Source organism: Eleutherodactylus coqui, chromosome 2 (assembly GCF_035609145.1).
Source record: "Eleutherodactylus coqui strain aEleCoq1 chromosome 2, aEleCoq1.hap1, whole genome shotgun sequence".
In the NCBI taxonomy this organism is placed as follows: domain Eukaryota; kingdom Metazoa; phylum Chordata; class Amphibia; order Anura; family Eleutherodactylidae; genus Eleutherodactylus; species Eleutherodactylus coqui.
The window spans coordinates 83,289,608-83,361,696 of record NC_089838.1 but is presented as its reverse complement, the minus strand read 5'-3'; positions in this window follow the sequence as shown (position 1 = coordinate 83,361,696).

The window sequence follows — 72,089 nt, the reverse complement described above, 5'->3', positions numbered from 1 at the left end:
TGTCCTCACTCCCGTGCTGTTGTGGGAGCTAGTAGCGCTGGCTCGCTCACAGAAAGGCCAGCAGAGGAGCGGGGCGGCTGCAGGAGATTTCTCTCCTCGTGCTCCCCCGCCCCTCTCTATTGAGTTAACATAGCGGCCATTTAGTCCATCAATCAGCTGCATAAACGATGAGATGATCGCTCAGTGTAAATAGCAGCTGTTCAGTACTGAACATCCGCTATGTTAAGTCAAGGAGAGGGATGGGGGAACGCAAGGAGAGGGATGGGAGAGCGCGAGGAGAGAAATCTCCTCCAGCCTCCCCGCTGTGAGCCAACGATACTAGCTCCCGTACAGCAGCACAGTCGATTATTGAATGCTAAGTGCAGAAGTAAGTGACCCCCTATGTAATGTAACAAATAACACACATCTGAACCAGACAAACGTGAACTTTGCCACAACCATTCGTTATGTCCTAAAAAAGAAAAGTAAAGGGGTCGCAACTTCAATATTTAATTCTAAGCATGAAAAACTGTGAAAATCCATGATACATGACATAGTTCTTTTCTAGGAACCATAAAGCCTAGGGAAATGATTGTATACTGAGGAGAATCTACCTCACATCTATGTGAATATACTACGAAGAATCTAACTGCCCTTTGTGTACATATACTGACTAGAATCTACCTCGCCTCTATGTGTATATCCTGAGGAGAATTTAACTGACCTCTATGTGTATATACTGAGTATAATATCGCTGACCTCTGTGTGTATATACTGAGAATAATCCAACTGACCTCTATGTGCATATACTGAAAGGCTGTAAAGTACATAAGGAAGCTGCCATGGATTGCATGGATGGAGCATGCCTCTTAGGCTAAGAAGGGACTGCAACCTCCAGTCTGGGGTTAAATTTGAAAAAAAGGGTGTCACCTTTAAGAGTAAAAAGTGAGGAGAGTGGGAGAGGTGGCACATTCAGCAGAGTACATGCAGCCTGAGGAGAATCTAATGCTCCTCTATGTGTATATACTGAGGATAATCTTCCTCACCTCTATGTGTACATACTGAGGAGAATATTACTGACCTAAATTTTCTGTGTAAACAACAATAGGTAAACACCTGTACCAAATTAACTGGGTCGAAGCCTGGTATATTAGCTAGTACGTAGTAGTAGTATGTAGTGGTGCATCAAACATTCACTTTTCAGGTTTTCTTTTTAGTTTCTTTATTCTGTCTTTCCAGAGCCATAACCTTTTTATTTTTCTGTTGACATAGTCATAGCACAGCTTATTATTTTTGCGGGACAAGATACATTTTTCAATGCTACCAAAAACGTTTGCGAATTTTTAAGTGAGATGAAAAAAACAATTGTAGCAACATTTTTTTTTTGGGGGGGGGGGGGGGTTGGGTTACTTTCACATGGAGCAGAAATGCTGCTAAACTCCCTCCCACCTCCCTTCTCCTGTAGCTGGCATTGACTGCCATGGTATTTCACCCCGGGGCATGAAAACCCAGCCAATATACGCCAGTGTGAATAAGCCCTTAGAAATATTTTTGCTTATTAGGTTCACCCCATTATTAACGCATTCAGGACCAGAGATTTTTAATTTTTTAATTTTCGTTTTTGTCACTGCCTTCCAACAGCCATAACTTATTTATTTTTCGATTAAGATGGTAGTTTGAAAGTTTGTTTTTTTGCAGTACGAGGTGTATTTTTTAATAGTACCATTTAATATACCATATAATGTACTGAAAAATGTAAACACTTCTAAATTGGGCTGAATGACAAATTTGCACCAACTTTTTTATTTAGTCATTAGTTAGGCCTCGGTCAGACGGGCGTTTTTTCGCGCAATTTGCGCATGTGCATGCGATCCGCGTATATATAGAACCAATGGTTTGCAATGGGATCGGTCACATGTCCGCTTTTTATGCGGATGTGCGATAAATTATAGGACAAAACGATTCGCAGAACGCGCCTATCTGCGTTATGTGTTTAATTGTGCGCACCAAAGGCATGTACTGCAACTAGCTGCGTTTTTTCGCTGGCGAGCATCTGCGCGAGTGCATAGTCTTCTAGGAAGTGATTACTTGAATGAAATGGCAAAGGCTGACAAGGTGATCGTAATATGGGGGCAACAGGTTACCTAATCAAATCTTTGCAATGTGTATTTTATAAATCAATAAAATGTTCACGCCGCTACTTTAGCGCACAATAGAAGAGAAATAGCGTGTCACTCACCCACCGGCGCGGGCGAGTACGCGCTGGTCCCTGCAGGCGCTCGGGTCGGGTCCCGTGGCGAGAATTCTCGCTGCCGGTTCCGACCGGCCCGTCTGCAGGTGGCCTTATAAGTAGGTAATTTTTCGTTCCCTTTTTTTTCGCTATCAGACGAACAAACGACGTTAATATGAAAGTGCGAATTATTTTACGAAAAATTGCCCGAGTATTGTCAAGGCGGGCGAAAGTGTGCATCTGGCGTCATCTGTGGGTGCCCCGCTCCCCGCGCCTGAGCATTACGCTCGGCAGTCGCTGGCTAGGGCCATTTTGTGGCCACACTTTGTGCACTTAAGATGTCTGGCAGGACCTCACCTCTGGGACATCGCGAGACACGGCTGCTGGTCCAGATGATGGACCAGCTGGATTATGATGGGCACCATGGCCCCTACCAGCACCCCCACAAGTGCAAGCAAAAGATTATGCGCAAGGTCCAAAGGGCGACGGTGCGGGAATTTGGGACTGAGAGGAGCCGCATCCAGAAACGGTGGAGCGACCTTAAGCTGAAGGACCCTCAGTGTCTTGAGGCCATCAGGCGGCGCCTCCGTTGTCGGGAAGGAGGTAAGCACACTGTGCAGTGTTGTGCTCTGAAATTGTAACCAATTTTACATGGTGGCAGTGTTTTTTAACCCCTTAAATGACATGGCCTATTTTGGCGTTGCGGACCAAGCGATGTTTGGTATTTTTCCATCTCCATTTTTCAAAAGCCATAACTTTTTGATTTTTTTATGTACGGAGCTCTATGAGGGCTTATTTTTTGCGACATGAGCTGTAGTTTTTATTGGTACTATTTTGTGGAATGTACGGCTTTTTTGATCACTTTTATTGAATTTTTGGGAGGCAAAATGCGAAAAATTAGCATTTTGCCTCTGTTTTTTAGGGGGTTTTTTAACGCTTTTTGCCGTTCAAAATAAAAAGCGTGTTCAACTTTTTGTGCATGTTGTTACGGATGCGTCAATACCAAATGTTTTTTTTTTATTTTTTATGCTAATATTTAAAAAAGCACATTTTTTAAATCTTTTTTTTACACCACTTGTGTCCCTCTGAAGGGACTTGCAGCACAGCACTTATGATCGCTGTGATAAGGCATGGCAGAGCTACTGCCCTGCCATGCCTTATCGCTTACTATAGCGGTCATAGGCTATGGCAGTACAGGACGCCTGTGAACTCTTTCCCTTCCGCGATCTACTTAGATCGCGGCAGGGAAGGGGTTAACAGCGGGTGGGCGCATGTCCGATGCTCCCCCGCTGTTGCAGTGGGACGCCGGCTGTGACTGACAGCTGGTTCCCGCTGCAGGATAGCGCGAGGTCAGTCATGATCTCGCACTATCCCGATGACGTACCGGTACGTCATGTTGCGGGAAGTACCCCACTCCCATGACGTAGCGGTACGTCATGGGGAGGAAAGGGGTTAAAGGGGCGTGGTTTATTTCTCAAGAACGCCTTGAAAGGTTATGTAAATGTTCTATATTTATTTGCATACGAGTTGCAAAAACTTGTTTACAACATTAAAAAGTGTTCATGTTATTGTCCCAACTAAAGATGAGCGAACGTGTTCGGCTCCGCCCCTTTTCGCCCGAACACCGAACTTTGCGAGCAATTCCGTGCTCGGGCGAAAAAAGTTCGGGGGTCGCCGTGGCAGCGCGGGGGGGTGCGGCGGGGAGTGGGGGGGAGAGGGAGAGAGAGAGGGCTCCCCCCTGTTCCCCGCTGCTGCCGCCCGCGCCGCCGCGCCTCTCCCCGCCCCCCGGCGCCCCCCGAATCTTTACGCGCGGACACTGAAGTCCTCGGTAAAGCCGGTGTCCGGGTGCGTAAGTGTTCGTTAAGAACACGTTCGCTCATCTCTAGTCCCAACAGATGCAACACAAGGTCACAGGGCAGATTCTGGAGAGGAACACCATCCCTCTTCAGCACGCGAGCCTACACCTCCACCTCCACCAGAAGCCACGCAGGAGGAGGCAGTCGGTAAGTGTAAATAGTCTGTGCAACTTTTTGCAGCTCTCAATTGACGACCAAAATAGGGCTCCCACACACTTGCGATTGCGTTTTGGGTTTTTTTCACGCGATTTGCAGATCGCATAACGGATGCGCATCCGCAAATCGAGGGGGTCGACGATTCGCTGAAAAATCTGCACCTAGCAGCGGTTTCAGCGAAAGGGCCCCGCTGATGTTCGCCCATTGAATTCAATGGAGCCGGCAATACAGCCGGCTCCATTGAAAGCAATGGGCTGCCGGCAAGACGCGGCTGAACTCTGGCTGCAGGAAAAAGGTGAGTATACTTTTTTTTTTTAATTTTCACACATTTGCAGGATGCTTTTCAGGGAAGGGCTTTTATTGCCCTTCCCTGAAAATTCATACAGCGCTTGCTGGCAGCCCATTGCTTTCAATGGACCCAAAAACGCTTGTGTGACCAAGCCCTCACGCGATTGTCAATGGGACTTTCTAATGTTAAAAACGCAATGCACCAACAATGCTGTGGCGTCCGTTCCATTTTTGTAACATGAAAAGTCACATTGTCAATCTGGTTACCCAAAAACACAAGTGTGTGGGAGACCTAACTCAGCTTTTGGGTGACTACCCACTCCTTTTTTTTTTCAACTGCGAAATTCACCCCGTTTTTTTCAGCAGGGGGCTATGGGACTAACTCGATTTTAACATTGCAAGTCCCATAGACCCCTGCCGATAACAAAATTCTGCTAATTTTGCAGTGACCTAAAAAAAGGTCATGGGTAGTCACTAGGGATGAGCGAGTATACTCGCTAAGGCACTACTCGTTCGAGTAATGTGCCTTAGCCGAGTATCTCCCTGCTTGTCCCGAAAGATTCGGGTGCCGCCGCGGAGCGGGGAGCTGCGGGGGAGAGCAGGGAGGAACGGAGGGGAGATCTCTCTCTCCCTCTCTCCCGCCCGCTCTGCCCCGCTCCACGCCGCAACTCACCTGTCAGCTGCGGCGGCACCCGAATCTTTCGGGACGAGCGGGGAGATACTCGGCTAAGGCACATTACTCGAGCGAGTAGTGCTTTAGCGAGTATACTCGCTCATCCCTAGTAGTGACCCTTTGATGTACCCTCCAAATTTACTAACAATCCATTTTTTTCCTTGTCAGCTCAAGACCCCCCTGCAACTGCAACAACTTCTGCAGAGGGGTCCCCATGGAGCCTGCCTCTCCTGATGTCGCCACAGCCTCTGGTGGAGGTGGAGAGACCCAGCCTGGACCCTGGTCGCCCTGTGACAGGTAAGGACGACACACTTGGGCCTCCACACAGTAACATCCCGATAACATTTTTCTGACATTTTTGGTAGTGCACACATTCTCCAGAGTAGGCTACATAAATTTTAACACCCACTAGGAGACCAAGGCACACATTTACACATGCCTGATCACTTGTCTTTCTCTTTTGTCACAGTGTATGTCCCCCCTGATGAGAGGGTGGCATGGTTCTTCCTTAAAGCCGTCTATGCCACCTGCAGATTGATTTTCTGCAGAGTGGCCTAGACGGATTGCGTGAAAGGCTGGCCAACCTCCATCAGTGGGGAGTGCATCACTTCCCGACAATGGAAATGAGGTCGCTCCACCGTCAAGCCAGCTCCCCATAGTCCCAATCCCCACCATCTCCCTTGGACCTTTCAAGAACATGAAAGTCTTTGTGGGGTGCAGAAAGGTCCGTGGTTGCCCATCGCGCCAGCTGGTCCATCATCTGAAGAGCCGTGTTTCGCGACGTCCCAGAAAAGACTGTTTTGAGCCATGTTGGCTCACTGCCAATTTTTTCTAAACATTTCAGCCATATTGGCTCAATGCCATTTTTTTACTTACAAAGTTTTGAGACATGTTGGCTCCCTGCCATTTTAAAATAGTAAAAGTATTTTCACAACAAAAAAAAAGCAAACATGTGTTTTTATTTTTTTTATTAATAAATCTTTGTTGTCACATGCACAAGGTAATAAAGACTTAACACTAGTAAACACACACAGTATGCTCCTAGGCAACTCATGGATCGAACGTGGAACTCTTGCGGGAGCTTTTATCACTTCTCTTGGACGGTACAAAGGCTCCAGCAGAGATCCATGGTTAGAGCCTGCATTGAGTGGTTTTTATTGCATGTCACGGACAGCATTTCAACCCTCAATACTCATTTCTACCACATTACACAGTGGGACATGCGACAATAGTAAGAGAAATCCCACAGTTACGGGCTCAGTCACACGGGCGCATCGGCGCCCGTGTTACTGCAGCCAGTAGACGGCCATACCTGAAGACGAACGTCTCTCTGCAGCGCTGGGAGGAAGAAAATGTGACCGGCTTCACTGCCGGTGATGTGTTCTTTCATCAGCGCTGGAGAGAGACGGCCATCTTCAGGTAAGTCTTCTCAGTCACACGGGTGCTTCGGCGCCGGGGTATGGGTGCCGATACACCCGTGTAACTGAGCCTTTAGGTGTTTGTAGTCCCTAATATCCACAGGAACATATTTGCAGCCTCAAGCCCCCCCCTCAACAAAGGAAAACAAAAAAAAAAGTTAAGGGGTTCCCTTGGCTAAGGGCCCCAAGCGAGGTATTGGTTTACTACATTGCCCTACTTCAGCTAACAGTTTTAAAAGAGTGCCTCATTTTGAAAGGCCGTTTCCTATATGGAGCTGAAGGTGGGCAAGTTAGTACAAGCTCGCAATCCACGTCAAGGATCCTCGTTACTTGCGAGTCCCTTACTAAGAGAATGTGCCAATAATCAGCTAACTACAAAAAAGGGGGTACAGCCAGCTTAAAAAAAAAAAAATACAATCTTGAGAAACCAGCTCATTGGCGTCCTCGAGCATATTCCAACTGCCACGGAAGTGCTCCCTGTGGAGATAGGAAATACTCCGTGAAGAGGTCCCTGACGAGGACAGCAGATTGTGCTGGCCTACCATGCTGCACAGTCTCCTCCAAAACTTCTCCCCCAGAAGCAGTGGGTAAAGGATGCGGAATATTCAAAACTGTATCATTTCGCCGGCAGAAATTATGCAGAACCACACAGGCCCTAATTACCGCTGACACGTTCTCAGGAGCCAGCTGAATGGTACTTAGTAAGACTCGCCAACGATTAGCGAGAATACCAAATGCACACTCCACATAACGCCGGGCACGTGTGAGGCGGTAATTAAAGACCTGCCTCCTGGTGTCAATGTTCCTGCGAGCAAAGGGCCGCATGACATTATTAGACAGGCCAAATGCCTCATCCGCCACAAAGACAAATGGGGCTGCTGTACCTGATGAGCCAGGAAGGGCCTGGGTCGCAGGAATAGAAAGCTGCTGTTCCCTCATCTGCCTACCCATTCTGGACGTGCTGAAAATGCGAGCATCAGTAGCACTTCCAAAGGCCCCAATATCAACCAGCAGGAATCGATAGTTACTGTCAGCAACAGCAAGGAGGTCCACCAAAAAGAACTGCCGATAGTTGAAATATTGAGACCCCGAGTTAGGTGGCTTCAGGACACGAATGTGCTTCCCGTCCAACGCCCCAATGCTGTTTGGGAACTGCGCAGCGCTCATAAATCCCTCGGCGACGTCCAGCCAATCTTGACGACAGGGAGGAGCCATCACCAAAGGTACAAGACACTGCCAAAGGACGTCACAGGTCTCCCTGACGATTCCACCAATGGTAGAGCGGCCAATCAAGAATTGCGAATGCTGCAAAGCATAGGAATTCCCAGTAGCCAGAAATCTGTGGGAGAAGAGGAAATAAAAAAAGGTTAGAACTTTGCAACATGACATGAACTTTCTATATATAGAAATGCATCATTTTACCAAACAGACTACAAACATAAGGCCTCCTTCACATGGGCGACAAAGTCGCACAATTTTGTAGCATCACTTGCGACTTTGTAGTGCTACAAAATCGCGGTATTGCTGCAAGAAAATTGCAGCGATATTATACAGTGCAGCGATGCAAGATCGGTGCAATTTTCTCGCAGCGATGTGGTGTCGCTCGTGTGAAAGAGGCCTAATACTCAGACCAATGACAAGCATGGTACATTGGCTCGCTGGCTTTTCGGCTAACTCTTCGCTTGTTCGAAAAACATGTTCGCTATAGTAACCGTCTGCCAAAGGTAAGCTCATGCTCGGCCCAAACAACTTAGGCGCTACATAAAGTATTTACCAAACACAAGGAGCCTTGCCCCCCCCCCCCCAAAACAACCAAAAAAGGCTACAGAACAAGGGTTGGCCAAAAAAGGCCAAAATAATGGAAAAAATGCACGTCTGTATTACTGCTGTAAGATCGTGCAATTATTTCTAAGCCATCAAAGCACTACTAAGATTTGAAGAATGGTGATAGATCCACCATCACTTTATGAGGAGCTCACCGTGGAACACAGGTGAGACTAATTATTCTGCTGCATCAACGCTCCCTTGATACAGACTACTCAAGTGCTGTCAAACACACTGCAGCAAGATGTGGAAAAACAAAGGACAGCAATAATTAAAAATGGATGAGGAAGAGGTGTGGCCGATATATGTTGTCCTTGTCTGCAGGGGGAGGAGGATGAAAGAGCCAGGAGGAGGAACTGAGCTCCTGCCACTTCCCAACCCCTCCCCACTATTTAAAATAGGAGGGGGCGAGACAGGGGCGGAGCAAAGTACCACTGCTTAGCTTCACCCCACCCCGCCCTTCCCATTGCTAATAGTGGCGAGGGGCGTTGAAAGGGCAGGAGCTCAGTTCATGCTCCTGGCTCTTCCATCATCCTCCACCTGCAGACAAGGACAACGTATATCGGCTCGGCGTAAAAACACGAGGCGATATACGGTCATCAGAATAAGGCCTAACATGTATAGACAAAGGTACAAAGGCTACACGGGGAAGGGATGAAAGATAACGACAGATGATGTGACCTCGAGACAGATGAGAATTTACCACAGAGTGACTAGGAGTCTTTCCTCAGCAGAGATACTGTCACGCATGTTGGTATCTCTGTGCGTAATCCCGGCACGCACCACCTCCAGAAGTTCATCGAAGATGCTGACCGACAAACGACAAAAGGAAGTGAACCTGTCCGGGTACTGCCTCAGGTCCGCGTACAGGGAGTGAAACATCCCAATACGTTCCCGCAGCTCCACCAGCGGATGCACCCAGTACCTCCTAGTCCTCCTCTGCCTCCTGACCGGCCCAGGACTATCGCTAGCCCTAGGTTGGTCACTAGCAAGGTAGCCAAACACTCCTCTGGCAGGCGAGCAGAAAGCCTAGATGGACACATCATCAACCAGGTAAAGAAAATATCATCTCGCGACAACATCTCTCCAGCTCCAGTAATGTCACGCACACCCAGGAAGAACCAGAATCAGAATTAGAGATGAGCGAACGTACTCGTCCGAGCTTGATATTTGTTCGAGTATTAGCGTGTTCGAGATGCTCGTTACTCGTGACGAGTACCACGCGATGTTCGGGTTACTTTCACTTTCATCTCTGAGACGTTAGCGCGCTTTTCTGGCCAAAAGAAAGACAGGGAAGGCATTACAACTTCCCCTGCAACGTTCAAGCCCTATACCACCCCCCTGCAGTGAGTGGCTGGCGAGATCAGGTGTCACCCGAGTATAAAAATCGGCCCCTCCCGCGGCTCGCCACAGATGCGTTCTGACATAGAGGAGGGAAAGTGCTATCTTGGTGGAGCTGCTATAGGGAGAGTGTTAGGAGTATTTTAGGCTTCAAGAACCCCAACGGTCCTTCTTAGGGCCACATCTAACCGTGTGCAGTACTGTGGAGGCTGCTTTTTGCAGTGTTGCACATTTTTTTTTTTTGGTATATCGGCCGTGCAGAGCATTGCGCCCTGCAGTAATACTCCAGGGCCAGAAGCGCTTAGGCAGGGACAGAAGACATATTGATTGAATATAGGCAGTGGGCCTTTGCAAAAACATTTGGGGAAAAAAAATCTATTTGGGCTGCCTGTCACTGTCCTCAGTGTTCTGGGTCTCTGCTGGGTGTAGTAGTTCTCCAAATTTATACGCAGCCAGCTAAGTGTTACAGCAGGCTTGCGCAAAATTATTTCCTGGCGTTCCGTAAGCGAAGTCAGCCTCCAACCACAGGCCAATAAGCGGCACATTTAATTACAGCACTCTGTTTCTGCACTACTGGTAATACACCATGCTGAGGGGTAGGGGTAGGCCTAGAGGACGTGGACGTGGGCGAGGACGTGGAGGCCCAAGTCAGGGTGTGGGCACAGGCCGAGCCAGTGCGGTGGCCAGGGGTAGAGGCAGGGCCAGACCGAATAATCCACCAACTGTTTCCCAAAGCGCCCCCTCGCGCCATGCCACACTGCAGAGGTCAAGGTGCTCTACGGTGTGGCAGTTTTTCACAGAGACGCCTGACGACCGACGAACAGTGGTGTGCAACCTTTGTCGCGCCAAGATCAGCTGGGGAGGCACCACCACCAGCATGCGCAGGCATATGATGGCCAAGCACCCCACAAGGTGGGACGAAGGCCATTCACCGCCTCCGGTTTGCACCACTGCCTCTCCCCCTGTGCCCCAACCTGCCACTGAGATCCAACCCCCATCTGAGGACACAGGCACTACCGTCTCCTGGCCTGCACCCACACCCTCACCTCCGCTGTCCTCGGCCCCATCCAGCAATGTCTCTCAGCGCAGCGTCCAGACGTCGCTAGCGCCACTGTTTGAGCGCAAGCGCAAGTACGCCGCCACGCACCCGCACGCTCAAGCGTTAAACGTGCACATTGCCAAATTGATCAGCTTGGAGATGCTGCCGTATAGGCTTGTGGAAACGGAGGCTTTCAAAAGCATGATGCGGCGGCGGCCCCGCGCTACTCGGTTCCCAGTCGCCACTACTTTTCCCGATGTGCCGTCCCAGCCCTGCACGACCACGTCTCCCGCAACATTGTACGCGCCCTCACCAACGCGGTTACTGCCAAGGTCCACTTAACAACAGACACATGGACAAGCACAGGCGGGCAGGGCCACTATATATCCCTGACGGCACATTGGGTGAATTTAGTGGAGGCTGGGACAGAGTCAGAGCCTGGGACCGCTCACGTCCTACCCACCCCCCGAATTGCGTGCCCCAGCTCGGTGGTGGTATCTGCGGCGGTGTATGCTTCCTCCACTAAACCACCCTCCTCCTCCTCCTACGCAACCTCTTTCTTGCAATCAAGATGTGTCAGCAGCAGCACGTCGCCAGCAGTCGGTGTCGCACGGCATGGCAGCACAGCGGTGGGCAAGCGTCAGCAGGCCGTGCTGAAACTACTCAGCTTAGGAGAGAAGAGGCACATGGCCCACGAACTGCTGCAGGGTCTGACAGAGCAGACCGACCGCTGGCTTGCGCCGCTGAGCCTCCAACCGGGCATGGTCGTGTGTGACAACGGCCGTAACCTGGTGGCGGCTCTGCAGCTCAGCAGCCTCACGCACGTGCCATGCCTGGCCCATGTCTTTAATTTGGTGGTTCAGCGCTTTCTGAAAAGCTACCCACGCTTGTCAGACCTGCTCGGAAAGGTGCGCCGGCTCTGCGCACATTTCCGCAACTCCAAGACGGACGCTGCCACCCTGCGGACCCTGCAAAATCGGTTTCATCTGCCAGTGCACCGATTGCTGTGCGACGTGCCCACACAGTGGAACTCTACGCTCCACATGTTGGCCAGGCTCTATGAGCAGCGTAGAGCTATTGCGGAATACCAACTCCAACATGGGCGGCGTAGTGGGAGTCAGCCTCCTCAATTCTTTACAGAAGAGTGGGCCTGGTTGGCAGACATCTGCCAGGTCCTTGGAAACTTTGAGGAGTCTACCCAGATGCTGAGCGGGGATGCTGCAATCATTAGCGTCACCATTCCTCTGCTATGCCTCTTGAGAAGTTCCCTGCAAAGCATAAAGGCAGACGCTTTGCACTCGGAAACGGAGGTGGGGGAAGACAGTATGTCGCTCGATAGTCAGAGCACCCTCATGTCTATATCTCAGCGCGTTGAGGAGGAGGGGGAGGAGCATGAGGAGGAAGGGGAAGAGACAGCTTGGCCCACTGCTGAGGGTACACATGCTGCTTGCCTGTCATCCTTTCAGCGTGTATGGCCAGAGGAGGAGGAGGAGGAGGAGGAGGATGATCCTGAAAGTGATCTTCCGAGTGAGGACAGCCATGTGTTGCGTACAGGTACCCTGGCACACATGGCTGACTTCATGTTAGGATGCCTTTCTCGTGACCCTCGCGTTACACGCATTCTGGCCACTACGGATTACTGGGTGTACACACTGCTCGACCCACGGTATAAGGAGAACCTTTCCACTCTCATTCCCGAAGAGGAAAGGGGTTCGAGAATGATGCTATACCACAGGGCGCTGGTGGACAAACTGATGGTAAACTTCCCATCCGACAGCGCTAGTGGCCGAAGGTGCATTTCCGCGGGCCAGGTAGCAGGGGAGGCGCAGAGATCAGGCAGCATGTACAGCGCAGGCAGGGGACCATTCTCCAAGGCCTTTGCCAGCTTTCTGGCTCCCCAGCAAGACTGTGTCACCGCTCCCCAGTCAAGGCTGAGTTGGCGGGAGCACTGTAAAAGGATGGTGAGGGAGTACGTAGCCGATCGTACGACCGTCCTCGGTGACGCCTCTGCCCCCTACAACTACTGGGTGTCGAAGCTGGACACGTGGCCTGAACTCGCGCTGTATGCCCTGGAGGTGCTTGCTTGTCCTGCGGCTAGCGTCTTGTCAGAGAGTGTGTTTAGTGTGGCTGGGGGAATCATCACGGATAAGCATACCCACCTGTCAACCGACAGTGCCGACAGGCTTACACTCATCAAGATGAACAAAGCCTGGATTTCCCCAGACTTCTCTTCTCCACCAGCGGACAGCAGTGATACCTAAGCAATACGTAGGCTGCACCCGCGGATGGAAGCATCGTTCTCTATCACCATCAAAAACGGGGACCTTTTTGCTTCATCAATCTGTGTATAATATTCCTCCTCCTCCTCCTGCTCCTCCTCCTGAAACCTCAGATAATCACGCTGAACGGGCAATTTTTTTTAGGCCCACAAGGCTCAGTCATATAATTTTTGTAAACAATTTTTATACGTTTCAATGCTCATTAAAGCGTTGAAACTTTCACCTGAACCAATTTTTATTTTAACTGGGCTGCCTCCAGGCCTAGTTACCAATTAAGCCACATTAACCAAAGCGATTAATGGGTTTCACCTGCCCTCTTGGTTGGGCATGGGCAATTTTTCTGAGGTACATTAGTACTGTTGGTACACCAATTTTTGGGGGCCCTGGCCTACAGTGTAATCAAATTAATTTTTAGCCCACCTGCATTACAGCTGACATTACATCAGCTGTGTTGGGCACTGCAATGGGATATATTTATGTACCGCCGGTGGGTTCCAGGGAGCCACCCATGCTGTGGGTCCACAGGGAGTTGCAACTGCATGTGTCTACTTCTAAAGAACCCCAGTCTGACTGGGGCATACAGTGTGGGCCGAAGCCCACCTGCATTAAACATGACATTACCTCAGCTGTGATGGGAAATGCAATGGGATATATTTATGTACCGCCGGTGGCTTCCTGGCACCCACCCATGCTGTCGGTCCACAGGGAGTTGTAACTGCATGTGTCCACTTCTAAAGAACCCCAGTCTGACTGGGGCATGCAGTGTGGGCCGAAGCCCACCTGCATTAAACATGACATTACCTCAGCTGTGATGGGAAATGCAATGGGATATATTTATGTACCGCCGGTGGCTTCCTGGCACCCACCCATGCTGTCGGTCCACAGGGACTTCACAATAGGGAGTTGTACCTGCCTGTGTCTATGAATTAAAAACCCCGGTCAGGTTGGGGCATGCAGTGTGGGCCGAAGCCCACCTACATTTAATCGGACGTTACCTCAGCTGTGATGGGCACTGCAATGGGATACATTTATGTACAGCCGGTGGGTTCCAGGGAGCCACCCATGCTATGGGTGCACACGGAATTCCCATTGCGGAGTTGTACCTGCCTGTGACTATTTATAAAAAACCGCGGTCTGACTGGGGCATGCAGACACCTTGACAGAATGAATAGTGTGTGGCACATAGGTTCCCCATTGCTATGCCCACGTGTGCAGCTCCAGATGGAGGTGGCACAGGATTGGATTTCTCATTGCTTCTGTACAGCATTGTGGACTATCGCCCCGCCCCTTTTAAAGAGGGTCACTGCCTAGCCGTGCCAACCCTCTGCAGTGTGTGCCTGCCTTTCCTCTGGCAGACGCACTTATAAATAGACATGAGGGTGGTGTGGCATGAGGGCAGCTAAAGGCTGGGCAGGGACAGTTTGGTGTGCGCTGTGGACACTGGGTCGTGGGGGGGGGGGGGGGTTGGGCAGCATGTAACCCAGGAGAAGTGGCAGCGGAGTGTCATGCAGGCAGTGATTGTGCTTTGTTGGAGGTAGTGTGGTGCTTAGCTAAGGTATGCATTGCTAATGAGGGCTTTTCAGAAGTAAAAGTTGTTGGGAGGAGGGGGGGCCCACTCTTGCCGGTATTGTGGCTTAATAGTGGGACCTGGGAACTTGAGATGCAGCCCAACATGTAACCCCTCGCCTGCCCTATCCGTTGCTGTGTCGTTCCCATCACTTTCTTTAATTGCCCAGATTTTCACAAATGGAAACCATAGCGAGCATCGGTGATATACAAAAATGCTTGGGTCGCCCATTGACTTCAATGGGGTTCGTTACTCGAAACGAACCCTCGAGCATCGCGATAATTTCGTCCCGAGTAACGAGAACCCGAGCATTTTGGTGCTCGCTCATCTCTAAGCAGAATGAAGAACAGGCCTCATTAGCAGCTATTTATAACACCTGGTAGTGGGCTGCAGCATGATTACTTGCACGGCGAAAAAGGTGCGAAAAAGTTCCGTCCGTTCTAAGATTCATGCGCCTTTTGATGCGCACGGCGATTTTACTCAGGTCAGACGGCCGTTTTGCTGCGACAATAAACGCGGCTAGGTGCAGATCTTTCGGCGATTCGTCGTCGCCGGTCACGCGATTTGCGGATGCGCATCCGTTATGTGATGCGCAAATAGCGCGAATAAACGCCCGTCTGACCGAGGCCTTAGGCTGTGTAGGGGCTTGCTTTTCATGGGGTGAGCTGTAGTTTTTCTTAGCACCATTTTGAGGTATATGTAAGGTTTTCATAACTTTTTATTTCATTATTTGGGTGCAGAGGTAACAAAACAACGTAATCTGGCATTCTGTACTTTTTTATTTCGTTCACCTTGCACGTTATATAGTACAATATTTTAATGCTTCAGACTTTTACACACGTGATGATACCAAATATGCAGTTTTTTATTGGTTATCTTTTTATGAAAAAATTGCATTTTTCAAATTTTTAATGTTTGTTAAAATTTCAAAGCATGTTAAAAAAGTATTAAACATATTTTACATTCTTATTTAGACCCCAAAAGGGCTTTGAAGTTGTGATCATTTATACTATACAGTGCAATACTTCAGTATTGCAGTATATAGTGATTTTAAATGTTGCCATTAAAGCTACCATGATTGCAATTTATTCCCTAAACACGGAATAATAGGGTATAACTTACTTATTGGTGGAGATGTAACTGCTGAGACCCCTGCTGATCTTGAGAACTGGGATTCTGTGTCTTCCATCCTCCACACTGAAGAGTTGTTTCGCTCATCTACAGTGAGAAGGAGACTGGATGCAGCGCTGCTTGTGCAAGTTTGCCTATGATCTCTTCACTTTTAATGGGACTGCAGAGATATCTTACCGGAAAGCGCATTTTTTTTTGTCAGCCCAATTAAAATGAAAGGACTGCTATCTGTGCATTCTAAGCCAGCACTCCATTCACTCTAATGAATGGAGCACTGCAAGGGAAGAAGTGACTGCTAAAGTGACAGGCAGAGGGGATCATGAGACCCCTGTTCCTAACATCAATGGGGATCTCACAGGTAAGACTCTTACTGATCAGCAAGTAATCCCTTATTCTGTGCAACTTTTTAATTCACAGGAGCAGGTAAGTCTATAGAATTTATAGTTATGCCCTTCACAGTTATAGACTAAAATAATAATTTTTATTAAGATCCTTTTAAAAAGACATGCATGGGCTATAGGACTAACGTAACAAAAACACAAAGGGATGTCACAATATCCCTTCCACACAACAGTTCCGTATTTTTGGATCAGGAGGTCCTGATGGTAAATATCAATGACACGATAGTCGGTAATAAGGACACTCTTTGATCTTGACTAATAGTGTTTCTGATCAGTGAATAAGATCAGAAGCAAAACACAAGTGAGCTGCAAAGCTCTTCACTATGTTGTGTTTGCAAGTAATCTAGATAATCAAGATAGATTCATTCATGAGATCTACAAAAGTGTAGATGGACTCATAGAACTTAACTCAGATCACTAATAGTAGTCTGAGAAGTACAGACGAGTCCATCAATTTGAGCTCAAGTTCAGGCTTCCAAGTTGTGCATTCATCTTGAAACCATTTTACAACTATACCACAAGACGCTAGAAAGTTTTCTTGTCTTCAGAGATTTCAGGTAAGAATATATGAGTAATATTTGTAATGTTATTGCATTCTTCATTGCAACATTGACAATGTTGGTTTGCTACTGTTGGAACTACCTTGCTTCTTTAGGCAACAAAATATATTGTGGTTTTCAGGTGGTGAACATGATCTTGAGTTTGTAGAAAGATTTATTTTAAAAAGCCAGAAAATGGCACTAATCTGTGCTTCCTCATAATAAGTGTAGATTTAATTTTCTGCATGTCTGAGGTCAAAATGCACTGAATATATGGCTTCAAATCAATTTGGCACAAATCTCTACAACTACTACATCTCACTTTACGGTGGGTAAAAACTCAAGGCTTAGTAACTGTGGGCCACTGTATATCTTACTACTTTCTATCATAAAAAGAGATGAGCGAGCACGCTCGGATAAAGCAGTTACTCGAGCGAGCATCGCTCGCTCGGGGGGAGGGGGCGGCGGGGGTGAGCGGGGAAGGCGGGGGATAGCGGGGGGGGGGGGGAAAGTGAGAGAGAGCTTTCTCTCTCTCCCTCTCCCCCCTGCTACCCCCCCCCGGCGCCCCCCGAGCCTGCTCGGACCAGTAAGCAGTTACTGGAGAAGAGCGATGCTCGCTCGAGTAACTGCTTTATCCGAGCGTGCTCGCTCATCTCTAATTATAAACAATATATGGGATAATTACACCAGAAAAACCACCAGAAAAACGATAATTGCAATCTTAATCATTAATGATGTGGTAAACCTACAAGACAGAAATATCTGTAGTGATGCAAAATGTCATAACTTCACATAGCAGTATTTTAAGAAACTTTCATACAGAGGATATAGAAAAAGTAAGCCACATTTAGCTAAGCGTAGTGATTAATCAGGGAGCCATTTTGGATTTTTCATTTAAAATGTACATATCTTTTCAGAATAAACTGCTATGTGTATACATGAGGAGTAACACCATTTCTAGCCATTGCGTGCCTTGCATCCTGCATTTACCTCATTTTCGTCCTCTGCAGGGTGTACATCTGAGTCTCAATACTCTCAGATCTAGTGGGAGGACCCTGATATCGTCCTCTCCTTTATTGACTGTGTAGGGAACTGTGAATTCTGCTTTCTGTCTAAAATGCACACAAGAGACAAAAAAAACATCAAACAGGACACTAAACAAGTACTGAGCAGTGGAGATGTGATTTCAGTAGCTAAACACAATAAAAAATCACTTACTATTAGCTGCAGGCAGTGTCTGTGTAAATCTCTCCTCCTTTTCCCTCCCCTGACATCATAAATTTCAATGTGCAGGATGTCTCATTCCCCTGCTATATTTCCTGTTTTGTTGTCCTACTGTCACGAGTGACAAACAACTGCAAGGTAACTGCTAGTTGCCCGTTCCCTGTGACCTTCCCCAGCAGTAAATTGGTTGAGTCCCGAGCTACTCTCAGGGGAGAAGAGGTTAGAGCCGCCGTGAGAGAAATCCTTATCTACCCTACCATCTCCTCGGCTGTGGGCCCGCTCTTTGGGCACTGCAGAGTGGAGTTATGACGTCACGAACAGGATGATTCCTCTGCGCCTTCATTAATGAGATGGACAAGAAGCTCCTCTAATATTTTTCCAGTCACAGAAGTCTATTCCCATGCCTGAGTTCAAAGAACAATTCGTTTGTGTCCAATATATATCACACTATTTAAGTACTTCCATAAGGGAAGTCAAGATGGTAGCCTACTTATGCGAAACCATTCAAGTTGCTCATAGGTTTGTGACTTATTGGCAGTAATGCATTACGGTACAGCCGACTGTCATTTAGTCATGCAACCTTTCTCAATTGCGGCTCTTTATGGTAAAGAGTCCGCATTATGTGTTTGTAGCCAACGATTTTTAAGATTTAATAATAAGGTATACCTTTTAATTATATGTCTATTCTGTGAAGGGCATTAGTAATAGTGATTCCTATATTAGCTCCAGTAGTAATAGTGTCCCTTATATTGGCCCAAATAGTAATAGTGACTCCTATATTAGCCCCAGTAGTAATAGTGACCCCCCCACAGTGGCCCCAGTTGTAATAGTGACCCTTATATTAGTCCCAGTAGTAATAGTGTCCCTTATATTTGCCCAAGCAGTAATAGTGACCCCTACTAAATGTCAACAGTTTAGCCCAGGAAGAAGACTCTATATTGACAGGTTCTGTTCTACTGGACTGGTGCATAGCCAATGTGGTGTCAACATTCAAAAAGGGGTCAAAATGTGAACCAGGAAACTACAGGCCGGTAAGTCTTACTTCTATTGTGGGTAAAATGTTTGAAGGGTTTCAAAGAGAGGCTATCCTAGAGTACCACAAGGAAAATAGCTATAAAACTCCATCAGCATAGGTTTATAGGTTAAACCAATCTGATCAGCTTCTTAGAAGAGGTAAGTTCTAGAATGGAGCAGGAAGAGTCATTGGATCTTGTGTAGCGCTTGATACTGTGCCTCATAAAAGTTTAGTATATATAATGAGAATGTTTGGTCTGGGTGAGAAGGTGTGTAAATAACTGACTCAATGACTGAAAGCAGAGGGTGGTTATTAATGATACATTCTCCGATTGGGTCACTGTTACTAGTGGGGTGCACAGGGGTCAATATTGGACCTTATTCTTTGTAACATATTTATTAACCCCTTAAGTACCAGGCTGTTTTGTACCTTAAGGACCAGGCACTTTTTAAAGATTTTAGCCATGTGGCAGTTTTACAGCCCTATTTTTTTTCCTTTAAAGGGGTGGTCTCGCGAAATCAAGTGGGGTTATACACTTCTGTATGGCCATATTAATGCACTTTGTAATATACATCGTGCATTAAATATGAGCCATACAGAAGTTATTCACTTACCTGCTCCGTTGCTAGCGTCCCCGTCGCCATGGTTCCGTCTAATTTCGGTGTCTTCTTGCCTTTTTAGACGCGCTTGCGCAGATCCGTCTTCTCCCTTCGGCTCCGCTCGGCAGCATCCGCATTTTGGCTCCGCCCCCTTTCACGCATCATCGCGTAGCTCCGCCCCCGTCATGTGCCGATTCCAGCCAATCAGGAGGCTGGAACCGACACATCATGGGGCGGAGCTACGCGATGATGCGTACAAGGGGGCGGAGCCAAAATGCCGATGCTGCCGAGCGGAGCCGAAGGGAGAAGAAGGGAGAAGACGGATCTGCGCAAGCGCGTCTAAAAAGGCAAGAAGACACCGAAATTAGACGGAACCATGGCGACGGGGACGCTAGCAACGGAGCAGGTAAGTGAATAACTTCAGTATGGCTCATATTTAATGCACGATGTATATTACAAAGTGCATTAATATGGCCATACAGAAGTGCTGAACCCCACTTGCTGCCGCGAGACCACCCCTTTAACTACCAAAATTATTTTTGCTGCAGTTTTTTTTCTATGACATATAGGGTCACAGAATTATATACGCTCTATAAAGTTATATAATATAACTAGTTATATTATATAACGCTAAAATAAAGTATGGAAACGTGTTCTTCATTTTGTTTCGGACGTTTTGATATACCAGGTATGGTTTTGGATTACAGGGCAAATATAGTGATGGTGTTGGTTGGCGTTGGCTGTGGGGTATTTTCTTTCTTATGTATATATTGTTGTTTTATTCTGTTTTATTTTTTTACTTATGTATGTATTTGTTTTTTACTATCAATGTCCCCATGACATCATATAGGACCTCTGGGAGACATTCGCATCCATAGGAGCCCCAGTTACAGGGGGAAACAACCCCTGGAGTGACAATAGTCACTGGCAGAGCTGATCAGGGTCTACTACGACCGTGCAGCTCTGCTGTAGCAGGGAATCCCACCGGTCACGTGACCCCCAGGCTCACGTAGTGGAAGAAACACTTCCACTTTTACTTTAGTAATATCGCTCATTGACCGATGTGCACTAAAGAAAGAAGGAGACAGAAAGGGTTAAAACCCACTTCTCCCTCCTCCTCTGGGTTATCAGCTGTGACTAACAGCTGACAAGCTGTCCTGCTTCTGATTGATTACAGAAGCAGAAGGCTTTTATCCCCGCCATAATTTTACATAGGCTGGACTTTAAGCCCCACTAATTATGCACTAAATGGAAAACCACTGGGCAAAACTGACATGGAAAAGGACTTGGGGATTTTAGTTAACTATGAACTGCAGCAACCAGTGTCAGGCAGCTGCTGCCAAGGAAAATAGGATCATGGGGTTAATCAAAAGAGGTCTAGGGACATATGAGGAGACATTACTCTTCCTCTTTATAAATCACTGGACGAACCAAACAAGAAATATTGTGTGCAGACTGGGGCACCAGGACTCAAGGAGGACATATCAGAGCTTGAGCGGGTTCAAAGGCAGGCACCTAAATTAATAAATGGAATGGGTTCTTTACTGTTAGAGCAGTGACACTATGGAACTCTCTGCCTGAGGAAGTGGTGCTGGTAAACTCAATAAAAAGAGCGCTTTGGGCGTTGTTGAATGCCTTTTACATGCGGAAGGTCCTTTTAGATGTCATCTGTCGAAAAACCCTCTGAGTTTCTTGTCATTGCAGAAGTTTCCTTGGGTGTCATCTGTTGGGAACCCCTTGGTGTTCCCTGACACTGTAGAAGTTCCCTTGGGTGTCGTCTGTTGGGAAGCTATCAGTTTTTTATGTTCCGCTCTTTGCTTCTGGTATACATATACATACATACATATATATATAAAACTTTTTACACGACCCACAATTCGTAATAAATTTCGCCCCAAAATCCACAAAACTCTTACAGATTTTGATGCAAATGAAAATGGCTTACATCATATATGATGTAGCCGAAATTGTAAAAATTTGAATCAATTCAACACTTTATTCAAACCTTATAGGAAATGAGTAATAATAAGAAACAACAGTCAAAAGCACTGTTGCAGTTTTACTGCTGTGTGTTATGAAAAATTGGAATGGGGCCCACTGGGACTCTATTTCCAGAGGGCCCACATAAATCTGGAGTCAGCCCTGGGGCTGCACAACCTCTTTAATGCTCATGTAGCACTGTGTTCTCTTTTTGTACTTCTAAATCATAGCTTTCAGATAAGGATCCTAGTGTGAAACATTGCAAAATTTCATTAACTCACTGTGAACCCCCAGACAATCTTCATTCTATTGAATTAGTAATAGAAGTAACAGATTTCCACAGGGGCGACAGTCTGGGTACAAAAACTACCTCTTTGAAACGGCCACCGAAAATTGCATAAAAAGTGGTCTTCTATGCGATTGGTCCTCTCAAAGAGGATGGCTTGTATGCATACCATATAGTGGAAATTAAAATCTTTCATAGGAATTCTGGTGTGGATACAGGGCTGGGCTTCTCTAAAAGCTGTTCTTTTGGAGAGGTTTCACTGTCAGAATGTTTTTAGAATGAATAATTTACATGTTTTTTCACTGCAATTTGACTATTAAACAATTTCACTAAAATAAATCTCTAGGCCAAAAGTTACAGATTTCCAGTAAATAGCAAGATCTAGCTGTGTCATTTCCCTGACATCTCTGAACACCCACTGCAGAAACCTAGTGTACGTGTGCCACTTGCATCATAGCTATGTGAAAATGCCATAGTAAACCTACGATCATGGCATCAATCTGCCTACCTATGAGGAATGTCTGAACTGCCAAAACTGATGGTAAATAGCTTATTTCCAGGTTTTGGAAAAACACTTAAATTGCAAACTGTTACAAGTCTTTATAGCTGAATTCCCAGCTCAGTTTAGCACCTTCAGCGCAGACCTGGCATAAGATGCCAGACGAAAAAGTTGTGCTTGCTGGACTTTTTCATCTGGTAGGAATGCAGGAACCGAATGGAACCTATATAGTCAGTGGGGTCCATTCAGCACAGTTTGGTTCCATTATAAAACAGATCTGTTGATCCAGAGGCTTTAGTTTTCCTGCTCCAAGAACAGAGCAGGAAAACAGAATCCCTTGCACAGATGTTAATTTAGCCTAATAAGGGTGACTACCCACTAGATTTTTTTTTCTGCTGCTAATTTGGTGCTATTTTTTCTTCCAATTGTCAATAGGACTTCCTAATGTGAAAACCGCAACGCAACTTTGCGTTTTTAACATTAGAAAATTGACAATTGGAAGAAAAAATAGCGGCAAATTCGCAGCAGAAAAAAACGCTAGTGGGTAGTCACCTTAAGCCCGGCTTCACACGGCTGTGACGGGCTCCGCCGCGGAATTCCGTGGTGGAGCCCGTCACGTCGCCCCCCCAGAGACCCCAATACTTACCCCGCAGGACGCTTCGGCGCGCATGCGCAATAGAGCGCGTGACGTGCCGCAGCATCATGTGACGCGCCCGCCGCGTCATATGACACGCCCGCCGCGTCATATGACACGCCCACAGCATCACATGATGCGCCGGTCGCGTTATATGATGCGGCTGGTGGTAGGCGAGGAAGCAGTTTCACCCTATCTTCCACTGTGCTACAGCGGAAGATAGCGTGATGGACAGCTTCCTTTTACTGCAATGGAAGCCGTCCGCACGTACACCCGCGGCAAATAGAGCATGCCGCGGGTGAGGACGGGTGATTTTACCATGCGGAATTCCGCACCGTAAGCATTGAGCTATTAGGTTCAATAGAACCTAATAGCTGTGGGCAACGCAGCGGATTTCCGCCGCGTATTACGTGGCAGAAATCCGTCCATGGGAAGGAGCCCTAAAGCTTATTCATTGTATGGTGAGAAGTTATAGAAGTTTCTAACACGCTTTGTGTATCAATTCTTCATAGTTTTCTAAATTTTTGATTGCCCTCCTTGCATGGGGACTTTAATTGTTTCTTCAAGAGGCTGAAAATCTGTTGTTGTCATGTGATAATCAAAGAGGTGCAGGACTCTTTCAAGTGCAGCCATCCCCGATTTCTCTTCTAAAAGGTTTCACACTTGTGTCATCATCATGAAATGTAATATATTCACCTCTCAATCAATTCCATAGCACATTCAGTTTTATACTAATTTCTCTCCTCAAAAACGGTATAATTTAATTATAATATATATATGTTTGACTTTCCATTCTCTTAGATGAATTACCAACATATGCAGTCATAGCATGACATTAACCCCTTCACTGCCAGTTGTTTAGGGAAATTTCACACTGCTGGTAGTTAGGATGATTTTCGCACTTTTGACATGCACAAATAAAACCTACACTATACAATAAATAATTCATACACATATTTTCTGAGAGTAGAAGGCAAACTGAAAAAAGCCACTTAGCAAATTATACATGCAAGTACCTTAAAGGGGTTATCAGGACTAAAATATTGATGACCTCACCTCCACCAATCATCAGGTTGAAGAGGCTGTGGTACTCGGATGAGTGCCACTGCCTTGTCTCTGGCCAGTGATGTCACATTCATTTGTCATATGGCCTATGTGCAGCTCAATCCCAACCAAGTGCTGATTGAGCTGCTATTCCAGGCACATCCACTATGAAATGAATGGCACTGTGCCTGATATTCCATGAACAAGCTGCAGCACTCACCTGACTGCTGGAGCTTCTTCAAATAGCGGACCAACGTGGACTCCACTGTTCCGATATTGGTGACCTTTTAACACCCCCTTTGCAGAAAACACCTTTAGTACAATTTTGCATTAACCCCTTAAGTGGCGCGTCCGGAAATTTTCCGGGACGAGCTCCACTGCCCATACCAATACAGCCCGGAAGATTTCCAGGCTGTGCTTCACTATGGGACTTGCAGAGTACAATGCCATAAGCTTTGGCATTGTGCTCTGCCTGCACAGTCCCTTATAGAACAGTGCAGGACTTTAAACAAAGAAGCAGGAAGATATCACCGATCTGCCGGCAACTTCCCGCTTCTATTTTCAAACTCCTGCACTGCTTTGTTTACAGGTTGCCATGGAGACCATCGGTTTGCCAGAAGCTAGCCTATGGTCTCTGAGCAGGGAGAGCTGGTGCTTGGCTGTCAGAGGATAGCCGGGCACCAGCTCTTACACAACAGAGAATGGAAAAAATTCAGATCGCTGCTAAGTTAAAGGGGTTGTCCCGCGCCGAAACGGTTTTGTTTTTTTTTCAACCCCCCCCCCCCCGTTCGGCGCGAGACAACCCCGATGCAGGGACCTAAAGAAAGCTTACCGGAGCGCTTACCTTAATCCCCGCGCTCCGGTGACTTCTATACTTACCGGTGAAGATGGCCGCCGGGAACCTCTTCCTCCGTGGACCGCAGCTCTTCTGTGCGGTCCATTGCCGATTCCAGCCTCCTGATTGGCTGGAATCGGCACGTGACGGGGCGGAGCTACACGGAGCCCCATAGAGAACAGGAGAAGACCTGGACTGCGCAAGCGCGGCTAATTTGGCCATTGGAGGGCGAAAATTAGTCGGCTCCATGGGAACGAGGACGCTAGCAACGGAGCAGGTAAGTATAAAACTTTTTATAACTTCTGTATGGCTCATAATTAATGCACAATGTACATTACAAAGTGCATTATTATGGCCATACAGAAGTGTATAGACCCACTTGCTGCCGCGGGACAACCCCTTTAACCTTTTACATGCCGCGGTCTATGCGACTGCAGCATGTAAAGGGCTGTGACCATCGGACGCCCGAAATGTGATCAGGGGTCCTTATGGGTCTCTGTGGAAGTCCCCTAAAGGGAGAAAAAGTAAAAAAAAGTTATTTAAACAGTAGAGATGAGCGAACGTACTCGGATAAGCACTACTCGTCCGAGTAATGTGCTTTATTCGAGTACCTCCCCGCTCGTCCTGAAAGATTCGGGACGCGCTGCGGAGCGGGGAGCTGCAGGGGAGAGCGGGGAGGAACAGAGGGGAGATCTTTCTCTCCTTCTCTCCCGCCCGCTCTGCCCCGCTCCCCGCTGCGACTCACCTGTCAGCAGCGGAGCGCTCCGAATCTTTCAGGACGAGCGGCGAGATACTCGGATAAAGCACATTACTCGGACGAGTAGTGCTTATCCGAGTACGTTCGCTCATCTCTATTAAACAGTTAAAATAAAAACACTTTTCTCTCTTAACTTTGTAAAAAAAAACAACAAAAAACTAAATTAGACATGTGGTATCCCTGCGTCGTAATGACCCAGAGAAGGAAGTTAGTACATTATTTAACCCCTTAATGACATGGCCCCTTTTTTTCTTTTTTCCTCTCCCCATTTAAAAAAATCATAACTCCTTTATTTATCCATCGACGTCGCTGTATGAGGGCTTGTTTTTTGCGGGACGAGTTGTACTTTTCAAAGGTGCTATTTAAAGTATCAATAATGTACTGAAAAACTTTTACAAAATTCTAAGTGGAGTAAAATGGAAAAAAAAATGACATTCCACCATCTTTCAGTGCGTTTTGTTTCAACGGCACACAAACTGCAACAAAAGAGACATAATATCTTTATTCTATGGGTCAGTATGATTGCCATGATACCAAACTTGTATATTTTTTTTTGCTGTAGTACTTGTATTTTTTTTCAAAGACATTTAATTAAAAAAAATATATTTTCTGCTGCATTTTCTGCGCGCAATAACTTTTTTATTTTTCCGTCTACATAGTTGAGCAAGGGCTCATTTTTTGCGGGATGTTCTGTAGTTTACGTTAGTACTAATGCGGAATACATATCACTTTTTGATCGCTTTTTATTGCATTTTTTCTGGGAGACAGGGTGATTGAAAAAGTGCATTTCTGGCGTTCTTTATTCTTTTTTTCGGACCATGTTCACTGTGTGGGGTAAATAATGCGCTACTTTGATAAATTGGACTTTTATGGACTTGGCAAATATGTATTTTTCTTTTAGGATTTTGATTTTTTTATTAACCCCTTAACGACCGCCCCATCGGGAAACTACGTCCTCAGAAAGTGGGCCTTAATCCTAGAGGACGTAGTTTTATGCATCCTCTTTGGATTGATGCCCACTGGCCTGAGGACGTGACAGCTCCATGCTGTCGGTGCCCGCAGGTAGCTGACAGCATGGAGCTGTCATCCCAGGATGCGGGCAGTCCCCCCCGGCATTGCGATCGGCGCTATAAAATGAATAGTGCCGATCGCAAAAAAGTAAATAAAACAGTGTAAAAAAGTAGTAATTCAGCTGCTATGATGGATCGGATCCATCACGGCAGCTGAAAATACTCACACGGCTTGTCGGCGGTGTTCCCCGAAGATCTGGTCCTCCCGGACCCGCCGGCGGCCTTCTGCGCATGCGCGCCAGACGATGACGTCACGCGCATGCGCAGAAGCCCGGGTGTCCCCGGCAAATTTAAAATCTCCTGGCTCCCGGCTCCTGAAGGTAGCCGGGAACCAGGAGGTGTTACCGGGGACCACTGTGAGCGGTCCCTGGGCCCGCGATCACCGCTATCCATTGCGATAGCGGTGATCGCGAAAAAGTAGAAAAAGTAAAACAAAAGTAAAGTTTCACCTCCCCTCATGGATCGGATCCATGAGGGGAGGTGAAGATACTCACTCCCGGTCCTCTGCGATGTCCCGATGTCCCGGGACCCGAAATCCCCGTCTGCGCATGCGCGCCCGATGATTGACATCGGGCGCGTGCACAGAGGGGCTCGAGCCCCGGGAAATTCAAAATTGCTCTGCTCCTGGCTGCCATGTGTAGCCAAGAGCAGAGGGATGTTACCAGGGACATGATCACTGTCATCCAATGGATGACAGTGATCATGTAAAGTTAAAAAAAAGTGCAAAAAGTTAAAAAAAATAAAAAAAAAGGGGTAAAAGGTAAAAAAAAAAAAAGTGCAAAAAGTAAAAAAAAGTTTTAAAAAGTTAAAAAAAGCTTGCGTTTCATCTCCCCCCACGGATCATATCCGTGAGGGAGGATGAAATGACATACCTAAGGCCTGCGGATTTATCCGCGGACCTCACCCCAGCTTCTGCGCACGCGCCCTTCGCCAATGTGGCAGGCGCATGCGCAAAAGCCGTGGTTTTTTAAAATCTCCCTGCTCCTGGCTACAAAACTTAGCCGAGAGCCTGGAGATTTCACGGAGGGCCGCGGTGAGCAGTTTCTGATCACGTGTTCGCCGTTATCCAAAGAATAATGGCGATCACGTAAAAGTTAAAAAAGGGGGAAGGTTCATCTCCCCTCACCGATGCGATAGGTGAGAGGAGATAAAACTTTTTACCGGAGGCCTCCATATTTGCACCCCGACGCAATCTTCTTCCGTGAACTTTCCCGTATTCTGCGCATGCGACCGCCGGCAAAACACCGCACACATGTGCAGGAGGCGAGGAGCCCAGGAAACTTAATATCTCCTTGCTCTCGGCCTGGAGAGTGACGGGTGGCCTCGTTGAGCGGTCGCCGGTCACGTGATAAAAAGGTAGAGATCTACCTTTGGCCGGTCTCACATGACCGGATAGGAATTACGGATTCCGCATGCGTTTGATTAGCGGTAATACGCAGATCAATCGCATTGGATTACACAATTCCGCTCACATTAGTGGGTTGGAATTGTGTAATCCACTCGCAGAAAAGTGAGCACAGCAGGTTCTATTTTACCGCGGATATCAGCAACATAGAGCCCATTGTGCTCCATGGTCGCGGATATACCCGCAGCCCATATGCAACTACGTTGTATACGGGCTGCGGGTACCCGCGTCATCGCTAAGCGACGGTGCGGGAAATACAAACAACAAAAAAAAAAAGTACTGCGCATGACCGCCCGTGTAAGTACACAGTTATGCGCAGTACATTACGCGGCCGTACGCAGGGTCACAGCCGGGATCCACCTACGGCTGCGTAAGTCCGGCGTTATTCAGACCGCTACCTGTAATACGCAATTTACAAGAAGCCCCGGGAACGCTCGCCTTCCTGCAGTTCCAGGAGCACCTTGTTGAGCGCCTTCTGTGTGAGACCGCCGCACCTCATCAAGCTTACGGAGACTCACAGAACGCCACTTTTTACACCCCATCCCCGCCACTGAGGTCAAAAAATGACCCCCAAAAAGCATGAGAGGAGGGGGGATACCCGATTTTATTGCCCTATGTGCCCATCCCAACCAGCTTCCATAATTACCCGTCTTTGGAAATACTACACAGTTCACATTATTACTTTTATCTAAGATTTGGGAAACGCCGAAAAGGGCGTGGAGGGGGGGGGGGATTTTTAGGGAGTCAATTTTTATTCCGTACAAATGAGCAATGGGGCCTGGAATGTATTCAGTTGTGCCCTGCAATCCAACGGGTGTTCCCTTCATTACAGGCCTTGCCATGTTTCCTGTAAGTAGATTAGGGCCACAATGGGTATGTTTTTGAACACGGGACAAACGGGGGTATCCATTTTGGGGTGAACGTCTTCATTCCTATGTACACTGTACAAAAAAAACTGTTTTTAAATTGACAAAATTGCCAAAAAATGAAAATCGTAATTTTCTCCTTCTGCTTTGCTGAAATTTACTCAAATACTGTGGGGTCAAAATACGCAGTACACTCCTAGATAAATTCGTTAAGGGGTCTAGTTTTTAAAATGGGGTCATTTGTGGGGGTTCTTTATCGTTTTGGACGCTCAATGGCTCTACAAGTGGGCAATGGGGCCTGGAATTTATTCCGTTGTACCCTAAAATCCAACGGGTGCTCCTTCCATTATAGGCCTAGTCATGCGTCCTTTAAGTAGATTAGGGCCACAAGGGGTATGGTTCTGAACACGGGACAAACAGGGGTATCAATTTTGGGGTGAAAGTCTTCATTCCTATGTGTGCTGTACAAAAAAACCAGTTTTTAAATTGATACAACTGCCAAAAAAATGAAAATTGTAATTTTTTTCCTACTGCTTTGCTTAGATTTATTCAAAAATTGTAGGGTAAAAATACACAGTACACCCCTAGATAAATTCGTTAGGGGGTCTAGTTTTCAAAATGGGATCATTTGTGGGGGTTCTCTGTCGTTTTGGCCACTCAAGGGCTCTACAAGTGGGCAATGGGGCCTAAATCACCTTCATGCTAAATTTCTGTTCTGAAAGCCACCGACTACTCCTTTCATTTTGGGCCCCGTTGTGCATCCAGACAAAAGATTAGGGCCACAATGGGTATGTCTCTGAACACGGGAGAAACGGGGGTATCCACTTTGGGGTGCAAGTCTTCATTCATGTGTGTGCTGTACCAAAAAAGCAGTTTTTAAAACGACAGAATTGCCAAAAAAACGAAAATCACAATTTTTTCCTTTTGCTTCGCTTCAATTCATTCAAAAACTGTGGGAACAAAATGGTCAGTACACCCCTAGATAAATTCGTTAAGGGGTCTAGTTTTCAAAATGGGGTCACTTGTGGGGGTTCTCTTTGATTTTGGCCGCTCAAGAGCTCTACAAATGTGCTATGGGGCCTAAAACGCCTTCAAGGAAAATCTATGTTCTGAAAGCCACCGACTACTCCTTTCGTTTTGGGCCCCATTGTGCATCCAGACATGAGATTAGGGCCACAATGGGTATGTCTCTGAACACGGGAGAAACAGGGGTATCCATTTTGGGGTGAAAGGCTTCATTCATGCGTGTGCTGTACAAAAAAAGCTGTTTTTAAAATGACAGAATTGACAAAAAAACAAAAATCACAATTTTTTCCTTTTGCTTGGCTTGAATTCATTCAAAAACTGTGGGGTCAAAATGGTCAGTACACCCGTAGATAAATTCGTTAAGGGGTCTAGTTTTCAAAATGGGGTCACTTGTGGGGGTTCTCTTTGGTTTTGGCCACTCAAGAGCTCTACAAAAGTGCTATGGGGCCTAAAACGCCTTCAAGCAAAATTTATGTTCTGAAAGACACCGACTACTCCTTTCATTTTGGCTCCCGTTATGCATCCAGACATGAGATTAGGGCCACAATGGGTATGTCTCTGAACACGGGAGAAATAGGGTAATCCATTTTGGTGTGTAAATCCTCATTTTCATGGGCTCTATAGGCAAAAAAATATGTCTTTAAAATGACATATTTGCAAAAATATGAAATTTTATTTTTTCTCCCCTAAATTGAACTAATTCCTAAAAAAAACTGGTAGGGTCAAAATACTCATGACCCCCCTCAGTGAATACACTAAGGAGTGTAGTTTTTAAAATGGGGTCATTTGTGGGTGTATCTATTATTCTGACACTTATGAGCCTTTGGAAACTTGCCTTGGTGCAGGAAAACAAAGTGCTCCTCAAAATGCTGAAAAGTAATGTTAAATTTGTACATCCTCTAAATGGTTAAAAAAAAACACAAAAGTTTTTCAAGTGTGCATTCAGAATAAAGTAAACAGATGGAAATACATATCTTATCAAAAATTTGTACAGTATGTTTGGACATATTTGAGATATTACGGTTGAAAATGTGAAAAAATGATAATTTTTTCAAAATTTTTCCAATATTGGTACTTTTAATAAATATACACAAATTATATCGGTCTCTTTTTACAATCTAAATGAAGTACAACATGTGGCGAAAAAACAATGTCAGAATCACTGGGATATGTAAAGCCTTTACGGAGTTATGCCACGTTGAACGACGCATGTCAGATTTCCAAAATTTGGCTCCGTCACTAAGGCGCAAACAGGCTTCGTCACTAAGGGGTTAAAGATATGGCAAAAAGAGGGTGATTTAAACTTTTATTACTTTCTTTTTACAATAAATAAAACTTTATGGGTCTTATTTTTACTTTTTGTTAAGCCCCCCCAGGGGACCACAACTAGCGATGCTTTGATCGCTCCTGCAGTATGACGTAATGCTGTACGAGTGCAGTTATTGCCCGCAGGTGTCAGCTGTAATAAACAGCTGATGCCCACGCTGTATGAAGAGAGGTCGCGCCGCGATCTCTTTTCATACATACCCCAGCGCTGCAGGATGTAAATGTACGTCCTGGAGCGGGAAGAGGTTAATCTGCAGGGTGCACAGCATGTGAAAAAAAAATTTTAAACGTGGCAAAAATAGCTAATTTAGCCTATCTCACCATACAAAACGGAATAGAAAGTGATCAAAATTCTGTACAGATCAATAAATGGCACTAATAAAAAGCACAACTCATCCCGCAAAGTAAAAACCCTTACACAGCTCCGTTGATTAAAAAAATTAAAATGCTAGGGGTCTTTGAATGCAGCGATAAAAAAAAAAAAAAATTTTAGGGTGGCTTCCCACGAGCATGTGCGTGTGCGTACATAGGTGTGCACCCCTGTACATGCAAAAACACGTGTGTATGAAGGTCTGTGCATTGCCTTCAATGGAGCTGCGATTGCTGCCGGCCGCTCCAATGAAGGCAATGGTCTGCCTGCACCCCGTAATATTTTTTTCAGGGAAGAGCTTTAAACCTCTTCCTTGAAAAACAAGAATTTGTGTTAAAAAATACTTACTTGTCCACCGCTGCTGTGTCCTGGCGGGGATGAAAAACACATCTGCCGTGAGGTAAAAGAATTCCCTGCTGCACCTGCCACATCTGTGACAGATGCAGCAAATGAATTCTCCATCCCTGCAGGGAATAAAGAATTCCCTACCACAGTTTTCACAGATGACAGCTGTGGTAGGGGATCCAGCTGCCGGCATCCTGCAATTGTTTTTCAGGAAAGGGCTTTAAATATAAGCCCTTCCCTGAAAAACAAGGAAAAGTGGTGTAAAAAATAATAAACACCACATACTCACCTTACCTCAGCTGTCGGGGCTCAGCCACATCCTCTCAGTGCTGTCACCGACTCTCCAATGCAGTTCTTGCAGCAAGCACTGAAAGAGCTCCTTCTGATTGGCTGAGGCACTCAGCCAATCACAGGCAGCTCTTGCCTGTCAGTCATTCAGCGAGAGCAGCCTGTGATTTACAGCCCTTATCTGAAAAACAATTGCAGGATGCCAGCAGCTGGATCCCCTACCACAGCTGTCATCTGTGACAGCTGTGGTAGGGATTTCTTTATTTCCCGCAGGGATAAAGAATTTCTTTGCTGCATCTGTCACAGATGGGGCAAATCCAGCAGGGAATTCTTTTTTCCTCGCGGGGATGAAGGAAACATCTGCAGCATGCAGCAGATGTGCTCTTTATCCCCGCAGGGACACGGCAGCGGTGGACAGGTAATTTTTTTTTTTTATTACACTAAAATTCTTGTTTTTCAGGGAAGAGCTTATATTTAAAGCTCTTCCCTGAAAAATTTTTCACAGAGGCAGACTGGAATCCTAGATTATAAATTATAATGCCCTTCACAGTAGGATTAATTTAAAACATGTAACCTTTATTAAGTAATATTAAAATCCAAACACTTATTGGGCAACAGAGATTAAGTGATTTCCAATATCTCGATCACTAAGATAATCACCGAGAATAGGGATATCACACAGAACAACGCTTGTGTATAACAAATCTAGAGGACGTCGTAACGGAATCGGCCTGTAGAGACAATCCAATTATAGGTTGTGTATTTTTTGACACAATGATGTATGATAATGTGTTTTATGTTATCACAGCGATGTGAAAAAAATCGCTAAACTATGTTTCTAAATCTTAGATGTTGACCATATTAGGCATGATAGCTTACCATATTGCATTATGTTTATGGATTCTCATAAAGCTATATCAGAAAGCTTTTTAGAGACAAGTGTAATAGCTTATTCTGAATAATGCATATAGTTTTGTAATATGGTTTGTTGTAATGTTTATTTCTATTAATAAAGTTTCCTCCTAAGAGAATTATCCTTTAATAAAGATTATATTAACTCTCAAATTGTTTTGACTCCGGGTTTATTATGACTCAACGCGTTTCCCCGCTTAATAATCGTGGTTCATCAGGAGTAAAGTGTATAACAATACAGAGTTTAGAAGGAACTCTTATATTTAAAGAGATTCAAATTTAAAGGATGGTACTAGACTGGATGGTTATAGTGACGAAGTTAAAGATAGTCAGACTGTCTGTCCTACACAGAGATATCTTTAGAGTATCGGACTGAACCTGAGATTTAATCGGTATCAAATGTGACCTTATGAATATAGGCTGGATGAACGACTAGTGAAATCAAAGATATGAGAGAGGGATGATACCTCCAAAGTGATATTGCCTACGGGGTAAGGGAATGATGGTTTTTATCCTGTGGTCATGAAAATGATAGGACTAGTGTTGGGCTTAGAGCCTCAAGCAAAGTGTTTAGTCAGTATAGGACTAACACTGCATTGCCCCAAATGTCCACGGAAACACCAGTGGAAAAATGGTATACAGATGTAAATGGCTCAAGCCTAGGTCATATATGCCCCTAAGGTAAAAAATTCTGTATTATATCAGTCCTTCAAAAAGTGGTCTAGAACTATTTAGGACAAGACGATGAAAGCCAGTCTAATCGTAGCTCGACAAATCCTGTGTTAGCCTAAGACCTACGTTATTGGTCAGTAGGAATCTGATAAAGCAGGTGTCATAGCTATAGAAACATAGAGCAAGATGCATAGCCTCCGGCCTGGATGGTAGGACGGGGCATACTCTACCATCCAGGCCGGAAGCTATGCATCTTGCTCTATGACGTCCTCTAGATTTGTTATACACAAGCGTTGTTCTGTGTGATATCCCTATTCTCGGTGATTATCTTAGTGATCGAGATATTGGAAATCACTTAACCCCTTGAGTGGCAGGTTTCCTACCACCCTGTCGTGCCCACCAGGGCAGGTTTTTTAAAATGGTCTAATCATTGATTTTCAACTAGTTTTGCAGTTGCGTCTCAAGAGCCATAACTTTTTCATTTTTCCATTGACATGGCCATATAAGGGCTTGTTTTTTGCGGGACAAGTTGTGATTTTTTAAACAGGGGGGAGGAAAAAAAGAAATGGGGAAAAAAGAAAAAAGGGGCCATGTCATTAAGGGGTTAAATAATGTATTAACTTCCTTCTCTGGGTCATTACGACACACATGGATACCACATGTGTGATTGTATTTTTGATTTTTTACAAAGTAAAGGGAGACAAGTGTTTTTTTTATTTTTGTAATAATTTTTTTACTTTTTTAAAAAAATATTTAAAAAAAATTTTTTTTTTTTTGTCCCTTTAGGGGACTTCCACAGGGACCCATCAGGACCCCTGATCACATTCCAGGGGTCTGATGGTGACAGCCCTTTACATGCTGCAGTGACAGCCCTTTACATGCTGCAGTCACATAGACTGCAGCATGTAAAGGGTTAACACAGCAGAGATCGGAGGTTTTCTCTGATCTCTGCTGTAAGAGCTAGTACCTAGCTGTCCTCTGACAGCTAACAACCAGCTCTCCCTGCCACAGAGACCATCGACTTGCTTCTGACAAGCCGATGGTCTCTATGGCAACCTGTAAACAAAGCAGGACATTGCCGACATGTCGGCAATATCTTCTGCTGGTTTTTCAAAGCCCTTGCACTGCTCTGTGTGGGTCTGTGCAGGCAGAGCACACTGTCACAGCTTGTGGCATTGTGCTCTGCAGCTCCCATAGTGATACATAGCCCGGAAATCTTCCGGGCTATGTTGCTATGAGCAGTGGAGCTCGTCACGGAACTTTTCCGGGCGTGCCACTCAAGGGGTTAATCTCTGTTGCCCAATAAGTGTTTGGATTTTAATATTACTTAATAAAGGTTACATGTTTTAAATTAATCCTACTGTGAAGGGCATCTTCCCTGAAAAACAATTACAGGGTGCCAGCAGACTATTGTCTTCAATGGAGCTGCCGGCAGCAGCCGTGGCTCCATTGAAGACAATGCGTGCATTCTCTATGGTTAGCATGTCCTATCTTTGCAAGCACACGCCTGTAAAGCACAGACATGTGCACACACCATAGGGAATGGATTGGTTCTAATACAGGGGTGTCAAACTCATTTTCACCAAGGGCCACATCAGCCTTATGGCTACCTCCAAAGGGCCGATTTTAATTGTAAGACAGTAAAGTAAAAGTGAATCCCACAGTGGCCCGATTGGTAATAAGGTCCTCCATAGTGGCCAGTGACGCACACCATTCTGCGCATACACACGCACACCATTCTGCGCATACACACGCACAGACGCACACCATTCTGCGCATACAGAGGCACAGTATTCTGCGCATACAGAGGCAAACTATTCTGCGCAGATGCACACCATTCTGCGCATACACATGCACACCATTCTGCGCATACACACACACAGACGCACACCATTCTGCGCATACACACGCACACCATTCTGCGCATACACACGCACACCATTCTGCGCATACACACGCACACCATTCTGCGCATACACACGCACACCATTCTGCGCATACACATGCACACCATTCTGCGCATACACACGCACAGACGCACACCATTCTGCGCAGACGCACGCACACCATTCTGCGCATTCACACGCACAGGCGCACACCATTCTGCGCATACAGACGCACACACACCATTCTAAACATATACGCACACTATTAGACATATATACATACAGACACACATATATATATATATATATATATATATATATATATATACACACATATGCACACAAGGACACTTCTGCATTTTGATACACATATTTATACTTACCTGCATCCAATATGGTCCCACTGGCTGGTATACTGGCTGCTCTCAGTTCTTCTTGGGCCAGTGAGAGGAGGTCAGCGTTGACGAGGCTCTCACCCTGCAGCTGCTCTTCCTCAGCGTCACTCTCCTGCTGCAGAGATCATGCTCTCTGCACTCTTCTTCCCTCCTCCGCGGCCGTTGTCAGTGTGCTATCGGCACTCCTCTATTACTGTCTGCACTAGACAGAACAAGCTGAGTGAAGATTGCCTACTGACTTCAGCACGGAGGTGAGGGAACTTACTGCATAGCCGGCGGGCCACAGAAAATGAGGCAGCGGGCCGGATTCGGCCCGCGGGCCTTGTGTTTGACACCTGTATTCTAATAGAAGCGTGTTTTTGAACGCATGTATGCACGCACAAAAACACGCTGGTGTGAAGCCACCCTAAAACTGTGAAAAAGTAGCTTAAAAAAAAAAAAACTATTATAATTTGGTATTGGCTTAATCGTACTGGCCTGTAGAATTACTTTAATATATTATTTATATTGCTTAGAGAATGATCAAGTGATCAAAATTTTACATGCTCCTTAAAATTAGATAAATGAATACTACAGTTCATCCCACAAAAAACAAGCCCTTCTAGAGCTCTGGCAATGAAAAAAAAAAATTAATACGGCTCTTATAATGTGGCGACTAGAGATGAGCAAGCACACTTGGTAAGGTAAGTTACTCGAGTGAGCCTCGCTCATCTCGAGTAAGTGCCTTCTCCTCCGAGCGTGCTCTAGGGGGAGGGGGAGGTGAGCGGTGGGTGGCGGGGGGTAGTGCGGGGGAGAGAGATCTCTCTCACTCTCCCCCCCGCTCTTACCCGCCGCCCCCCGAGCATGCTTGGAGAAGACAGTTACTCGAAATGAGCGAGGCTCACTTGAGTAACTCACCTTACCGAACGTGCTCGCTCATCTCTAGTGGTGACACAAAAGCAAACCTTTAGGCCCCGGTCTACCGCCGACACTTTCCATAGCATCGTGATTCTCCGCTTGTGGCAGGCGATTCGCAGCATGCTGCGAATTGCCCCGATTCTCCGCAGCCAGTCTATCTATTAGGCGGCTTCTGCTCCTGGGCGGCGGCTCCCGCGGGACACCGCGTCACCCATGCACAGCTGGCCTTAAGAAAAAAAAATGTTTTAAATTTATAAAAAAAGCAAAACATAAAAAAACTGAATAAACTTGGTATCACCGAGATCGTGTGGACTTGTTCTGCACGCTGAACGCCGTAAAAATGAAATCCAAAAATCAAATGGCAGAATTTCTTCTTTCTTGCCCAATCTCCCTACAAATTTTTTTACAAAAGTTATGCAATACATTATATATACCGAAAAATGATGCCATCAAAAGATAAAACTTGTCCTGCAAAAAACAAGCCCTCGTGTCAATTGAAAAATGAAAAAGTTATGGCTCTTGGAACATGACTGGAAAATTAGTTGAAATTAAATGATTGGCCCATTTAAAAAACTTGCCCTGGTGGGCACGACAGGGTGGTAAGAAACCTGCCACTGAAGGGGTTAATGCACCCCAAGACTTTATTTGCTTTTGCAGCAGCTGACTGGCATTGGTTGCTCCAGTTAAGTCTACAGTCCACTGGTACCCCCAGGTCTTTTTTCATCTCACTTTTCCCTAGCAGTACCCCATTTAGTGTATATTGGTGACATGCGTTTCTCCTGCCCATGTGCATAACCTTACATTTATCAACACTGAACTTCATTTGCCATTTTTCCACCCAAGCCCCCATCTTATCTAGGTCCATTTGTAGCCGTACATTGTCCTCCGTTGTATTAATTATCTTGTATAATTTTGTGTCATCTGCAAATATTGATATTTATTACAGTCGGATGGACTTTACAAACTTGTGGGGGGTTTTTTCAACTGTACTAATTGAACTGTTTTCAGGACGTTGCAGTCTGGACAGATCAGTTTGATTCTCTCATTTAGGGTAAGAGTCACAAATCTCTTGAAGATCGTAATCTATTTAAATACACACAATAATAAGAGGGTATCTCTTACGTACACCTACTATCTGTTATCTACCATAACCTAAGAATGATCATGCAAGTATAAGCATTTGTGGTTTCCTTTTCTTCCTAAATTCCATCATTAATAGTGCAATTTAGTAAGATTCAAAATGTGTTAAGAAATATTGTGTCATGTATTAGAGGCACCATTTCCAAGCAGGGGGTACATTTTTACACTTTATCTTAGATGCCATTTATGGTATTTCCTTAAGCAAAAACCTTTAAAATGACAAAGAACAGTGCTTGAAAGTCTCAAATAATATTAAACTGTGAAGAATGAAGATCTTACTTTGTCTTATTGTGTTTGCACTTTGTGCCTGTCGAGCCAACAGTTACCCTGCAGCTACTACAATTGTTCCATGCGTACATGTTAAGGAATTGTCGCATTCCTTCTCAGCACTAAATATTTCATCTGCTTCAATGGAGGTAACAATTTCTTTTTGTGATGTCTTTGCTTTTAACTTAAAGCTCTTTTATACTGAGATTTTTATATATTATTTATCTAATGATTTACTATTGAAATATACTTTCTATAACACTCTTATTAATCCTGCTGTAAATTAATAATGTATTACTTTTTGTGTTTGATATCTAGACACTTAGGGTTCAAACCCCAAATGATGCCTGTTGCTCTGTAAGTAAAACAATATTTTACTAGACTATGATACTATACTGTTTTGTTCCTTCTTACTTTTGGTGCCAAGAGGTGTGATTGCTTAACATGTAATTTCAGACTCTTATGTTGAAGGCTTCACTTCCCAAAGGCTGCATATCAACTAATGCCATCTACTAACATATATGCCTGCCATTTCTTCTATACAAGTATCAGCATCTGTACATTAGCAACTTTTAGATACTCTTTTTACTGAATATGTAGCATGCCAGGGATATTTGCAAGAGAAAAAGAAGTATTTCTCATAACTATACCAAGTGCATTAGATGCAATCACACCAGAGCCCTGGATCTTTAGAGGTCCCATAAGGACTCGTTTCCCCATATAAGCAGTGATATGAATCAAGAATTACAGTTAGGGGAACCTTTTAAAGATATTGCATTAGGTCCCAGCAACTTTAATGTATGCCTCTGGACCTCATTGATATAGTAGTAAGCTGGATAGTATTTTACATCGATATGTGTAATTCAAAACCAGGAAGGGAACCTGAAATGAGAAAATATAATGGAGGATTTCCACCTTTATGTTTTTTCTTAATTTCTGACTCTACTAACCAAAATAATAATCAGGTGAATGAGGCCTTAAAGGGGTTCTGTCATTAAAAAAAAAAAAAACTTCTGTACTTACCTGTTCTTCCCCAGGCAGTCTTCTTACCAGATCTTCCCCTCACCTATCTTCTCCTGGCTCCTCCAGTCCCCTGGGTCACCTCCTCTGCAGCCGGCCGGATCCTCTTTTTCCGGTGACGAAGCATACATTCTCAGCATTCTCCTTACTGCAGGTCAATGTATGCTACGTCACTAGTGATGTAGCGTTCACTACCTAGCAGGGAATGCCGATCCACGTCAGCCTGTTTTAGGCCTCATGTCCACGGGGAAAATCAGATCCGCTGCAGATTCTCCATGTAGAATCTGCAGCGGGTCCCTCCTGCCCCGCGGACATGAGCGCTGAAAATAAGAATTTAAAAGCATTTACCTTTCCGGCGCGGGCGACGAAGCTCTGCTCTTCCTCACGGCCGGATCTTCATTTTCGGCCGGCGGATGAATTCCTGACGCCGGCGGCACGTCGCCGGCACGTCGTCGACGTGCCGCGCGCATGCGCCGGGCACATCCGCCGAGCCGAAGCAAGGGAGATGCGGCCGTGAGGAAGAGAAGAGCTTCGCGGTCCGCTGCGGGTGAGTAAATGCTTTAAATTCCTATTTTAGGTCTCCCGCGGATCCGGACGGCTTCCATAGGCTTCAATAGAAGCCCGCGGGAGCCGTCCCCGCGGGAGACCCGCATGAAAATGGAGCATGGTCCAGATTTTTTCATGCTCCATTTTTTTTAAAATCACTTTTATTGACGATCCGCGGGTATTTATGTACCCGCGGGTGGTCAATGCATCCCTATGGGATGCGGATCCGCATGCATGAAATCCGCTGCGGATCCTAAATCCTATTTTCCCCGTGGACATGAGCCCTTAGTGCGCCTTCGCCAAGTCTGACCGCTAGTGTTCATATTGTATATATTTAGCGTTTTCTTTAGTGTGAAATATCTTCTATTTTCTATTTCAGGGTTTAAGATGTTTAAAGTTATATCATGATGAACTAGACAATCTCAGCAATAAAAAACCTCATCTAAACGATCATCTAAAACATCTAGTAAGAAAACTGAAGTTCATGGACTTAAAAGAGGTGGGTTTCTTGTGAACTTCTTTATATCACATTTGAGGCTAACGGAAGCAATTATTTAAATTAAGTCAATTAAAAAGAAAAAAGTTTGGTACTGTGTTAGCTAGAATAAAAGGGCCATTGCTCTAAGTAAGAGAAACAACATAATCTTGAAGATCCAATACCTTGTAGTGGCTAACAAAAAGAAATGTTAAAAAATTAAATTGAAGCCCCATGTGTATCGCAACTCCAAACAGCGGCTTTTTCAGGGGTAATTGAATAAGCTTGTTCTGCAATACATTACTATAGCTGTGATGAGACGTATGAGAAGTATATATGTCTTTTAAAAACATAAAGTAGGAAATAGTCTTCTTATCTCCCTTTTTCCCTCCCTCCCCTTTGCTATTATAAAAGTGAGAAAGTGATAATACATAGAAGTGATGCTTTAAGACATATTACTGTTACAGTCTGCATGACAAATCTGTTTCCTTGTTTCAGGATGAATGTGAAACGGAAGGAAGAAATCTTAAAACATTTTTTGAAAGATTCAATAAATGTCTATCAACTCTTGGTAGAACATGTAAAGAAGTATAAACCATCATATGACATAGGAAAATGAGGAAATATCAATATTTGTCCTTTTCTAAAGGATATCTTAAGATAACATCTCCTCACATTCATCATTATGTTATGGTCCTTCAGTTGTGTTAAGAATGTGGACTTTTTAACTTCTGAACCTTACAAAGTCACTTGACCCATCACTACAGATGGTAAAATGGAGAAACCAACAGCTTTTTAATTTATTTTGTTTATTAAGACTTGCTACAGTTTAGATGTGATCTATAAAATTGGTAAACTGGGAAGCGACAAAACATTTATAGACTAGGTGATTCTGAATGAAAAGTATAAATATTCTCTAAGAGTGCACAGTATTATTTGGCCCAACCCATCGTGCTATTACTATTTTATTATTTGTGGTTTTCCAAAAGAACTGCAGATAACTTAAGTGAGATTTAACTTAAAGTTCCTTTGGACAAATGGATGTCCTAAAGGGGGACCACACTAAGCCTGGAGGATCTTTCTCCAAGCCTGCAGCATAACCACGTGTTACAAGGGCGCTCATTCATTTGAGTGGGTCCTGTGTAATAACACTTTTCTCCTGCAGTGACAACCCACATATTCTAGCTCACAGCTTCTCAATGTTTTTCTATTTGGGTCTCACTAGCCAGAATATGGTCCTGCCTGGGCATCATTGGTTATAGTCCATGCCAATGTTTGAAAAAAATTGCTTCAGTTGATCTCTTATTTGTGTACTGTGCCCAGTATAACATTAAAAGTTTGGTGCAGCCAGAAAAAGGTCTATGCAATTTATAACCATTTCTGTGATTATGTGCCCATGTGCCCGTATACGCACATGCCTGCTGCAGCCAATCAGTGGCCTCAGCTGTTTCAAGCTGCACATGGGCACATCATCCTTTACTGCATATATTCTATGTTTGAATCATCATATCAGAACATCAAAGCCATGTGTGCTGTCTGCTGGTTTACATATCCAAGTCACTTTTTAATATAATTTATTACTTTACAGATAAATTTATTCTTTTATTGAAAATTGTGTCATTTAACATTTTAAAAATATTTTATAATTTAAAATTTAATATTAAATAATATATTAATATGTATAATAAATGTAATATATTATATAATAAAATATTTCTTTTCAGTATGGATTATTCCTTTTTTTATCATTATTGGTAGATGTAAGTAATAAATACATGTGTATACATATACACTTAAAACCACAATCACCTTGACTTTCAATACTGTACATTTGTACACAATTATGGTACATTATGACTCAGTCTGAAAATAGAAGGTAACCATGCAGGATCTGTGGTATGTTAACTTCCACTACTGGTGGTTATGAAAAAAATTTGTATTCATTATTAAAAACTGAATGTCAGCAAAAATAGTGTAGGATATGTGATGCTTCTAATGTTATTAGAACGAGTAAATAAAATTTATAAACTGTTAAAATAGTTGAAATATGTACTTTTACCATTATCCCAAGATACAAAGTAATCTGCTGTCCACAGAATAGGAGACAATTTTCTGATCGGTGGGGGTTCGGTCACTGGGACTCCCCCTTGATCCCGAGAATGGGGGTCTCAAAGGTCATTGCATTAATGGTTGTGCCTGTGCTGCCGCTTTATTAATTTTAGTGAGAGTGCCAGAGATTGCTGAACTATTAAACTCAGCTATCTCCGGTAGTCCCATTGAACTGTTGTTATCAAATATCTGGGAAGGGAATATATATTGACTTTAAAATCTTGCAGTCATGGAGAAGAAACGACTCCAGACCTCGATCTACCAATAGGCCAGTAATAGTACAGGTCACATGTAATACTTTTTCTCAAAAGGTTAAAGTACACTACATAACCAAAAGGTGTAGAGGGAAGTCTCTACTCCCTCATCCTATTTCCAACCGGTAGGATCAATTTCTGATAAAAAGTGTAGATGTTAAGGAACTCTGTACCGCTGTAAGAGCAATTTGTAACCCGATTCTTGGATGTTTCAGCTAAATAAAGATTGATGTATTATGCGTTGCCTCTGCTCAGAAGTGAGAGCCCTAGAATAGCTTCCTACTGTTGGTGATACCTTGGAGGTGGCTGACCTGGTGAGGTCTAAAGAAAGAGGTAGTTGGTGGAATAGGTATAGAGAATTGGACCTGGAAATATATGTTACGTCAAAGGGCATTTTTTCTCGGAGATATAAAGATTTAGGAGAAAGAGACTAGGGAATGTTGTAATTAAAGTATTCTCCAGTTGATTAGGGGGCTAGGCTCTGAGATTCTGTAGATGTTAAAGAGCTAAAAAGCCTATCCACGTTTCCCAAGTTTATGTGCATACACAGCCATATACTTGTACTTTCTGTATCCAAATCCATATTTTATTTCTGGCAATGGCTTGTAAATTGATGAATGTTTTGTCACTGTAGGGAGCATCTATTAATGGAGTTGTATCAGAAATCTGGCTTCAAAAAGTTGCAATTTGGTGCAAGTGGGGTCTTATTTCATAAACAATGTGACATTGATTTTTACATTACTCATGCCCCTTTTTATTCTCATAAAAGGCATCATATTAGGCACAACTTTCAACAGTCCTTCGCAGATATAGACTAAATAAAATTTAACTTTTATTAGAATCCTTACTAAAAAACATAAATGTGGGCCGACAAACCAACACAAACCACAAACACCTAAGGGACACTGAAGACTTAGGGTGAATCAGTCACTGTTGGTAATACAGTTAAAGGGGTTGTCCCGCAAAACAAAGTGGGTCTATACACTTCTGTATGGCCATATTAATGCACTTTGTAATGTACATTGTGCATTAATTATGAGCCATACAGAAGTTATCAAAAGTTATTCACTTACCAGTTCCGTTGCTGGCGTCCTCGTCTCCATGGTGCCGACTAATTTTCAGCGTCTAATGGCCATATTAGACGCGCTTGCGCAGTCCGGGTCTTCTCCTTTTCTCAATGGGGCTCCGTGTAGCTCCGTGTAGCTCCGCCCCGTCACGTGCCGATTCCAGCCAATCAGGAGGCTGGAATCGGCAATGGACCACACAGAAGCCCTGCGGTCCACCGAGGGAGAAGATCCCGGCGGCCATCTTCAGCAGGTAAGTAAGAAGTCACCGGAGCGCAGGGATTCAGGTAAGCGCTGTGCGGTGTTCTTTTTTAACCCCTGCATCGGGGTTGTCTCGCGCCGAACGGGGGGGGGGGGGTTGAAAAAAAAAAAACCGTTTCGGCGCGGGACAACCCCTTTAAGGTTACTGATAATCTGCGACACGTACAAAAGTCACTGTCAGTGGAGTGACAAGATATATAGTAACTGTGACACCCTAAAATAGATCAAGTCTAATGGACGCGAGACTGGATCTATAATAGCATATAATGGCCCAATACGGGCTAAGAGGGACCTTAATAGTGGGTCCTGCCTTGACAATAAATGTAAGTGTTGACATTGTCACACTAATTAAATAGCTCATGAATTTAGTACTGACGTTAGTGTCAAACATTAATATGTCTTAACGTCAAAGTGAGAACGGATAACTCAGAAATATAGCGGCTCGACATGTTTCCCTGCTGTAATTACCAGCAGTCCATCAGGAGCTATAGGTAAATGACCCTCAATGTTTTCTGGGCATTAAACTGAAGAATCCCTGTCATGCTGCATGGAAGAGGTATGGCGAAAGGACAATGCGCAGCTATAGAATATGCGCAGGAGATGATAAATCTCTTGAGGTTATACTAAACCCACATAGCGCAATTATAGGGGTAGCAAGTGAGGACCTCAAAACTACTAAAGTGTAGGCAGCTGCTTAATGCTAACTGAGCTCGAGCATATAACCCTAATATTGCTAGGAGCTGGATAGATTCCAGCACAATAAGCTGATGAGAGAGGTGCTGCTAACCCTAATTTTCAAATAGATGCTGCAATACCAAATCAAAATAAAAGGTGAAAAGAAAATCAAAAGATAAAGCCATCAGAGCCATAGGCTTTATCTTTTGATTGTCTTTTTGACACTAACATCAGTACTAAATTCATGAGCTATTTGATTAGTGTGACAATTTCAACACTTACATTTATTGTCAAGACAGGACCCACTATTAAGGTCCCTCTTAGCCCGTATTGGGCCATTATACGCTATTATAGATCCAGTCTCGCGTCCATTAGACTTGATCTATTTTAGGGTGTCACAGTTACTATATATCTTGTCACTCCACTGACAGTGACTTTTGTACGTGTCGCAGATTATCAGTGACCTTAACTGTATTACCAACAGTGACTGATTCACCCTAAGTCTTCAGTGTCCCTTAGGTGTTTGTGGTTTGTCGGACCACAATTATGTTTTTTAGTAAGGATTCTAATAAAAGTTAAATTTTATTTAGTCTATATCTGCGAAGGGCTTCTATTTGAATATAAAATATAGACGTACTTCTGCCTCTGCGAATTTCAACTTTCAACAGTGAGGCAGTACATTAACATCTGTGTATGAAGCACTGGTCTTAATAGACCAGTCACTTGTTTTTGTCTTAAAAAAAGTTGTTACTGTTACGTGCTAATAAATACAGTTTTCGAAAGAAAAGAATAGGAAATTGTATAAATACATCTGTTCACCATTGTATGTAGGCAGCCAATCTGGTTTAACAGTGTAAGTATGCCCAATACGCAGCTAGTCAGAAAGATGCGCAACAGATGGTGGGGTGCAAATTTTGTTTCTGGTGTTGCACCAGAATTTAAAGTGCAAGTTGCACCTTTTTTAGCACAAATAATTTGGACAAATTGACTATTGATTTGCAGTGAAAAGAATAGATATGTCTTTCACTACACTTTTTAAAATGGTCTTGAAAAGTGGGTAGGCTTCACTGGGGCAGAAAAAAAAGTCTATTAGTAGTAAATAGCCCTTCACAGTATAGACAGAATTAAAACTACACTTTATTGATGTAGTTAAAAAATAGGACTTTGGACAAAAATACATACCACGTTACCCCCATATTTGATAATCAACTAGAAAAGATGACAAGTGAGGAGGTAACGTGACTGCTGGACAAACATGCAACACAGAAACAAAAATTTAAGAATAAAGAAGTAGGCAGGGTCCTCCCTAAACTAGCAAGAAATTCCTAGGTAGTCACATATGAGCCCGGGATGCCCTGTAGCCTGCTGGTCTGGGGGGTTGAGGTTCCAAAATCTGTGTATGACTTTTGTTGAGGATTTTAGTGTGAGTCTTCACTGCAGTTTTCACTCATTGCATTATAATGAATACAATTTGCAGAGAAAATTCTTTCTTCCTCCACAACAGATAGACAAGGGCATTCCATTCATGAGGCAAATTGAATCCCCTGCCTTGGGCGGCACCTCCAAGTGGGGAGGGGGATGTTCTGGCTGACCAGACAGAAGAAGAGGAGAAGAATTTGAATGCCGTTTAGCTGAAGACTGAATCAGGATTTGAGATGATGTCACAAGGGATCGGAACCAGGCAGTGTAACTGGGATGCAGGAGCATAGCTAGAGCTGCTTAAGCCCTGGTGCAAAAATTCAGCTTGTCCTCCCCCAAACACATTGGGAATTTTGCATGTAGATTGTCCATTGAAAAGAGTTAATGTCATGTGTGGATCTGCAGGTATTCAAATGAATAACCATGGCAGAAATGCATGGCTCAGCTGGGCATTTCTGCCGTAGATTATGAGGCAGAATCCACATGGAAAAATCCAATGTTTTCATTCACACAGACCGTGGATCTATGGCAGAATACTGATAGTGAGCCTCAGAGTTCTGCTGCTGGTTTCATGTTGATCTGCACGCAGATACAAGCCCAGTCACTAAGGAATTCCTTGTGCAACTACCTACTGAGTTTCTATAGGGAAACCACACAAAGAATTGACATGCCAATTATTTTTTTTCAGACCACAGATTTCAGAGTTTGCATGCAGAAAATTTTGCACTGTATGAACTGCGGATTTTCATAGCATTTGATAGACTGCTTAAATGGTGTGTTTTTCACTGCAGATTTGCCAATGGAATAAAGCCTTGTCAACAAGGACAGAGGCAGAGGCACTGTGTCACTTGCTATTATGTATATTGTCTTCAGCACTATTGTTTCCAGCAGATGATGGACTAAGTGTCCAATTAGGTTGGGTCACAGGTGGCGTATAGTCATTCGTCCACATTTGAAATGATGGAAAATATTCCTCAATTTCTTGCAGAACATCAACTTAAGTTTAATTGGTACATTTCCTTCAGATGCTCTATGAAAAAAAGGGTTTGATACCGTGTTAGCCAGTAGAGTAAAGTGTGATTATTCTCAGTAAGAGAAACCAGCATGAATGGGTGATCCTTGCGTTCAGCCAATCAGAGGCAGCACTCACCCATTCATGAATTCATGAATGGGTGAGTGCTGCCTCTGATTGGCTGAGCGCAGGGACCAATCACAGGCATCTCTCAGCTGTCATTCAATAGCTGAGAGCTGCCTCTGATTGGTCACAGTGCTCAGCCAATCAGAGGCAGCCCTTTCAGCAGGCAGGGATTTTAAATCTCTGCCTGCTGAAAAATGCTCAGAGCAGTGCAGGAGAAGAGCCGGCTGAATGCTGCTGAGCCCCGGCAGCTGCAGAGAGATGAGTATACATTTTTTTTTCTACACATTTTTGAATTGATTTTTAGAGAAGGGCTTAAGCCCTTCCCCGAAAATTACTGCAGCGCTTGCCAGCAGCCCATTGCTTTCAATGGAGCCGGCTGTATTGCCGTCTCCATTTAATTCAATGGGAGAACATCGCTCTCCTCTGCCACAGCTGTCACAGCTGTGGCAGAGAATTTCTTCATCTCCGCGGGGAGTCCCATTTTCATTAGACACTGTGACAATGCTATCACAGTGTACAGTGACAATGGGACTCCCCACAGAGATAAGGGAGTTGATTTCCGCTTGTGGGCAGGGAAGAATCTTTTAACATAGCATGCTATGGATGGACATTGCTGCAGAATTCTCGGTGGCGTCTGGCTGTGAATTCCGCAGCGAAAATCCGTCTGTGGGCATTTGGCCTAAAATTGGATTTTTTCCTTGACTCTTGTGGAATGGATACATCTATCGTCTGCCACTGACATCACTACCCTATGTTATTTTGGCCCTCAAAGGGGGTGTCTCTTGCATTTTTCCTACATCCTCCTTTTTCAAGTAAGTGTGTTTATTCTGGTATAATTTGCTATAACCATTAGTTACACTTTACGGGCTAGACCTCTAAGTGTAGGGAATCTTTTTCTCATTCATTTGCCTTTGATATTTGTCTGAGACTTTGGTGCCTCAGAATTCTCCCTGCATCTGTTCTCCCCATTTGAATATCATCCGGACAGAGTGTCTCCAATATCATCCACGTTGTTCTGCCCACTTAGACTGAAGGCGTGACGGTAAACCCTTCCAGGTTGTGCCGTACATGCTTGGTGAGTCCATTACGTCTCATCATTTTTTGATACCCAATACCATTCACAGAGGCGCTGTCCTCATTATTTCTATGTTCTCTGATGCAAAACAGGGATTCACAAGCAGTTTTTTCCCTAAAGGTGGTTTCACATATGCGCTGGAGGTTCTGTTGCAGATATAACACAAAATACCAGGAGAAAAAGCACTGCATGCAGCGCTTTTTTCCCGATAAAATGCCAAATAGCTGAGTGTAGACTGAACGAACCCCATTATCATCAATGGGGTCTGTTTGGCGCTGTTCGGTTCCGTCAAAAGACAGAGTTGCTCAGCTAGGCGATTCCCCTTTCTTGCTCCCTGAATGCAGCAGCAAAACAGAACCCCCAAGCACAGATGTGAAAGCACCCTAAGCTGCACTGGACTACATTTCCCAGCCGCCCTTCCTCCAGAGAAATAATGCAGCCTGAAAAGAGAGTGGCAGGAATGATGCAGCATCCGAGGAGCGGGCCCCAGCGTAGGAGACAGCGGGGTAGAGTTTGGGCCCTGCCACGGTGGCTCTACGGTCTCCCACCCGGAGGGTGACCGGTGACACATCCAAGGGGTCAAGGGCAAGCTATTAAACAGGGAAACCTAATGAGGAGTCCTTTGTGTCACGCGTGACACCACCGTTCCATCCTCTGCATTGAATCCAGTTATTGGTAATAAAGAGTACACACACAGAGATTTAACTTTCTGAGCCAAACCAGGAACGGTCGGAGAAGCTTATTTACTTGAAAATAACTTGATGATACGCGCCAGCAGGAAAACAGTGCAAAAACGTCAAAGTGTTGTGACAGGGAGGATTCACAGGTGGACAGGAGAAAACCACAGTCCTGTTATCTGTGGATCCTGTTCCCGGCAACACACTCTCTTCTTTCCAACTCTCTACCGGTCAACACTCACATTTAGGGAAAGATGCGCTTCATGGCGGTTCCTCATTCTCTCTCTCTTAGCATTGAAGGGGTACTTTCACATCTCCTGGGTACAGCAAGCTAAGGGCAGGCTGTAGATTCCTTTCAGCCTCTTCCATTCTGGGCCACACAGGCTGAAAGTGCCTCTGTGGTCCTCTTGCAGCACTCCCAACACACCTCTCTCTTGCAAGACCAGAACAGAAGTCTCTTGCACCCATCTTGCAATCACATATATCAAGCATGGTCAGGTGACCACAAACTCACAACATAAAATGATACATTTCCAGACAGACATCTCACATGCCAAACAGTTAAAGGGGTTGTCCTGCGAAAGCAAGTGGGTCTATACACTTCTGTATGGCCATATTAATGCACTTTGTAATGTACATTGTGCATTAATTATGAGCCATACAGAAGTTATCAGACGTTTTTCACTTACCTGCTCCGTTGCTAGCGTCCTCGTTTCCATGGAGCCGTCTAATTTTCTGCGTTTAATCGCCAAATTAGACGCGCTTGCGCAGTCCGGGTCTTCTTCTTTTCTCAATGGGGCTCCGTGTAGCTCCGTGTAGCTCCGCCCGTCACGTGCCGATTCCAGCCAATCAGGAGGCTGGAATTGGCAATGGACCGCACAGAAGCCCTGCGGTCCACCGAGGGAGAAGATCCCGGCGGCCATCTTCAGCAGGTAAGTAAGAAGTCACCGGAGCGCGGGGATTCAGGTAAGCGCTGTGCGGTGTTCTTTTTTAACCCCTGCATCGGGGTTGTCTCGCGCCGAACGGGGGGGGGGGGGGGTTGAAAAAAAAAAAACCCGTTTCGGCGCGGGACAACCCCTTTAACGCTTTCAGTGCTGCAGTTATGCAATACACACCAAGCATGCAGCACAGAAGACACTGACATTACAGTGGAAAAATGCATACACACCATTATGGAGGGGCCCCATTGTTTTGGGCCACTACAATGAGAACTAAGTGGCTGAACAGAGATCTGGGAAAGGGAGATAAGCAAGGTAGGGAAGAAAGACACAGGAGGTCAGAGGATGGGGTCAGCTCACTGGTGGTGGAGGGAACTGCCACAGAGAAAGGGATACAGAACGGGGCAGATCTGAGAGGTCCCTCATCCATCCTGATAGGCCAGAAATCAAACTTCTACAAGTCAGTACACCCCCTGAGGATCATCTGCTGCACAATGCCCAGTGTGCTAGGAGAATCCTACCTGCCACTCCATTCTTGCCCAGGAGACTGAATGCTGCAGCTCCCAGCTGGACCCCAGAGCATCATCAGATCAACTGAGACTCAAAATGAGTACATTGCTGGAACTCGTGGCTCTACCACTGCAGATTTTGGGGTGCAAATTGGGGTGTCATTGCTACTAGCACTGTTAGGGCATGTTCATGCGGTACAGATTTGTAGCAGGATGTCCGCAGCGGACATTCTGTAGCAGATCTGCAGCTAAAAGTGTGCATCCAAACCCGCAATTGGTGCCAATTTTGACATAGTTTTTAACGAGGATTTTGGTGCAGCATTTGGTGCTATAATTGACATGCTGAGGATTTAAATTCTGCATTGCATGCCAATTTCTGCACAGGATTTTTTCCACAGTATGTGAACAAAATTTGTAAATCTCACCCAATTTACTGCTACTGTAAATGCTGTGGATTTTCTGTTTGGAGGGTCCATACAGAAAATGTACAGCAAATCCGCCCGGTGTGAACATGCCCTTACTGTTTCAGCATCAGAGAAGGAGAGGGAGGAGAGCAAGGAAGATTGTGGTACCCTGTTATAACTGTACTGTGACATGTATGTGAACAGTTTGCATTTTGTTCTTGCTCATATCTTGTATTCTTGTGCAGTTAACTCTTTAGTGATGTGGGGGGGTTAATTCAGGTTTATGCCTTTAAATTGATAAGTGTATTTCACAGAATACTTATGTGTTTATAATTTGCATCTTCTTCTGCTAAAGGTTTAAGCTTATACGTGTAAGGGCTGACGCTTTAATAATAGACTACAGAGACTCCATTTTGTATTTCTTTGCTTGTCTGCTTTAATACATATATCTGTATTAATTTCAACTTTCACCTAGAAAGATGTTAGATCCCAATTATAATGACCCTGAATATGTTCCCATATGTCTTATCAGCTTTCTCTCTCTCCCATGTCTTCTTTCCTTGAGAAAGCTCACTCCCTTCTAGTAAGCCCGTCCAAGGACATTATGTTTTGATACAGTTGTCACCGGGCATTGATGTATTGTTCATGTAGGAGACGTCTTTGAAAGATATATATTGTTAATTAAAATCTGCAGATGTTTAGTAGCCTTGAGCATGCCTTGGGCATGCGCAGTAATCAAATAACTACAACAGCAACTTCTACTATAAACTTCTGTAACTCTGTGAATAAACTTCGCATATGACAATCCATGATACATGTGACTGTCTAACCGCGTCGTCTGAGTACTCATATTTAACACTAATTCGGAAGCAGACAGCATTAGCTAAAAAGGTCTGATTTTTGACCCTAAGGCCTTAGTCAGACGGGCGTTTTTAGCCGCGATTTGCGCATGCGTCCGGCGATTTTTTAAAACCATTGCTTTGCAATGGTATCGGACACATGAGCGCTTTTTATGCGCTCGTCCGATAAATTATAGAACAAAAAATCGCAGATCGCACCTATCTGCGATCTGCGATTCCTGTTCTCTTCTGTATATGCGCTCAATGGGGCCGGCGGCAGCAGCGCCGACCCCATTGAGAACATATAGAAGACAAATCATTCTTCTCTGCCACAGCTGTAACAGCTGTGGCAGAGAAGAACGATGTTTGCTCATTGAATTCAATGGAGCGGCAATACAGCCGCTCCATTGAAAGCAATGGGCTGCCGGCGTGCGCGGGGTGAATTGTCGGGAAGGGGTTAAATATATAAGCCCTTCCCTGCAATTCATCCTAAAATGTGTTAAAATAAAAAAAAATTGTATACTCACCTTTCCGCTGCAGCCGGAGTCCAGCCGCGGCCGCTGTCAGTTCTCCTGAACTGCTTCTCGGCACTATTCAGCCGGCGGGGCTTTAAAATCCCCGCCTGCTGAATGATCTGCCTCTGATTGGTCACAGCCCTGACCAATCAGAGGCTGAAAACACTCACACACCCATTCATGAATTCATGAATGGGTGAGTAACTGCTGCCTCTCAGCGCTGAGCCAATCAGGGGCAGGTCTGACTCACATCCATTCATGGATTCATGAATGGGTGTGAGTGAGGCATGCCTCTGATTGGCTCAGCGCTGAGCCAATCAGGGGGCAGGTCTGACTCACACCCCCTTCACACCCACTGCAGGACGGTCACGCGGAGCTCCGGCTGCCGGCAGAAGGTGAGTACACAATTTTTTTTTATTTTAACACATTTTAGGATGGATTGCAGGGAAGGGCTTATATATTTAAGCCCTTACCGACAATTCATCCCGGGCTCGCCCGCAGCGCATTGCTTTCAATGGAGACGGCTGTATTGCTGTCTCCATTGAATGCAATGCGCTGGACAGCTCCGGACCGTTTCTAATGAAACGCGGCTAGGAGCAGATTTTCGGGCGATTTGCGGGCGACTTGCGCGCACTGGTCACGCGATTTGCGGATGCGCATCCGTCATGCGATCCGCAAATCGCGCGAAAAATCGCCCGTCTGACTAAGGCCTAACAGTTATGTAGCCGGTTTGCGCCTAAATGACCAGCTAATTTTTCAATTTTGTTTCATTGTCGCATTTCTAAAGCCATAACTTTTTAATTTTTTAATCGACATAGCCATATGATGGCTTTTTTCGTTGTGGGACAAGTTGTATTTTTTAATGGTATCAGTTTTGGGCACATATAATTTATTGTATTATAACTTTTAGTATTTATTTTTAGGAGGATTGGGGATTTGTTATTTGGATTTCATTTTTACGGCGTGCAGTGTGCAAAATAAATAATGTAATAACATTATACTCTACGGCAGCACGATTACGGCGATACCAAGTTTATAATTTTTTCTTGCTATTTTTGCACACAAAAACACTCTAAGGCCTTAGTCAGATGGGCGTTTTTTCGCGCGATTTGCGGATCGCATGACGGATGCGCATCCGCAAATCGCGTGACCGGTGCGCGCAAGTCGCCCGCAAATCGCCCGAAAATCTGCTCCTAGCCGCGTTTCATTAGAAACGGGCCGGAGCTGTCCAGCGCATTGCATTCAATGGAGACGGCAATACAGCCGCCTCCATTTAAAGCAATGCGCTGCGGGCGAGCCCGGGATGAATTGTCGGTAAGGGCTTAAATATATAAGCCCTTCCCTGCAATTCATCCTAAAATGTGTTAAAATAAAAAAAAATTGTATACTCACCTTCTCCCGGCAGCCGAAGCTCCGAGCGGCCGTCCTGCAGTGGGTGTGAAGGGGGTGTGAGTCAGACCTGCCCCCTGATTGGCTCAGCGCTGAGCCAATCAGAGGCATGCCTCACTCACACCCATTCATGAATTTATGAATGGATGTGAGTCAGACCTGCCCCTGATTGGCTCAGCGCTGAGAGGCAGCAGTCACTCACCCATTCATGAATTCATGAATGGGTGTGTGAGTGAAACCGGCCTCTGATTGGTCAGGGCTGTGACCAATCAGAGGCAGATCATTCAGCAGGCGGGGATTTTAAAGCCCCGCCGGCTGAATAGAAGCAGTTCAGGAGAACTGACAGCGGCCGCAGCTGGAGTCCGGCTGCAGCGGAAAGGTGAGTATACAATTTTTTTTTATTTTAACACATTTTAGGATGAATTGCAGGGAAGGGCTTATATATTTAACCCCTTCCCGACAATTCACTCCGCGCACGCCGGCAGCCCATTGCTTTCAATGGAGCGGCTGTATTGCCGCTCCATTGAATTCAATGGGCAAACATCGTTCTTCTCTGCCACAGCTGTTACAGCTGTGGCAGAGAAGAATGATTTGTCTTCTATATGTTCTCAATGGGGTCGGCGCTGCTGCCGCCGGCCCCATTGAGCGCATATACAGAAGAGAACAGGAATCGCAGATCGCAGATAGGTGCGATCTGCGATTTTTTGTTCTATAATTCATCGGACGAGCGCATAAAAAGCGCTCATGTGTCCGATACCATTGCAAAGCAATGGTTTTATAAAATCGCCGGACGCATGCGCATGCGCAAATCGCGGCTAAAAACGCCCGTCTGACTAAGGCCTAAAAAAAAGATTTGCTTTTGTGTTGCCACATTCCAAAAGCCGTAGAAATTTTATTTTTCCATCAACAGAGCTCTACGGGTTTTTTGCATTTTTACTCCACTTTTTTCTAGAGGCAAGATTAGCAAAATCTGCAATTTTGGTATGTTTTTTATTTTTAACACCACCACCATGCAGTATAAATAATATGTTAAATCAAATAAGTATGTATAACCCCGTGCCAAAAGTATATGTCAAGTAGCTGCAACTGTGAGTAGGCCACTACCCCAGCCTACAAAGGTACATGAAATACACAGACAATAATGTACAAACGATGTGCTAAATTTGAAAAATATGCCAAAAAAGAAAAACAATATGCCAATATAAAAACCAGAGCAGTGACCAGGAGTTAAGAAAAAAAGCACAGAGCACAAGGGTGAGCCGCAGCCACTCCAGCCGTTAGCGGCTACATACACAGATACTGCGGGCTAGGGGTGACGTCACCTAGCCTCACTAAGGAAGCGGAAAAGGCCCCCCAAAAACTCCAATGTGTATTGAGACCTAAACACTGGTATCTTCCTCAGGGAGAGGAAGAGTCCGGTGCTTAGGTCTCAATACGCGTTGGACTTTTCGGGGGGATTTTTCAGCTTCTTTAGTGAGCCTAAGGCCATCTTCACACAAAAAAGAAATACTGCTTAAGGCCAGCTTCACACGAGCGTGACGGGCTCCGCTGTGGAATATTCCGCAGTGAAGCCCGTCACGGCGCCCCCCAGAGACCCCATACTTACCAGCGGAAGATAGCGTGAAGACGCTTCCCCGCCCACCGCCGTCGCATCATGTGACACGCCCACTGCGTCACATGACGCGGCCGGCCGCGTCACATGACGCGGCGGCGGTAGGCGGGGAAGCGTTTTCACGCTATCTTCCGCTGTGTTACAGCGGGAGATAGCGTGAACGGACGGCTTCCATTGACTGCAATGGAAGCCGTCAGCGCGTACACCCGCGGCAAATAGAGCATGCTGCGGGTGAGGACGCGAGATTTCACTGTGCGAAATTCCGCGGTGGAATTCCGCATCGTGAGCATTGTGCTATTAGGTTCAATAGAACCTAATAGCAGGGGGCAACGCAGCGGATTTTTGCCGCGAATTTACGCGGCGTAAATCCGTTCGTGGGAAGGAGGCCTAACTCACAGTGTAAATTCTGCAGCATTTACAGTACCAGTCATATGGAGAGTTCTAAAATCTCCTTCAGATGCAGCAGAGAATTTCCACAATGAATCCGCAGCGTATTTGAAAAATGCCATGGGTTATAAATCTGCAGCATGTCTATTTATGCTGTGGATTTCAACCCTTGAAATACAAGGGACCAATACCGCAGCAGATCTGCTTCATTCAGGTGCAGATTTGCCCACTATAGATTTGTTGAGTATTTGTTGTGGGTTTTCTGCTGTGGAAAGCCCACAACGAATATGCCACGCGTGATTGTGGTTTAACATTGTTATTACACTTTTCTGTGAAACAAATTACCTGTGGTGAAACTTTTTTCTAGTTATCGACACAGCATACAATATATGAGAGTTATTACACTTAAAGGCAATTTCAAATCCCAACGTCACAGAAGAATTTGGGAATATAACTTTATAACCATCTATCGAAAATGGAATGAATCTCAGAGGTTTTTTTTGCATCAGTTGAGATTATGAGAATATGAGAATCTAGAACAGATATAACACGCTGGCCTGCTGACCCCCTAACATCAATCTAGAGACCATAAAACTTTCACATCCCTGGTCACTGGACTAATTAAGTATTTACTGTTCTGCACATCCCTTTCTGGTATTTATCTAGTTAATATTAATCACACTATGTCTGTGCCCTCTTATCATGTTCTGGAATTAGTTTTAAGTGCAAATTAATCACTCCATGACTGTGCCCTCCTGTGTGATCATGTGTATATGTTTTTATATAGTAAATGTGTCTTTAGATCTGTTCCATTATGCCTAAGTAGGTTCAAAAGCTCGCTATAACATCATGTATTTTTGTTAGCCATTAAAAGGTATCATATCGACAAGATTACTTGGCTTCTCTTGCTGAGAACAATCACAATTTTCTGTGGAAAAAAATCAGATTTGAAAACTGCATGTAAAAATGCATGTATTTTTGAAAACACATGTACATTTTGCATTTTACCTCACTCATTTGCACAAGGAAAGACTAGAAGCAATGGGATGAAACTAAAAGGGAGAAGACACAGATTAGATATTAGAAAAAACCTTCTAACAGTGAGGGTGATGAATGAGTGGAACAGGTTGCCAAAGGTGGTGGTGAGTTCTCTTTCAATGAAAGTTTTCAAACAGAGGCTGGACAGACATCTATCTGGGATAATTTAGTGATTTCTGCATTGAGTAGAGGGTTGGACCCGATGACCCTGGAAGTCCCTTGCAACTCAAAAAAAACTAAAACAAAAGGATTGTTATTGATTGAAAAATGCAAAGCACATGCAATTTATATAAATTTGTTTGCAGGAAATTAAAACGTTACAGTGTAAAAGCACCCTAAAGAACAGACATAACTTCTCATCTTTTTTTATTCCATTCCTGGTTTTGGCTTCAAAAACTGCATCAAAAAACCTGAACAAAACCTGATGAGGACCCTGAATGTGAGAGTAGGGCCCAATGCATGTAGCCAAAGCCCCTTCTATTCACAAATGCTTTCTACCAGAAATTCTTATGGCTGGCGCAGGTGGGCAAGGTTTTAACCAACATGTGGAACCCTAACTATGTGACTGGCACCTTATACAGTACAAGCCTTGTATGTGTTCAATTGGAATACTAAGCAACCACATCTAATAAATAATCGGAGTGTGACTAAGTGTCAGCATTTTGCACCTCTGTGACTTCCCTCTGTGGTTTCTCTGCATACTGCTGGGAACTGATAAGTTAACCTGCCTATACATCACCAAGCATGGCTTTTTCTACGATATAAAATAATGGCATAAATATCAGATAGGCATAAAATAAAGTATCAAAGATATCCTCTGCCAATCCAGTAAACCGTCTGTCAGAGAACGATAGGACCATCTCCTGGAGCTGCAGTGGATCTGAAAGCTGAATAGGTTGTAATTTTATGTTCTAAGCAGTAGTGAGAATCTTTTCTATATTTGATGAGATTATGTATGGCTATGGCTACAAATAAATATCATTATCATTGCAAACTGCTCAAACCCATCTACTGCTTCAGACTTTCAGATTTATATCAAATTTAACTTCTATAATTTCAAAAGCAGATACTCCACAGAGCAGATCTGGTGCCAGATCTCGTGTATTGGGCCCCAGCAATGTAAGATGATGTCCAACATCTCATTACCTTCACATTCTCTGGCCCCATTGACAACAAGGTGAAGCCCCTGGATGCGACAATAAATCCCCTGTTGTGGCTGTCACTGATACCGATCCTCTCCCATTGCTTTCAATGGGGCAGGCGCTGCCCCATTAAACTCAATGGACGATGTTACAAAAATAATGGGCATGCTCCAATTTCACACAGCATCGCTGGAGTGAAAACATCGTAAATGAGAATGAAACCATTGAAATTCATTGGTTTCATAATCATACGTTTTTACTCACTTTCGCATTGCATGAAAAACATGAGATTTCCTCGCCAGTGGAAAGGGGCCCTAACACTTAAGCCAGTTTCACATGGTTGTGGGTGATATTGCAGCGACACCGCAGCTTTGTACACATGATCTTGTAGCGTGTAATCTCGTATTACATTGCTTTTTTTTTTTTACAATAGTCAACAGGACATTCTAATGTTAAAAACGCATCGCATTGCACGAAAATCGTAAGATAAACAAGGAGGCTCCATAGGGAAATGTGGGAGAGAGAAAAAATTGCACACCACAGTAAGATTGAGCCTACCGCGATTTTTTTTCTTGCAACATAGCATCAGTGAAAACATTGCTAATGGGAAGGAACCCATTGAAAAGCATGGGTTTCACAAACATATGTTTTCTCGCACTATTGCATCGCGGGAAAATTGCACTGGAGTCCGGCCTTGGTGATGCTATAATCTAGCCAAATTATGGATATATTTTGCACAGTTAGATCTGTGAGACAGAAGTGAGAGGTGGTTGGACCAAGACAATGGGGAGGGGGTAAGCAGGAGCCCCTCTGAGCTTCCTGAGACCAATGTGAATACTACTGTTTTTCATGTTGATTTATTAGTTAATTGTATGACATTTTTTGAGGCTTTTGTTAAACCTGACAATAGGGATCAGATAGGATTCTACCAAATATATGTAGAGCATCAGTGTAGGGTAGATGTTTGTGAGCCTGTGCTGCCATCTAGTGTTACATCTAGGTGTTACACCAGTAAAACTTCCATGAAAGATACACATACATACCTGTAAATTGTCTCTGTTGGGTATTATTTAACTGCCTCTGTAAAATGAAACATTTGTTGCAATCACAGCTAGTAGTCTTCCTCACTCTACACTCCCACACTGTCTGACAATGGGGCAGAACATAGCATGGCCGAAGCGTCTGGATGCTGCTTTAGTACCGTAGTAAGAGGGGAGCGAGGTATCGCTCTCCTCTCTTCCGTATGTTTGGTTTTCAACAAACGTGGCTCTGAGTAAGACTGCCGAACATTTCCACTTTGGTCTCATCTGTCCAAAGGACGTTGTTCCAGAACTTTAGTAATTTCTTCAGAGGGAAACTTGCAAACTTTAGCTGTGCTGCTAAGTCCTGTTTAAAAAGAGGCTTTCTCTCGGCAACCCTTCCAAACAAGCCATACATACATGTTCAGTCTTTTTGTAATTGTACAGTCATGAACATTTAATATGCTGAGACCTTTAGGGTGACGCCACACTGGAACCTAGGGACCTACCTCATGCTAGATGATAAAGGATCCACAGCAAGACACAGTTCACACTACACAAACAGAAACCTGCACAGATACGCAGGAACATGACACTTCAAACCTAAACACACTGAACATGCCTCTTTGCACCTCATGTCCAGCAACATGCACAGACACGCAGGAGACATGTCACTGTTCACACTGAACACACTGAAAGCTGCACAGACACACAGGAACATAAGAACAAACCTGAACAAACAGAGGACAGACCACCAGCCACAGCAGAGGAGCTGGTATATATGAGCAGCAGACCTGGGAGATTGTCTGGCAGGAGAATACACACCTAGCCATCTCAATCGTTCCATACCTGTGGAGCTGAGCTGCTGCAAAACCCTGTAATACAACAGATCCCAGCAGAATGCTCCAACAGCACCTCACCCTTAAGGGGGTTCCTCTGGAGAGACAGGTACATGGGCAGACATACAGAACAGGATTGCAAATAACCCCAGGGACTAGATGCCAGAACAGACAGACCACAGAATGGAACTGACAGACCACAGAACAGGATTGCGAATAGTACCAGGGACTAGACGCCAGAACTGGAAGACCACCAGCCACAGCTGAGGGGCTGGTATATATGAGCAGAAGATCTGTGGGATTAGCTGGCTGGGGAAATTTACACCTATCCAGCTCAATCAACCACACCTGTGGAGCTGAGCTGCTGGCAAGACCATGTAGTACAACAAATCCCGGCAGAATGCTCCAACAGTACCTCCCCCTTAAAGAGGAGCCTCCGGAGACAACAGTACCTAAACACAGCGGTTTAGTGCAAAAGAACAGACATAAGAACAGGACTGCAAACAGCAACAGGGACTAGAAGCTAGAACTGATAGACCACGAAATGAAACTGACAGAAGACGTATAGGATTTACCCATATGGGCCTAGCACTGCACAGGAGCACGCAGCGAACAAGAATGACAGATAAGGAGAGAGAACAGAAAGAACTAAGACACAATCCACACACACAGAAAGCAGAACAAACACTAAGCATACCTCCCACCTGAAACGTGGTATGTCCAGTTCACACCAGAACTCAGGGACTCAGGAACTCGGAACTCAGACTCTGTTATGTGCAGATCACCTGGGAACCCAGACAGGACACGGAAACTGCGAACTGGACACCTGAACAGACATACCACCCTCACAGAGGAGGAGCTCAAACAAAACAAATAACTGCCACCTGAAACGTGTGCACTGTGATGTCCTGAATAGTCACCAGAGTACAATTATATTCTGACACTCATACCTCCCACCTAAATTGTGTTTGCTCTGTTATGTCTTCCGAAATGACCAAACTCAGGAATTCAGACAGAACTCAGACGGAATTGCAGAACCCAGGAACTTAGACAAAATATGAACACTGAGAACAGACTTCACACTCACCAATCAGCTAGCTCAGACAGAACACAAAAATAACAAAACAGACTACATGGACAGATTTTAATACTTGCCCACAGGCGAATTCAGGAGATCTCAGACAAAACCGCAGGACAGAGAGACAGACTACATACTTATGGACAGACATAAAACAAAGACTGCCAAGCGCACAAAACACTCACCTGCATACCTGCACACATAGCCAGATGGAATAACTAGAGGATTTACAAGGTATTAGTTAGTATTTTAGCCAAGATACTTAAGCCTCCTTAAAGGGTCCTCGTTGTCTCGTGTGTCTTCACTAATGAGACAACTAACCTCAGGAAAACCTGCCTGCATGCGGGGCGATCACCTCGACAGGGACAGCCCCATGCTGGAACCTAGGGACCTACCTCGTGCTAGATGATAAATGATCCACAGCAAAACACAGTTCACACTACACATATGAAAACCTGCAGAGACACTTTATACGTAAACACACTAAACATGCCTGTTTGCACCTCATATTGGCAACATGCACAGACACGCAGGAGACATGACACTGTTCACACTGAACACACTGAAAGCTGTACAGACACATAGGAACATAACCCTGAACAAATAGAGGACAGACCACCAGCCACAGCAGAGGAGCTGGTGCAGTGCCCTGCTGAGGAAAACGCCAACAGTAGTAACACCCCTGCTTGGGATGCTGCAGGGAAATGACTCACTACCCAAGCATATTGCTGGAGTTGGGAGGGTGTAGTGTGTGGACCTGTCAAGTGGCATTTACCAACTCCTGGTGCCGGAAGGAGTTACCGCAGGAAAGGATAGGGCCAGTAGTCCTCAGGATGAGGGGGGTAGTAGTTGTCAGTTTGTGACGCCACCATTCCACACACCAGCATTCATACGCGGCGGATTAATAAACACTCGACACGTGTATCATACCTCGGGTCTTCAGGAACGGATGAGGCCTGGTAAAACTGTACTTGAATTTAAAGGTTGTAAACTGGTAGTTACAGGTACATTCACGGCAGTAGTTACGGCATCAGTTACAGGCAGAAGCTCAGGGATTGGGAGGCAAAAATACACAGGAATAATACGGCCCTATAGTCCACGTTATCTGGACACAAAATATACTCCGGAGAAGGCAAAAAATTCTCTGCGTGGGTGTTGAAATCACGTACTTCTGTGTGATGATCCATTGGCGGACAGCCACACAGGAAAAATAACTGCCGCAATGTGAACGGGTACCTGGTTCAGTAGCAATTAGGATTTGGTGTGCTCTCTCTCTCTGTTCTCTCTCTGGATGGTGCTCCCTCTCTACGCTATGGGTACTCCTAGTAGCAGGTAAGATGGAACCCTACTCCAACACAGAAAGAAGAAGAACCTGACTCCTCTTTTCCCGCTCTCGGACACTCACTTTTATCACCTCCCTTGTACCACATGACACTGTAAGAATAGATACATTCAACATGCAGCAGAGCTGACAGGCAATGATTTTAAGGGAGTTAACTAGAGATGAGCGAGCATACTCGATCAAGCATTGCGCTTAGCAAGTACCTGCCCGCTCGGAAGAAAAGGTTCAGCTGCCGGTGGCGGGCAGGGAGCGGCGGGGGAGAGCGGGGAGGAACGCAGGGGAGCTCTCTCCCTCCCCCCCCCCCCATTCCCCCCTGCTCACTGCCACAACTCACCTCTCAGCGCCGGCAGCCGAACCTTTTCTTCCGAGCGGGCAGGTACTCGCTAAGGACAATGCTCGATCGAGCAATTGTCCTTGGCAAGTATGCTCGCTCATCTCTAGAGTTAACCCTACAGACACTGCAGCTGTGCAACACACATGCGGAAAATAGACACGACAGATTTGCACAGTGCATACACATAAGTCAAACATGTATGGCAATTATGGAGGGGACCAGGATGTTATTCTGGGATACTAAACTGGTATATATGAACAGCAGACCTGGGGGATTGTGTGGCAGGAAAAATCCACACCCAGCCAGCTCAATCAACCACACCTGTGGAGCTGAGATGCTGTGAAACCCTGTAGAACAACAGATCCCAGCAGAAAGCTCTATCACACAGGTTAGACAGATTAATGTTGCAAATAATCTCTTAAAAAAGCAGCACCAGTAATAATAGGTGAACATATAATTATCACAAGCAATTATACTGTCCACGGGTGGCAATGCACTTGAGTTGGTATAAAATGGAAGAACTCCTCTAAGGCAGCGGGCGTAGAACCAATCACAGCCATCATTTCCTAGAGGCGGGATTTATAAATCCTGCAACCAGGAAGTGATCTTGTACGAGCGGCTGAGGACAGCAGGAAGCGCGCTAGAGCTGTGGAGAGCAGCGGGAGGGACCTAGACCAAGCCTGCTAGGTTATAAGACCTAGTGCCTCTTTTGGGGCAAAAATTAATATGTCTTATTTTTGGGAAACACGGCAGGTGGCGCTGTAGAGGCACTGTTTCACCTTCTATTTGCATATTTCTCAGAGGAGCATGGATGGTCTCACAAGTCTCCTCACACTTTCTAGATGCTCTCCCTAAGGAGAAACTGTATCCTTCCCCAGCCTATATATATATATATATATATATATATATATATATATATATGGTATCTAACCCCTGACACTATCATATCATCTATATCAAACAAAATGTTTTGTGGCTCTTTATGTTTGATTATGGAACTACGGGCATTGCACCTGTTCTGTTTTCAATGTGTGTCTATGTTTTTAACTTGCCACAAGATGGCATCATTGGGCTTTACAAAGGTGTTAATTATGTTAGATTGCGTAGGTATTACATGCAAGAAACAATCTCAAAAACGTGCGCAAACACATTAGTCTATTTAAGCCCTCAGGCAGATTAGGTAGATTGCCTTTCCTTTTGCCTCTGAATCAGTTCAGAACTACCTTATTTACTAGTTGCACCCGGGTCTTGGAGCCTGAGGAATCCAAAATCTCTGCCACCAAAGAAGACCCCAGTATTATAAATGACACAAGGTAGCTGGGGGGCCCTAGTACAGTTTTTGTGAATGCCAAAATTTAAAATCCGCAGCATATTTCAATTCCACTGTGGATTCTGCGTGGAATTTTTTCACACAATATGCTTAGAACCCTAAAATATAAATGTGGTAAATATATAGAACTATGAGGAGGAGAAAGGAAGGATAAAAAATAGACACCATGAATTTTAAGCAAGTGTACCAATTAGAGATGAGCGAGCACACTCGTCCGAGCTTGATGCTCGTTCGAGCATTAGGGTGCTCGAGATGCTCGTTACTCGAGACGAGCACCACGCGGTACTCAAGTCAATTCCATTTCCTTCCCTGCATGTTTAGCACCATTTTCTAGCCAATAGACATGCAGGGAAGGCATTACAACTTCCTCCTGTGACATGCCAGCCCTATCCCACCCCCCTGCAGTGAGTGGCTGGCGAGATCAAGTGACCGCTGAGTATTTAAAGCGGTCCCGCCCGCGGCTCGTCTCAGACACACTGGGAGAGATTAGGGATAGTGCTGCTGCTTATTCAGGGATAGTGTTGGTGTAGGATCCTGTCCTCAAGAACCCCAACGGTCCTTCTTAGGGCCACATCTGACCGTGTGCATTACTGTTGTGGCTGCTGGGAGCAGTTTTGCACCAAATCTTTTTTTTCCATCTCGGGCTGTGCAGGCTATAGCGTTCTCAGGCCTTAGTCAGACGGGCGTTTTTTCGCGCGATTTGCGCATGCGCATGCGTCCGGCGATTTTTAAAAACCATTGCTTTGCAATGGTATCGGACACATGAGCGCTTTTTATGCGCTCGTCCGATAAATTATAGAACAGAAATCGCAGATCGCACCTATCTGCGATCTGCGATTCCTGTTCTCTTCTCTATATGCGCTCAATGGGGCCGGCGGCAGCAGCGCCGACCCCATTGAGAACATATAGAAGACAAATCATTCTTCTCTGCCACAGCTGTTACGTCATGCGATCCGCAAATCGCGTGAAAAAACGCCCGTGTGACTAAGGCCTCAGTCTGCAGTCTATTATACAAAGTATAGGGAAAGTGCTGCTGAGATAGGGACAGTGGTAGTGTAGGATCCTGTCTACAAGAACCCCAACGGTCCTTCTTAGGGCTACCTCTGACCGTCTGCATTTTACTGAGTGGCTGCTGGGAGTTCTGGTGCCTCACTATTACGCAGCTAGGCCTGTTTGCAGCCTTCCGTATAATTTTTTTCTGGCTGCAGTTTGCGTTATAATACCGCTGTCAGCGTGAAAGTGTATGCAAATAATTCCATAATTATTTACCCCGGTCTGTGCCTGCAGTGAATTATATGCACAGCCCAGGCCCAACACAGACACTTTTAGAGGGAAAGTGATATAGACAGTATACAGCCTGTATTCTTTTTCACAAAAAAAACAAAAAAACCTTTGTTGGGCTGCCTCTCAGCGTCTGCATTTTACTGGGTGCCTGCTGGGAGTTGTACTGCTTCACTATTTCACAGCTAGGCCTGTTTGCAGCCTTCCTTATAATTTTTTTTCTGGCTGGAGTTTGCGTTACAATACCGCTATCAGCGTGAAAGTGTACGCAAATAATTCCATAATTATTTAGACCAGTCTGAGTCTGCAGGGAATTATACGCACAGCGTAGGGCCAACACAGACACTTTTAGAGTGAAAGTGATATAGACAGTATACAGCCTGTATTCTTTTTCAAACCAAAAGAAAAACAGCTCCTTCGTTGGTCTGCCTATACTTCTGCTACAGATATGTTACAGGGGTCTGCCTATACTTCTGCTACAGAAATGTTACAGGGGTCTGCTTATACTTCTGCCACATAAATGTTACAGGGGTCTGCCTGTATTTCTGCTACAGAAATGTTACAGGGGTCTGCCTTTACTTCTGCTACAGAAATGTTACAGGGGTCTGTCTATATTGCTACTACAGAAATTTTAATGGGGTCTGCCTATACTTCTGCTACAGAAATGTTACTGGGGTCTGCCTATACTTCTGCCACATAAATGTTACAGGGGTCTGCCTATACTTCTGCTACAGAAATGGTACTGGGGTCTGCCTATACTGCTGCTACATAAATGTTACAGGGGTCTGCCTATACTGCTGCTACAGAAATGTTACAGGGGTCTGCCTATACTTCTGCCACATAAATATTACAGGGGCCTGCCTATACTTCTGCTACAGAAATGTTACTGGGGTCTGTCTATACTGTTACTACAGAAATGTTAATGGGGTCTGCCTATACTTCTGCTACAGATATGTTACAGGGGTCTGCCTATACTTCTGCTACAGAAATGTTACAGGGTTCTGCTTATACTTCTGCCACATAAATGTTACAGGGGTCTGCCTATACTTCTGCCACATAAATGTTACAGGGGTCTGCCTGTATATCTGTTACAGAAATGTTACAGGGGTCTGCCTATACTTCTGCTACAGAAATGTTACTGGGGTCTGTCTATACTGTTACTACAGAAATTTTAATGGGGTCTGCCTATACTTCTGCTACAGAAATGTTACTGGGGTCTGCCTATACTTCTGCCACATAAATGTTACAGGGGCCTGCCTATACTTCTGCTACAGAAATGGTACTGGGGTCTGCCTATACTGCTGCTACATAAATGTTACAGGGGTCTGCCTATACTGCTGCTACAGAAATGTTACAGGGGTCTGCCTATACTTCTGCCACATAAATATTACAGGGGTCTGCCTATACTTCTGCCACATAAATGTTACAGGGGCCTGCCTATACTTCTGCTACAGAAATGGTACTGGGGTCTGCCTATACTGCTGCTACATAAATGTTACAGGGGTCTGCCTATACTGCTGCTACAGAAATGTTACAGGGGTCTGCCTATACTTCTGCCACATAAATATTACAGGGGTCTGCCTATACTTCTGCTACAGAAATGTTACTGGGGTCTGTCTATACTGTTACTACAGAAATGTTAATGGGGTCTGCCTAAACTTCTGCTACAGATATGTTACAGGGGTCTGCCTATACTGCTGCTACAGAAATGTTACTGGGGTCTGTCTATACGTTTACTACAGAAATGCTACAGGGGTCTGCCTATACTTGTGCTACAGAAATGTTACTGGGGTCTGTTTATACCTTTACTACAGGAATGTTGCAGGGGTCTGTCTATACTATGGGTGCACTAAGTCTTCCCATTGCGGTGTTTTACCTATCTGGCACAAATAATACAGTGGCTGACTAGGCCAGAATTGTGGGCCGAGGCCAAGTTGCTAGGCGGGGTGAAACTCTCCCATGGTTGGGCATTCTGATTTCTTCCTGTGTAATACCATCTTTGTGCACTTACAGCATAGGCGAGCCCAAGGAACGCAAAGACTTCCCCTTGCAGTGTTGAGCTATCTGTGTTGGGACACATGGATTTCCCATTGCCATGTAACTCAGGGCACCTTGGGTCACACAAGGTGGAGGCTGGGACCGAGCCTGACCCTGGACCCGCTAACGTGCTTCCCTCACAGACTATAGCGGGTCCTGGTCATGGTGTCTTGGCCTTGTAATGCCCCCTCCTCCCCCTGCTTGGGGTCAGGGGATCAGTACTGGGCATAATGTATTTTCTCCCGTGTTACCACAGTTATCTGAGACACTGGTTTGGGCCAAAGAAGAGCACCATTACTGCATTAATGAGACGTTCACAGCTGTACTAGCATCAGAGTCCGCTCTATGCCCACGATTGCTGAGGGTGTGTGCAGAGGCCTATGTCCTCGGTGCAGTACAAGTTTGCCATGTTTGGGCATTGTCATTTCTTCAGGTTTATTACTGTCTTTGGGTTCCTTCAGCTCGCCTATGCTGTGGGTGCACAAAGACTTCACATAGCGGTGTTTGACCTGTCTGCCACAAATACACTGACTGACTTGGGTAGGGTGCAGAGTGCAGATAGCTTTCCCCTTGCGGTGTCAATTGAGCTATCCAACACCTACACAGAATGGTGTGTGGGCACATGGATTTTCCCATTGCTATGTCAGTCGTGGCACCTTGGGTCACACAAGGTGTTTGCTGGGGCTGAGCCTGACCAAGGGCCCGCTCACATACTTCCCACACAGGTTATAGCGAGTCCTGGTCATGGTTTCTTGGCCTTGTAAGGCCACCTCCTCCTCCTGCTTGGGGTCAGGGGATCAGCACTGGACATCATGCATTTTCTCTCGTGTTACCACAGTTATCTGAGAAACTCGTTTGGGCCAAAGGAGAGGAGCGTTACTGCATTAATGAGACGTTCACAGCTGTACTAGCATCGGAGTCCGCTTCATGCTCGCGATTGCTGAGGATGTGGGCAGAGGCCTATGTCCTCGGCGCAGTGAAAGTCTGCCATGTTTGGGCACTCTGAGTTCTTCATGGTTCATGTCTTGGGTTGCCCAAGACCCACCTATGTTGTGGGTGCACAATGACTTCCCATAGTGGTGATTTACCTGTCTGGCACAAAGTCACTGATTGACTTGGGTAGGGTGCAGAGTGCAGATGGCTTTCCCCTTGTGTTGCTGATGAGGTATCCGGCACCCAAACAGAATGACTAGTGTGTGAACACATGGATTCCCCATTGCTATGTCACTCGCGGCACCTTGGGTCACACAAGGTGTTTGCTGGGACCGAGCCTGACCAAGGGTCCGCTCACATACTTCCCACACAGGCTACAGCGGGTCCTGGTCATGGTTTCTTGGCCTTGTAAGGCCCCCTCCTCCTCCTACTTGGGGTCAGGGTTTCAGCACTGGGCATCATGTATTTTCTCTCGTGTTACCAAAGTTGTCTGAGACACTGGTTTGGGCCAAAGAAGAGGAGCGTTGCTGCATCCATGAGACGTTTACTGCTGTACTAGCATCGGAGTCCGCTTCATGCTCACGATTGCTGAGGGTGTGGGCTGCAGCCTATGTCCTGGGGGAACTGCAACTGCGCCAGGTTGGGCTTGTGGAACTTGTTCAAGGTTAATCCAGTCTTTGGAGCGGTGAAGGAAAACGTAACTGATTTAATGAGACCTTCACAGCTGTACTAGCATCGGAGTCTGCTTCATGCCTGCGTTTGCTGAGGGTGTGGGCTGAGGCCTATGTCCTGGGGGAACTGCAACTGCGCCAGGTTGGGCCTGTGGAACTTCTTCCTCGTTAATGCAGTCTTTGGAGCGGTGAAAGAAAAAGTAACTGATTTAATGAGACCTTCACAGCTGGACTAGCATCAGAGTCCGCTTCATGCCCGCGTTTGCTGAGGGTGTGGGCTGAGGCCTATATCCTGGGGGCACTACAACTGCGCCAGGTTGGGCCTGTGGAACTTGTTCCAGCTTAATCCAGTCTTTGGAGCGGTGAAAGAAAACATAACTGATTTAATGAGACCTTCACAGCTGGACTAGCATCGGAGTCCGCTTCATGCCCGCATTTGCTGAGGGTGGGGGCTTAGGCCTATGTCCTGGGGGAACTGCGACTGCACCAGGTTGGGCCTGTGGAACTTCCTCGTTAATGCAGTCTTTGGAGCGGTGAAAGAAAACGTAACTGATTTAATGAGACCTTCACAGCTGGACTAGCATCGGAGTCCGCTTCATGCCCATGTTTGCTGAGGGTGTGGGCTGAGGCTTATGTCTTGGGGGAACTGCAACTGCACCAGGTTGGGCCTGTGGAACTTCTTCCTCGTTAATGCAGTCTTTGGAGCGGTGAAAGAAAACGTAACTGATTTAATGAAACATTCACAGCTGTGCTAGCATCGAAGTCCGCTTTATGCCCACGATTGCTGAGGGTGTGGGCCGAGGTCCTTGGCGGGGTGTAACTTTGCCATGTTCGGGCGCTGTGATTTCTTTATGCGTAATACCATCTTTAAGTTCCTGGGGCTCGCCTATGCTGTGGGTGCACAAAGACTTCCCATTGCAGTGTTTTACCTGTCTGACAGAAACTCACGGACTGAACCCCAGCTAAGAGAACAGCAGTGTTCTCACACATCAGGCAATTTACCCCACATATCATAGGATTGCAGGAGATACATTTGATCCCGGACAGGATGGATTGTCTCAAAAAACCCTGGATCCAGTGGTCTTGCCATTTTTTTCATACCGCGTACTCTAGGGGTGTTTCTCTCTTGGTTCACTGTACTTTGCGTTGGAACCCGATAAACCCACTGACTGACTAGGGCAGAAAAGTAGGCCGAGGCCCTTAGCAGGGTGAAACTCTGCCACGTTTGGGCACTCTGATTTCCTCATGTGTAATACCATGCTTGAGTTTCTTGGGCTAGCCTATGCTGTGAGTGCACAATGAGTTTCCATTGTGTTGCTTTACCTGTCTGGCACAAATACACTGACTGACTAGGGTAGTAATGTATGCCGAGGTCCTTGGCGGGGTGAAAGTCTACCATGTTTGGGCGCTCTGATTTCTTCTTGTGTAATACCATCTTTGTGCACCGACAGCATAGGCAAGCCCAAGGAACTCAAAGACTTTCCATTGCAGTGTTGAGCTATCTAACACCTACACAGAATGAATTGTGTGGGGACACATAGATTTCCCATTGCTCTGCAACGCGTGGCACCCTGGGTCACACAAGATGGAGGCTGGGACCGAGCCTGACCCTGGGCCCACTCATGTGCTTCCCACACAGAATATTCCTGCATTGTGGAGATGTGTGGAAGCGCTGGCACCTAAGTCCCCTTTATGCCCAAGTTTGCGGCTCCTGACTATTTTGCGACGGAGGTGGCACGGGATTGGAATGATGATCGTACGTCAATTTATCATCGATTCTCAACAGCATTGTGGGCTATCACCCCCCCCCCCCTTTCAAAAGAGGGTCGCTGCCTGGCCCTGCCAACCCTCTGCAGTGTGTGCAGAGGGTTCCTCTTCATCACAGACGCACTTGGAAATAGACATGAGGTTGATGTAGCTATGAAGCGAGCATGTGGTATGAGGGCAGCTGAAGGCTGGGCAGGAAAACTTTTGTGTGCGCTGTTGACGCAGGGTCATGCAGGGGGTTGGGCAGCATGTAACCCAGGAGAAGAGGCAGCGGTGTGACCCCCAGGCAGTGATTCTGCTTGGTTGCAGGTAGTGTGGTGGTTTACTAAGGTGTGCCTTGCTAATGAGGGTTTGTCCGAAGTAAAAATTGTTAGAGGGGGTCTCACTCTTCCCCTATTGTGGCTTAATGGTGGGACCTGCGAGCCTGAGATGCAGCCCTGCATGCTGCCCCTGCCCTATCCGTTTCTGTGGTGTTTCCATGGATTTCGGATGTTTTCTGGTTTTTCACAAGTGAAGACCTATCCGGAGCATATGCTCGAGTCCCCCATTGATTTCAATGGGGTTCGTTACTCGAAACGAACTCTCAAGCATCGCGGAAAGTTCGACTCGAGCAACGAGCACCCAAGCATTTTGGTGCTCGCTCATCTCTGGTACCAATTAATAATACATAGTTTCATGAATTAATGTTTTCACGTGCAAAGCTCCACCCCCTAAAAAACAACTGAAAATCAACATTTAAGAACAAAACTCTATTTATTGTTTTTTTTTTGGCCTTTCTCTGGATCAACATTGGGGGAAGGAGGAGGGGGCGGTAATAGACTGAAACCAGTACAATGATGGGATTACTGATTTTTCCATTCATCCCCCCCCCCCCCAAATATTATTAAAGCCTGATATATTGTGAGCAGCTTCATGCGCCCCCCACATTATAGACATACCAGTAAGACCCCACTACAACTACTATATCACTAGATAAATACAGTTAAAGTTGTAGTTTCCAAAATAAGTTCATTTTTGTGTGAGGGGGGGGGAGTGGAACTGGGGTCTCTGTGCTGGATAATGGGGCTCTGTAAATTCATACACATTTAGGTACATACAAAAGTGTTAGGCAGGTGTAGAAAAAATGCTGGAAAGTAAGAATGCTTTCAAAAATAGAAGTGTTAATTCTTCTAGGTACACTTGCACAGTCAATGATTTTCTAGGTTTATAGTCAGGTGTATAATTAAAGGGGTGGTCTCACGCCGAAACGGTTTTTTTTTTATTCAATAGGCCCCCCGTTCGGTGCGAGACAAACCCGATGCATGTGTTAAAAAAAAAAAACGGGTAGTACTTACCCGAATCCCCACGCTGCGGCGACTTCTTCCTTCTTCTTACTTACCTTAGTAAGATGGCCGCCGGGATCTTCACTGTGAGGTCCATTGCCGATTCCAGCCTCCTGATTGGCTGGAATCGGCACACGTGACGGGGCGGAGCTACAAGGAGCAGCTCTCCGGCACGAGCGGCCCCATTCAGA